General features: G+C 42.3%; 1 protein-coding gene across 1 annotated transcript; it reads left to right on the top strand.

Moving 5' to 3' along the window:
• The first annotated feature begins 28314 nt into the window (after positions 1–28314).
• Positions 28315–67622, top strand: LOC134352550 (interferon alpha/beta receptor 2-like). Its single transcript, XM_063059808.1, has 6 exons — positions 28315–28449; positions 34095–34195; positions 35232–35361; positions 43062–43237; positions 64025–64203; positions 67566–67622. Exons 2-6 carry the CDS (start codon positions 34144–34146, stop codon positions 67620–67622), a joined length of 594 nt encoding a protein of 197 aa, XP_062915878.1. The 5' UTR covers positions 28315–28449; positions 34095–34143.
• The last annotated feature ends 4467 nt before the right edge of the window (positions 67623–72089 follow it).

Raw genomic sequence — 72089 nt, 5'->3', positions numbered from 1 at the left:
AGTTGCATAGGATGTTCCTCTTCTGGATATGACACAAAACAAATTTAAACCATTTTCTGTTTTCATTTAGTAACATGAACATATTACTCGGGTTTCCAGGCGAGTACAGGTGTCGATTTTAACCGATGTTTCGATGACAAACTCCGCCATTTCCATCAGGGATGATGGCTAGGCATGCTGATGGTATATATACTCAACTCTCGTCATCCTTTCCTCCTGATAGGTTAGTCCCCAACCAATCAGGTTTCTACTGTTCCACCTTGTATTCCAGTTCTTACTTAAGCAAGACCTTACTCTTTGTTAAAATTCTTATTCTCTCGTCTTACTTCAATGGCTTCCTTCACCAGGCATTCCCAGAAGCCATTGCCACGGCACAGTAGTTTTGTGCCATCGAAGTCAATCCTATGTCCATTAACTATTGAAATGAACAAGAATGCTTAATCAACCAATACATATTAGATTAGATTATGAGGACACGCAGTCCTCTTTTATTGTCATTTAGAAATACATGCATTAAGAAATGATACAATGTTCCTCCGGTATGATATCACAGAAACACAAGACAAACCAAGACTGAAAAACCTGACAAAAACCACATAATTATACCATATAGTTACAACAGTGCAAATCAATACCGTAATTTGATAGAGAACAGACCATGGGCACGGTAAAAAAAGTCTCAAAGTCTCTCAAAAGTCCCATCATCTCACGCAGACGGTAGAAGGGAGAAACTTTCCCTGCCATGAACCTCAATGCCGCAAACTTTCCGATGCAAAACCCTGGAAGCACCCAACCACAGCCGACTCTTGAGTCCGTCTGAAAACTTTCAGCCTCCGACCAGCCCTCCGACACCGAGCACCATCTCTGCTGAGCGCTTCGACCCCAGCCCCGGCAACAGGCAATAGGCAAAGCCAAGGATTTGAGGCCTTCCCCTCCGGAGATTCTCGATCGCACAGTAGCAGCGGCAGCAAAGCAGGCATTTCGGAAGATTCTCCAGATGTTCCTCTGTGCTTCTCACAGCTGTCTCCATCAAATCAGGATTGTGCACGGTATCTACTTAACAAATACGATATCATTTCGGAGCGGCTGTGCGCGCTGCGTCACGTTGCCATCTTCTCCTCCCCTTATAAACGATTATTCAAATATTACTGAAATATTAACTACACAACAGTACTCCTTGTTTAGTTATAAACTTCAACTCAAAAGAGAATGCATCTCAACTATATATGATATAATACATATAATATATTATATTTTACAATTGCTATATAGACATCTACAGCATAGTAAATTTAAAATTGTCCCATTCAGGCTTAATGAATTAATTGCTGTGGAGGATTTTCTATTCTTGTGCGATAACGTCTTTCCTGACAAGTGGGATCACTCTGCTTGGCGGGTGAGACTTGTGGCTGTGGAAACAGTCTCAGGTTCTGGAGCCTCCTCCGTGGTGGTTGTAGGAGTTGACTCTGAGACTGCAGGAAGTGGTTCAGACAGTGGTAGCACCTTTCTCCTCCTCTTCTTTCTCTGGATCCACTTCAATCCCTTTCTGTTCCTTTCTCATGCTCCTTCTCTCCTTCACACTACTCTCTTTCTCATTCTGATTCTTTCTCTCCATTTCTTCCCTCCTTTTTCTTCTTCTTGATTGTGCATCTTGATCTTGGGAAGGTCCTTTAGTTTACTGGAGTGTTCTTTTATTAATCCTTCTATTGTTCCCTATAAAATCTGATTTCAGCCCTTGGTTTCCATATCCACAAAATCATCTGACAAATACTCTGCTTTCATATCTCCATTGACTCCTTTGTTTTTGGCCTTCCATTTATCCAGCTGAGCTTTGCTCTTTGCATTTACTTTTACAAGCAGCTTTTTGTCTCCCACTTGAAGCTCATGCAATTGCCTTAATCTGTGCAGAACAGATTCTAGTTCTTTATACTCGCAAAAGCCGAATGCTTGCAACTTTCCTGAAGCTCCTTGAACTCTTTTCCAGCTTAAAACCAATCCACATTTTGCAACTAACTACCAGATTAGCATGTCAGAAGCTTTCTTACATATGTTGGCTGCAAAAACTGTTGTCATTGCACCACTGATTTTGTCACTTTCATACTTCCCCTGAGCAGCATGGTCCTTCCTTGTTCCAATATGCTTTCCAACCAAATGGCGGATGAATCTCCAATCAAGTTTTCATTGTCTCAGCCAATCACACCTCTACAATGCTGGTCCTTCTGTTTTTACCACATACAAGCTCAATGAGCTTGTTGGTTGTTGTATTTCTCTGTTAGAGAAGTCATTCCCACAGGACTTATCTTTTACCCAGAGTAAGTTCTTAGTTGGATATTTGCATGTGTCACTCTAGAAATGCCATTCAAGTACATTTTGTGGAATGACTGAAACAGCTGAACCAGTATCCAATTCGATTTTAATTAATTTACCATTCATTTCTGGTGCAAGCGATACTGAAGGTCTGTTGTTAGCTTTCACACTGTAAATCTCAAGTGTACCTAGTCCTCTGTCTCTTCTCAATATCATCTGATTTTTTATCAACAGGTTTCAGATCAGTGCTCTTTTTGAAACTGCAAATTAAACTTTTGTCTTTTTCTCTTCTCTGGGCAGTCCATTTATATTTGTCTGCCTGATACGCTCTTTGTATGTGTCCTACTTTGTTGCATTTACGTAAGTTTTGTCTTTAAAATCTGCATTTGTTTGACGTATGTGAGCCCCTGCCACAACGGTGATAACATTTCTTCAGCCAGGCCAGATTTGTTCACACTCACTTTCATTCCTTAGATAAGGAGGAGGAGGGAGGAGAAGATCGCAGCGCGACACAGCGCACGCGGCCGTTCCAAATTGATATCCATATGTGTAACTAGGGGCCGTGCATCAATCCAGATTTGATGGGGGACAGCCATGAAGCACAGAGGAACATCTGGAGTAACTTCTGAAATGCCCGCTTCGCTGCCGCTGCTACTGTGCGATCGAGAATCTCCGGAGACGAAGGCCCCAAACTCTCCGCTTTGCTTATCGCCTGTTGCCGAGGCTGGGATCAAAACACTCAGCAGAGATAGTGCTCGGTGCATCGGTGTCGGAGAGCTGGTCGGAGGCTCGCAGTTTTTCGGACGGACTCGGAGTCGGATTGTGGTTGGATGCTTACAGGATGCTGCATCAGCAAGTTTGCGGCGCTGGAGGTTTACCTTCTGTGTGAGATGATGGGACTTCCGAAAGACTCTGATATTTTTACCAAGTCCATGGTCTGTTCTTATCAAATTATGGTATTGCTTTGCACTGTTGTAACTATATGTTATAATTATGTGGTTTTTGTCAGTTTTTAAGTCGATTTGTTATGTGTTTTCGTGATATCATTCTGGAAAAACATTTTTTATCATTTCTTAATGCATGCATTACTAAATGATAATAAAAGGGGACTGCATGTCCTCATAATCATAGTCATAAACCAATTCCATCTCTTTCTGTAGATTCCATTGATACATCAATTTGAACTACTCTTTTAAATGTAAATTGTTCTTTGTTTAGAAGTCATTTTTGAATGCTTTCTTTAAAGATTCCAGAATCTAAATTCAAAGTTTTCAAAGGTACATTTAATGTCAGCGAAATAGAAACAATATACATCCTGAAATGCTTTTTTCTCTGCAACCTTCCATGAAAACAAAGGAGTGCCCCCAAACAATGGATGACAGTTAAATGTTCGAACCCCAAAGTCCTCCCCAGCTCCCCTCCCTCCCGCGTGTAAGCAACAGCAAGCAACAATCCCCACTCGACCCCCCCCCCCCGCACCGGCACCCCCCACTGAGCATTCAAGCCTGAACAAAGCCACAGCAAAGACACAGACTTGCAGTTACCCCAAAGACTACTTGTTCACCCGGTATTCAACATACCACAGGCTCTCTCTAATAAGGGAGAAAGAGATGTCTCCATTTCACAGCGAGAGGGTAGACATTACAGACAACTCGCTGATTTATGATGTTAAAAGTCCGTTGCTTTGCTTTTTTCGAGCTCTGTGCCCAAAGATCTGGGTACACAGCCAAAGATCTTCCAACTCCCTCAACAACTTACCGATCTCCTGCCGTGATACTGATCTTCAATCCGCCTGCCTCCAGAGCTATGAGATCTCGGTTCTCTAAAGGCGAGCGGAGCTCTTAGGCCGAGTCCTTGGCATGCCGAATAACGGCCAGTTGCGAAACCCCAAGAGTGGGTCTCATTCTCTCTAAGAACCGTAGTCAACATGTAACTCCAGGTCAAGGTCTTCAAAAGAACCCTGAAAGGGAAAAATAGAGATATTAAATCAAAATAGAGCTGTTTGTGAAGATGCAAGTAAAGGAGTCACTGTTAGGCGCCATTACTCCTCCTAAGCTCTCAGTGTATAATTACACCCATTACCAAACTGACAATGCTCAGGTAAACTCTTCAATTCAGCCACATACACTGACATGGACTCATAAGTGGAATCTTTTTGATTCTGCTTATGAAGCCTAAAACGTTCTGCAATCAACAATGGCTTTTGTTCTAAGTGTCCCTGTATTACTTTGACAGTATCACCAAAGTACATTTCTGCTGGTTTGGTTGGAGCTGTAAATCTCTGAAACAAACTGCATACCTTTAAACCTAATGAACTTAGCAAAACTGGCACTCACTACTCATTGGCTATTTCATTTGCTTCAAAGTACTGTTCCAATAGCTCAGTATACATCAATCAAGCTCGTCAATGGTTCTGATGTAGCCAGCCATTTCTGATTATTTTTAAATGACTTTATCATCCGGTACTGATACTTTATGAACCCTAAATTCTACCGTTATCTGAGTTCTCTTTCAAAAAAAAACCCTGTCATGTCTTCCCTTCCAAAGAACGCTGGTTTTTTAAAAAAAACTTGACCCATCTGTGCATGTGCTGGCTCTTTCTTTGAACTCACCATTGTTCTTGCTGATTTTTGTTAGTTTGAACTTCTGGCTGCACTTCAGCGGTTGAAAAGTAGCCTCAGGTAAATTTTATAAATTCCTCATCACCAATGTTATGTTTTGTAACCTCAAATCATTAAACTAATTCGAAGGAAACTTTGTCTTTAGTTTAAGTGAGGTTGCACATATCATGTGGTAGCGTGATGGTTTATGCAATTAACGTATCTTTACATAGAACCTGTAATTATCCATTATCAAGGACCCTCACCACCCATGACATGCTCTCTTCTCACTGTTACCATCAGCAAGGAGGTCAGAAGCCTGAAGGCACACACTGAGTGATTCAGGAACAGCTTCTGCCCCTCTGCCATCCGATTTCTAGATGGATATTGAACCCATGAACACTACCTCACTACTTTTTGAAAGTTTCTGCTTTTTTGCACTACTAATCTTAAGTTAACTAATAATACATATATATACTTACTGTGATTCCATTTTTTGTTTTATTTATCATGTATTGCATTGTACTGCTGCCACAAAGTTATCAAATTTCATGATATATGCCAGTGATATTCAGAATCAGATTTAATATCACCGGCAGATGTTGGTGAAATTTGTTAATTTTACGGCAGCAGTACAATGAAATACATGACAAATAAATACTGAGAGAATGAAACTGGGTTACATGAAGTATATACATATGTCAGCATCTATATATAGGTATAGATATAGATGCCTATATATCTGTTAGTCTCATGAGACTATGGATTTGCGCCTTGGAAGGTTTCCAGGGCGCAGGCCTGGGCAAGGTTGTATGGAAGACCAGCAGTTGCCCATGTTGCAAGTCTCCCCTCTCCACGCCACTGATGTTGTCCAAGGGAAGGGCATTAGGACCCATACAGCTTGGCACCGGGGTTGTCACAGAGCAATGTGTGGTTAAGTGCCTTGCTCAAGGACACAAATGCTGCCTCAGCCAAGGCTTGAACTAGCGACCTTCAAATCACTAGACGAACGCCTTAACCACTTGGCCACACGCCAACACATGTCTATTAAATAGTTAAGTTGAATTAAGTGGTGCAAAGTAACAGAAATAAAAAAAATAGTGAGGTAGTGTCCATGAGTTTAATGTCCATTTAGAGATCAGATGGCAGAGGGGAATAAGATGTTCCTGAATTGATAAGTGTGTGTCTTCAGGCTTCTGTACCTCCTTCCTGATGGTAACAATGAGAAGCGGGCATGTCATGGGTGGTGGGGATCCTTAATGATCCCAAGGCATCGCTCCTTGAAGATGTCTTAGATACAGTGGCAGCTGGTACCCATGATAGAGCTGAGTAATTTTACAAGTTTCTGCAAATTATTTTGATCTTGTGCAGTATTTCCCCCATACCAGACAGTGATGCAGCCAGTCAGAATGCTCTCCACAGTATATTTGTAGAAGTTTTAGAGTGTTTTCATTGACTAACCAAATCTCCTCAAACTCCAAATGAAATATAGCCACTGTCTTGCCTTCTTTATAACCACATCAATATGTTGTGTCCAGGTTAGATCCTCAGAGATCTTGACACCCAGGAACTGAAACTTCCCACTCTCTCCACTTCTGATCCCTCCATGAGGATTAAATCTGATTCTGATTAATTATTTAAGCAAACAAGTATGCTTAATCAACCAATATATATACAAGATTACTCAAATATTACCAAAATATTGAATGTACAATGAATATTTTCAGTATTGGTATTATACTATTGATGTCACATGTACTAAGATACAGTAAAAAGATTGCCTTGTATGACATTCATACTGTACAAATCAAATAATTAGAGAATGCATTCAAGTAGGTCAAGGTAAAAAAAAAAGCGTACAGAATTAAGTGTAACAACTACAGAAAAAGTGTAGCACAGGTAAATAAAAAAGTGCAAGATCATAAAAAGGTAGGTTATGAGGTCAAGTTTCATCTTATATAAGTAGTTCATTAATAGCTGGAAAATTAGTGAAGAAACACACACCAAATGCTGGTGAACGCAGCAGGCCAGGCAGCATCTATAGGAAGAAGTACAGTCGACGTTTCGGGCCGAGACTCTTTGTCAGGACTAACTAAAATAAGAGATAGTGAGAGATTTGAAAGTGGGAGGGGGAGGGGGAGATCCAAAATGATAGGAGAAGACAGGAGGGGGAGGGAAGAAGCCAAGATCTGGAAAGTTGTTTGGCAAAAGGGATACTGAGTTGGAGAAGGGGGAGGATCATGGGACGGGAAGTCTAGGGAGAAAGAAAGGGGGAGGGGAGCCCAGAGGAAGATGGAGAGCAGGCAAGGAGTGATTGTGAGAGGGACAGAGAGAGAAAAAAGGGGGGAATTAAAAATAAACAAGGGATGGAGTAAGAAGGGGAGGAAGGGCATTAATGGAAGTTAGAGAAATCAATGTTCATGCCATCAGGTTGGAGGCTTAACCAGATGGAATATAAGGTGTTGTTCCTCCAACCTGAGTGTGGCTTCATCTTGACAGTAGAGGAGGCTGTGGATTGACATATCAGAATGGGAATGGGATGTGGAATTAAAATATTCCCCCCCCCCTTTCTTTTTTTTTTCCTGCCTGGCCTGCTGCGTTCCACCAGCATTTTGTGTCTGTTGCTTGAATTTCCAGCATCTGCAGATTTTCTCATGTTTGCGTTTTTAAATCAGTGAAGGATATAGTTTCTTCTGCTTAACAAAATTAAGGAAAGATATGTTAATGTAAATTGTCACATTTTGAATTTAAGCTTGTTCAGTCTAAGAATATATTGTTATAGATTAGTGGTAGTATTGCACCAGAATTTTCTTCCTTGCTGTATTTTTTTTTAAATGTAAATTTATGTATTTGGTAGTAATCTGCAGTCATGAAACAGCACACCCTGATGCCTTCCCTGTCACTGTGGGGGATTTCAACCAGGCCAGCTTGAAGAAGTCTCTGAAAAACTATCACCAACATATCACCTGTGGAACCAGAGGGGCAACATATTTGTCCAATATTATACCACCATCAAAGATGCTCACCATGCCATCCTATGCCGACACTTTAGAAAGCCTGGTCATCTGACTTTACTTCTACTCTGGCTTATAGGCAGAGACTAAAGACCACAGCACCAATGGAGAGTTTACCAAGAAGGTATAATTTTGGGAAGTGGAGGAGCATTTTCAGTACTGCTTGAGTCTCTGGACCGGACAATATTCAAGGGCTTATCTTTGAATCTGAATGAATACACCACAATTGTCACCGATTTCATCAAGACCTGTATGTCTTCACAAACATACTAGATGTACCCAAACCAAAAGTCATTGCTAAAGGAGAGGGTCAGTAGTCTGCTGAGGGCCAGATCTGAGGCATTCAATACCGGTGACCCAGAACTACATCTATCTATCTATCTCTATATACGCCACCTGTGCCTGCTTTGTCCTTTTCTTGTCACAAACAATGCACAACACTGAGTGTAGACCTATTTTTATGTTGCTTCCCTGACACCCTTAGACTAGAGCCAACAAGGGGCATAACATAACTTGGGGGCTTGCCCGAGGTACTTCCTGTTGGAGCCGGTTTCTTTTGTAAAGTGTGAATTGAAGGTTTCTTTTCCCTCTTTTATGCCCGGTCAGCATAAAGAGCTGGTGGTAGACCTGAGGAGGACTAAGGAGCGGTGACCCCTGTTTCCATCCAGGGGGTCAGTGTGGACATGGCGGAGGATTACAAATACCTGGGGATACGAATTGACAATAAACTGGACTGGTCAAAGAACACTGAGGCTGTCTACAAGAAGGGTCAGAGCCGTCTCTATTTCCTGAGGAGACTGAGGTTCTTTAACATCTGTTGGACGATGCTGAGGATGTTCTACGAGTCTGTGGTGGCTAGTGCTATCATGTTTGCTGTTGTGTGCTGGGGCAGCAGGCTGAGGATAGCAGACACCAACAGAATCAAAAAACTCATTTGTAAGGCCAGTGATGTTGTGGGGATGGAACTGGACTCCCTCACAGTGGTGTTTGAAAAGCAGATGCTGGCCAAGTTGCATGCCATTTTGGACAATGTCTCCCATCCACTACATAATGTACTGGTTGGGCACAGGAGTACATTCAGCCAGAGACTCATTCCGCCGAGATGCAACACTGAATATCATAGGAAGTCATTCCTTCCTGTGGCCATCAAACTTTACAACTCCTCCCTTGGAGGGTCAGACACCCTGAGCCAATAGACTGGTCCTGGACTTATTTCCTGGCATAATTTACATTTACTATTTAATTATTTATGGTTTTATTACTATTTAGTTATTTATGGTGCAACTGTAACAAAAACCAACTTCCCTCGGGATCAATAAATAATGACTATGACTATGACTATGACTATTGAGTGTTCTCTGGTTAAGTTAGTGTGCTCCAGCTGGGGTGTGTTCACTCCTTCCATTGGAACACTAGTTTGTTATTTTCTATTTTTTGTTTTGGAAGTTAATCCTGGGTGAGGATTTAATCCCCAGTGGGGGTATAATATTGGACATATTGTCTCTGAGTTGAGCAATTAAAGCTACCCTAACCCCAGTAAGCCTTGAAGAGCAGACCGGATTTAGCTAGTGTTTGTTGGTTAGGTAGACAGGGACTGGTGAGTGCTCTTAAACTACACTGGCTGATTTGGTTGGTGTCACTCATTGTGTTTAGACTCACTACCATTTGGGCGAAGTTTCTCAGTGTGGATATGGACCAGTTTAGTGTGCAGGCATTTTTGAGTGATCCTACAATAGAGACGAATGCTATAAGGAAGGCTTGCTGGCCCTGGCAGGGCACTTTAGTATTCCCGTGGTAAAACAAGCCCTGAAAAAGGTCATTAAGCATGCTGTGTTTGAAGGTCTGATGGAGCATGGGGTTTTTGTCCTTGGTGTGCGAAAGCTATGGGAGAGGTACCCACAGCTGAGAAGTCTGAGGGGCAAGAGGTAGACCAAGTGGAGGCTGAGACTGGGGCCAAAGTCACGTTGCCACCTTATGTGTCCACTGTGTCTGAGGGTGAAAGTTTGCCAGCCAGTGCATTCAATCCCCATTTGAGTATACACCTGGTGTGGCTGCAGCTCACCTCAGAGGAGAAAAAGCATGTGCTGCAAGCTGAGCTAAACTGGCGGCGGGAGGTTAGCAGGTTGGAGATAGAGGCTGAGAAGGAGATCAAACTGTGGCAGCTGGAGCTTGAAGCAATGAAAATTACTGCAGCTTCGGTGGTACAGTCGACTCATACCTCCTTGCCCGCTGTGAGCTCTGATGCAGTGACCTCACAGACCGGATTTGATGTGGGTAAGCACATCAAATTAGTGCCATCTTTTCACGAGAGTGAGGTGGATTCGTACTTCAGCACTTTCGAACGCATAGCAGCGCCATTGCAATGGCCCTCGGATATCTGGCCTCTCTTATAGCAGTGTAAGTTTGTGGGAAAAGCACTGGAAGTATGATCTGCTCTGTCATTGTCTGATAGCCTCGGTTATGATTCTGTTAAAGCTGCTGTTATAATCAGCTGGTGCCCGAGATGTACAGACAGTGCTTTAGGACTTATAGAAAGATTACAACTCAGACCTATGTGGAGTTTGCAAGGGAGAAGGGCCATCTCTTTGATAAATGGTGCATGTCAAATAAGGTGACGGAGTTTGCTTCTCTTCTGAAGCTGATACTTGTGGAGAACTTTAAAAACTGTTTAGCTGAGCGTATTGATCTGTACTGAATGAACAAGAAGTACATTCCTTGTCTCAAGCCATTGGGTTAGCAGATGAATTTAGCCTTACGCACAGGAATGTATTTGCGTCTCACCTGGCAGTATTCAGAGCAGTGAGAAAGGATTCAACATTGCAAAGGCTCAAGATGAGAAACCGCCTCCTCCTACTTCACTTCGTTTGAAGGTGAAGTATTGTCACAAGCCAGGTCATTTATTTGTAGACTACATGAGGTTGAGGTGTAAACAGCAGTCGGATCAGTCTCAAAGTGTGGGTCGGATTAGAACTGCCCGCGGTGTTCCTACAGCTTTAGCTGATGTAGAATCCAAGCCTGACCCTAGCTATACACGTTTTTTATTTCATGGGCTAGCTTCTAAGTCTGGTAAACCAGACAAACTGTTTCAAGGACGAGGCTGAGGATGAACCCAAGTGCAGGACACAGGTGCAGAAGCAGAGTCGTGAGGCGTTAGCACTGCCACGAACGGGGGACCGGTATCCAGGAGAGTCTTTACACGGAGACAAGGTTTACGTAGAGTACCCAGGAACTGATGCGGAGCTTAGAACTGACAGTCCCAAGGAATCAGGAAACGACGTTTACTCACACTAGAGTCAACCAATGAACTGGCAAATGCATGGCTGTGCGGCCCGAGTTTTATCCTGTGTTCGCTAATGGGAAAACGTGTGCTGCGATTAGTGGAACTGGGAAGGATTGGAAATCAGATGAGGGGACTAAGGCCCAATTAAGGAGGTAATAGCAAGATGGGGAATTGCCAGACAGGACCATGATAGTACCCCGTCCCCCTCAACAGGAGCCTCCAGGCGAACCTCCAGGCTTGTCCAGATGGTCCCGATGGAAGTCTTGGATGAGGGAGGGGTCCAGGATGAAGGAGTGGGCAACCCAGGAATGCTCCTCTGGGCCGTACCCTTCCCAGTCGACCAGGTATTGGAGGCCCCTGCCCCGACGGCGCACATCTAGTAGCTGCCGGATGGTTGTCGATGATGCGGGCGGGTGGAGGAGTTTTGGTCAGAGGACACAAGGGGTTGACGGTAAGTGGTTTTAATTGGGAAACATGAAAAGTAGGGTGGATGTGCATAAATCCTGGTAGTTTAAGTCGGACTACTGTGGGGTTGATGATACTTTCGACCTTGAAAGGGAAGCGAGGGGATAATAGTGTTGAACACTGAGATGTATTCAATAAACAACAGCCTGAAGTATGCTGTCTTGGTACTCCAAAGTCGAGTGGAGAGATGTCTGCTGTAGACATGGTGTGGCAGTAGGTAATTTGAACTAATGATTAGCATTTTATTGTTTGAAGAATATGTTGATAACTTAAGCTACTGATTGTAACATTGAATTACATCCAATAACAACGACAGTTATTTGTTGCCTTTATGGTTTTCAGCTATTCAATTTTATTTGATACTCCATGATTCCGATTTGAATGCCTAAAACTGTTTTCCAATGTTATGTTTATCAGCTTTTTCAAATGATATTATTTTATTTAAGAAACTTCTATCTGGAAGGGAAATGGAATAGTTAATTGCCATGTGAAGTAGACAGTGTAATTATCAAATGATAAGGCTGTACTGGATATTATACCATATGGCAGTGGCATCTGCAGTATAAAATAAGGAAAGAACCAAAGGGGTTTTATGATACACTCTTTATAACAGTTACTGGAGGAGCATGGTTTTCTCTTTAATTTTCAGCAATAACCATTGAACTCTATATCATCAGAATATTCAGTAATTTTCAAATATTACAGAAAGCTTATTAAGTACTCTATACTGAGCAAGGACTTTATTGAATAAATAGATGATTTAAAACTGTGTTCTAGGGAAAAATAACTGGCATTGAATGGCACAGTTTTAAATTACAGCTCCCTGACATATAAACTTAAACATCAGATTTGCATTTAAGGGCCTTATTAAACTTACATAAAATCTGGAGCTTAATTATATGGAGGATCATTTGCTTGATGGCTTCTTTAGGGTCATTTAGAAAACTTTTGAATAGGATTAAAATCCATGGCATTAAATTTTATAAAAAGGCATCACATTATTTACACATCATCCCTTATACACTAACCCACACGGATTACACTCAATTTTAAACAGTACTTTTAAAAAAAATTTTGGTCAATGAGGAGTCAAGGGTAGACATATATTATGAGTGTATAAATTAATTAATGACTGAACACACCCCCTAGTTTGAGTTTTGGGTCTGATTTTAACAAGAATGGTGAACTTCCTGTGCATATTGTGCTTCCAATATAGCTAGCTGATATGACTACTAATTATAGCATAGTCATCATCCCTAATATAAACTTCCAAAGATAAAAACCCTAGGGGTCATCATGGGCAGGCAGCAATTTTAAAAGAAAATTCTAGTATTTTGAACAACATTCTTTCTATCAGCACTCATTATTTAAAAATTGTGTTATCCCCTTTGGATGTCTGAAGAGTACTTGTGGCTAATAAAACATTAGCCATCCTTTTTTTAAAATTTTCACCTAGAAAATATTTCATGAAGAACTAACTTTCGTCCATGATGGTGATACTTGTAAAACACAAGATTTGATGGGAAAAAAACCTTTCTGTCCTACATTATTAATAAACAGGTTACAAGAAAGGCTGCTATTGTTGCAAGGACAAAGCGGAGGATGAACCCAAGTGCAGGACACAGGCGCGGAGGCAGAGTCGTGAGGTGTTAGCACCGCCGCGAACAGGGAACCAGTATCCCGGAGAGTCTTCACATGGAGACAAGGTTTATGTAGAGTATCCAGGAAATGATGCGGAGCTTAGAACCGACTGTCCCAAGGAACCAGGAAACAAGGTTTACTCACACTAGAGTCAACCAACGAACTACTAAAGCATGGCTGTGCTGCCCGAGTTTTATCGTATGTTCGCTAATGGGAACCAGGTGTGTTGCAATTAGTGGAAATGGGAATGATTGGAAATCAGACGAGAGGATTAAGGCCCAATTAAGGAGGTAATAGCAAAATGGGGAGTTGCCATTTGGGACCATGACACAAACAGGGCTCAGTGACCATGCTGCTTGATACTGTCACAACGCAGTCTTTTATCTTCTCTGAAGTGCTGGATTTTTCTCAGGGCATGTTTTGTTGGTCTCATCCCTTAGTGCAGGGAATTGAGAAGGTGTGTTTAAAAGTTCCGCTACACACCATCCATCTAAAGTCAATTTTAGTGAGTGGGATAGTCACAGTTGGGGTAAGGCCTTCACTACCAGCCAGAGGGGTTACCCTAATCCCGGGCAATGGCCTAGCTGGTGTGAAGGTGCCACCATGGCCAGAGATGCCAGCTACACCCTTGGATCAACCCCAGATTAAGGAGCTTGCTGAGGTACTTGGGGTAAATGCAGCCAGAGATAGGGAGCCCAGGAAGCTGCTCTGAGTCATCAGATTAAAACCAAGGAAGCACAGTCAGTGGCTCTGGAGCGAGCCAAGGAAGAGACAAGGCAGCAACAGGAGGTGCTAACAGTTTCAGATCTCAGGTTGGGTGTTCAATGGGCTGAAGGAGCAAGTCAGCAAACCAGGAAGGAGGACTACTTGCATCAAGAGTCTAGTCAACTTCAACAGACACTTCAGAAAGCAGATAATCGAAACCAGGAGTAAACCAAAGTGTTACTCTATGCCTCTCTCTCTCTCTCTCTCTCTCTCTCTATCTATCTCTTTCTCTCCCTCTTTCTCTATCTCTCTCTTTCCCTTCTTCTCCAGCATTCCTCATTTCAGGTGTGCCAAAATGCTGTAAGTATCTATTTACAGCGCTGCTGGACCTGCCTTCTTGTCAAAACTGCTCCAACCAGGATTCGGAGCGCACAATTCAAAGAAGCCGGTGTCCAGAAAGCAGGGGCAGAGAGAGTGCCACTGGGGAGAATCGATAATAGTTACAGAATCGCGCTAGGTTGTGCTTTAACAAGCTTGTAATCTTTCTGCTCTGACCTGTTCTCGTATTGTGGATTTTGGTTTTTGGATTACTCCCTTGGATTTGGTTGTCCTTGATCACTTCTGTAAGTAATGCTGTAAATATACTGCAGATACTATAAGTATACGGCAAATAGGACAGCCTGGGTCTGCCCTGTCCTTTTCCTATCGCAAACAATGTTCCACACTGAGGGTGGACTTGTTTTTATGTTGCTTCCCTGACACCCCTAGACTAGAGCCAAAACGGGATTTAACACCCTCACTTCTAACCAGCAAACTCCAAAACCTGGCCCCCTGCAAAATGGATCTCTTACTTCTTCACTGGGAGAGCACAGTCAGGTTCGACTGGAAATAACATCTCCTCTTCACTAACAATCAACACTGGTGCACCTCAGAGATGTCTCCTTAGCCCACTGCTCTGCTCACTCTACACCCACAACTGTGTGGCTAGGCACAGCTCAAATGTCATCTATAAATTTGCTGATGACACAACTTTTGTTGGCAGAATTTCAGGAGGGATACAGGAGCAAGATAGATCGGCTGGTTGAGTGATATCACAACATTAGTAAGACCAAGGAATTGATTGTGGACTTCAGGAAAGGGGAAGTTGGGGAAACACACAACAGTCCTCAGAGCGATCAGCAATGGAAAAGGTGAACAGCTTCTATTTCCTGGATGTCAACATCTCAGAAGTTCTATTTTGGGTCCAACATATAGATACAATTACAAAGAAAGCACAACAGTGGCTATATTTCATTAGCAGTTGAGGAGACTTGGCATGTCATCAAATGCATGCACAAATTTCTACAGGTGCATGGTGAAAAGCTCTCTAATGGGTTGCATCACTATCTGGTATGGAGGGGTCACTACACAGGATCAGAAAATGCTGCAGAAATTTATAAACTCATCCGGCTCCATCACACAGTAGGCACTAGCCTCCCCTGCACTGAGGACAGCTTTTAAAGCCAATGCCTTGTCACGGTCCCGATCGTTAATTCCCTATCTTGCTCCTCATTTCCTTTGATTGTGCCATGGTTCCGACTGTTAATTTCCCAATTGCTTCTAATTCTCTGCAATGACGGCACACCTGGTTTCCATCAAGACCTGCAGCATAAGAACCCCGGTGTTACAACCACTAGTCGCCAGACTGTTGGTTTTGCCTGTGTGGTGATTAACGTTTCCCAGCCGCTTAGAACCGTGTGTTCTAAGTTTTGCACCAGTTTCAGGGTTTACCTGTGAAACCTGTCTCTCTGTGTCAAGGCTCCGTGTCAAGGTCCCTCCTGTTAGTTGTCCAATGTTCACATCTGCGTAAGCATCCTAACTCAATCTCCGTGCCTGTGTCCTACTCTTGGGTTCGCTTTTTTCGCTCATTGCAACAGAACGATCTGGCCACTATGGACCCAGTAGACACCAATACACTGCAACAAGCCCTTGCCAGCCAGGGCTCCCTACTGGGTCTGCACGATCACCTTCTCCGGGATGTCATGGAGAACCTCCGTTCCCTGTCTGTTAATGTAACCAAGATGGGTGACCAGATGGTCCATGTATCCACTCATTTTACCCCATGTACTCTTGGAACTCTGTCTAACTATCCCAGACAGCCTGGAGTGGCAACCCCCTAAGTGTCAGCAACAAGCCCGCTAAGAGAGCCGCACGTACCTGAACCAGAACACTACGCTGGGGATTTGGGGAAGTGCCGGGCCTTCCTTCTGCAATGCTCCTTGGTGTTTGAACAACAGTCATCCACATACTCCACAGATAAGTCAAAGATAGCTTATATCATGGGGTTGTTGTGGGGAAGTGCCTTAGCGTGGGCTACAGCTGTTTGGGATAACCAACTGGATATGTGCTTTTCTTTCCCCACCTTTATCGTGGAAATGAGAAATATCTTTGAAGACCTTGTCTGTGGTGAAGATGCCGCTAAGCGTTTACTCACTCTCTGTCAGGGCTTGCGTAGTGTTGCCGAATATTCCGTGGAGTTCCGGATGTTAGTGGCCGACTCGGGGTGGAACGATGAGGCACTCCAAGGGGTATTTTGGAATGGTCTCAGCGACAGGATAAAGGACGAGTTCGCGGCAAGTGATGACACCAACAGCCTGGATTCCTTGATCTCCCTAGCCACCAGGTTGGACAATCATCTTCGAGAGCGCCATAGAGAGAGAGCTGGTCATTCACCACCTTTGGCCACTCCACGGCACTCATTACCATCTCCCACCAGCACAAGCCTCCCTTCTCCTCCTGCTCCTAGAATAGTTCCCAGCCCGGCCGTCTCCACCTTCCCAGGAGAGGAAACCATGCAGCTGGGACAGAACCACAGAACGACTCTGGAGATTGAGAGCAGGGGAATGTCTCTATTGTGGCCAATCTGGCCACTTCCGTGCTACCTGTCCCCTTCAGCCAAAAGGGAAGACTCACCAGTAGAAAGGAGGACCCTGATGAGCCAGACAACATTCCCTTCCGTTCCCTGAATCTGGATGCGGATCCCAGCTACTTTACATTACAACCAACAGTCCCTGCCTCTGTCAGCACTAGTGGACTCCGGCACTGAGGGAAACCTTCTGGATGAAAACATAGCTCTCCGGGCCGGAATTCCTTGGAAGTTGTTGAGTACCTCTCTGGAAGCTCAGGCACTGGACAGTAGACTTCTGGCCCGAGTCACACACTGCACACCACCCCTGTCTCTTATCCTCTCCAGGAACCATCAGGAGCAGGTACGATTTAACTTAGTTTCCTCTCCTCAAGCTCCTGCAGTCCTTGGGTACCCCTGGTTAAGCCGCCATAATCCCCACATTGACTGGTCCAGCGGGAAGGTAGTCAGCTGGAGTCTGTTCTGTCACTCCACTTGTCTACAATCAGCCCTGTCCCCTGTGAAAGTCACCACAACCTCATCTGCCTCTAAAACCCCCGTCTTATCCAAAGTTCCAGCAGAGTATCATGACCTAGGAGAAGTGTTTAGTAAACAACGGGCTCTTTCCCTGCCTCCACACTGCCCTTACGATTGCGTAATTAACCTTCTCCCCAGAGCCCCTCTACCCACCAGTCGGCTGTACAACCTGTCCTGGCCAGAAAGGGAAGTAATGGAGGTTTACCTAAATGACTCTCTGGCGGCGGGCATTATCCAACCCTTATCCTCCCCTGTAGGTGCAGGTTTCTTCTTAGTGGGGAAGAAAGACGGTTCACTGCACCCCTGCATTGACTACCGGGGCCTAAATAGCATTACCATAAAGAACAAGTATCCACTGCCCCTTATCAACTCTGCTTTCGAACCCCTTCACAGAGCCACCATCTTCTTCAAATTGGACCTATGAAGTGCTTACCACCTGGTCAGGATAAGGGAGAGAGATGAGTGGAGAACAGCTTTTAACACCCCTCTTGGTCAGTTCAAGTACCTGGTCATGACATTTCATCTCACCATTGCCCCTGCCATCTTCCAAGCCCTGATCAACAAGGTCCTTAGGGACTTATTAACCATTTCGTTTTTGTTTATTTGGACGACATCTTAATGTTCAGGAACACACCCACCATGTCAGTCAGGTTCTGCAGAGACTTTAGGAGAACAAACTATTCGTTAAGGCAGAGAAGTGCGAGTTTCATGTCCCTTCTGTCAGTTTCCTGGGGTACATCATTGAGAGCGGGCAAGTGAGGGCGGATCCCGAAAAGATCCGGGTGGTGGCGGAGTGGCCAAAATCCACGACACTCAAGCAACTCCAGCGATTTCTGGGGTTCGCAAACTTTTATCGTTGTTTCATCAGGGATTACAGCCAGGTGGCAGCACCCCTTACTCGACTCACCTTGTCTACGACCCCTTTTCACTGGGACCCTGAAGCAGACTCAGCCTTCTCGGAGCCGAAGAGGTGTGTCACCTCCGCTCCCATGCTGTTCCAACCTGATACCTCTCGCCAATTCATTGTGAAAGTCAATGCCTCTGACTCTGTGGTGGGAGCAGTCAATTCCTAATGCTCCGGCCCAGACCAAAAACTCCATCCCTGCACCTTCTTTTCTCCCAGGCTGTCCCCCACCGAATGGAACTACAATGTAGGGAACCCGGTGTTACTGGCCGTCAAATTCGCTTTGGAGGGGTGGAGGCACTGGCTGGAGAGAGCAGAACATCTTTTTATTGTCTGGACAGATCACAAGAACCTTGCATACATCCAAACCACCAAACGCCTGATTTCCCGGCAAGCCTGTTGGGCATTATTTTTTGGCTGTTTCAGATTCACACTCACCTATCTTCCGGGGTCCAAGAATGTGAAGCCCATTGCTCTCTTCCATCAATACATCTTCGACGAGGGCCTTCCCAACCCCGAGACCATCCTTCCACCATCCTGTGCAGTGGTTGCCTTCACCTGGGAGATCGAATCCATAGTCAAAGAGGCCCAACGGACTCAACCTGACCCAGGCAACGGATCCCCCAATCACCTCTTCGCGCTTGACTCAGTTCGGTCTCAGGTTCTCCAGTGGGGGCACACGTCTCGTTTCGCCTGCCATCCTGGGTTCGATCGGACTCTGTCCCTTCTGAAGAGACACTTCTGGTGGCCCTCCATGGATGCTGACACCCGTTCCTTCGTCTCTGCCTGTTCTATTTGTGCCCACGGAAAAGCCTCCCACCGACCACCTGCTGGGTTGCTTCGTCCCCTACCTGTCCCTGGCCGCCCTTGGTCTCACATTGCTCTGGATTTCGTTATGGAACTACCCCCTTCACATGGGAACATGGCCAAACTCACCGTGGTGGACCGCGTCTCCAAAGCTGTGTAATTCGTAGCCCTTCCCAAACTCCCTACAGCCCGTGAGACAGCTGACCTCCTTGTCTTCCACCTTCATGGAATTCCCTCTGACATTATTTCCGACTGGGGCCCCCAATTCATCTCTCAAGTCCGGAGACCCTTTTGTCAAGCCCTTGGCGCCTCAGTGAGTCTGTCTTCCGGCTTCCATCTGCAGACTAACGGTTAAATAGAATGAGCAAACCAGCATTTGGAAGCAGCACTGTGCTGCGTAACCGCCAACAACCCACATTTCTGGAGCACCTATCTCATTTGGGTCGAGTACGCCCACAACTCCCTGGTCAGCACCACCACTGGAATGTCTCCCTTCAAATGCTCCCTTGGTAACCAAACCCCTCTGTTTCCCGCACTTGAAGATGACATTGCTGTGCCTTCTGTTCAGGCCCATCTCTGCCGGTGCCACATCACCATCAAATTTCCGCACCAAATTATCGGCCTGGGCAGAAAGTTTGGCTCTCGTCAAAAGACATCCCCTCACAAATGAACCCAAGAAAGTCGCCCCTCACTATCTGGGACCATTCAAGATTGAGGGTGTCATCAACCCCTCGGTGGTCAGATTCAAACTGCCTGGATCCATGCACATTCATCCCACATTCCACATCTCCCAATTGACACCTGTATCTGTCAGCCCTTTGTGCCCTCCAGCCAAACCCCCTCCACCCACCCGGATCATTAACGACCACCCAGCATACACTGTCAGCGAATACTGGATGTGCGCCGCCAAGGCAGAGGCCTCCAGTACCTGGTCGATTGGGAGGGATATGGCCTGGAGGAACACTCCTGGATTCCCCGCTCCTTCATCCTGGACCCTTCCCTCATCCGTGATTTCCATCGAGACAATCCAGACAAGCCTCATGGTTCGCCTGGAGCCTCCCATTGAGGGGGGCTACTATCACAGTCCCGATTGTTAATTCCCTATCTAGCTCCTAATTTTCTTTGATTGTGCCATGGTTCCGACCGTTAATTTCCTATTTACTTCTAATTCTCTCTGATGACGGCACTCCTGGTTTCCATCAAGACCTGCAGCATAAGAACCCCGGTGTTAAAAACAACTAGTCACCAGATCGTTGGTTTAGTCTGTGTGGTGATTAACGTTTCCTGGCCACTTAGAACCGTGTGTTCTAAGTTTTGCTCCAGTTTCAGGGTTTACCTATGAACCCCATCTCCCTGTGTCAAGGCTCCGTGTCAAGGCTCCATGTTAAGGTTCCTCCAGTTAGCTGTCCAACATTCACATCGTCCAACGTAAGCATCCTAACTCAATTTTCGTAACTGTGTCCTACTCTTGGGTTCGCTTCATTCGCTCTTTGCAATATGCCTAAAGAAAGTGGCATCCATCATTAAGACTCCCAACACCCAGGACATGCCCTCTTTTCATTGCTACCATCAAGGAGGAGGTACAGGAGCCTGAAGACAAACACTCAATGTTTCAGCAATAACTTCTTTCTTTCTGCCATCAGATTTCCGAATAGATAATGATACCACGAACACTATCTCTGCTCTCTTTTTGTGCTACTTAATTACAGTAATTTAGTTTTTATATGTTTCTTATTGCTGTTTATAATTTAAAACATAATGTATTACAATGTACTGCTGCCGTAAAACAACAAATTTCATGACATTTACCAGTGAGATTAGATCTGATCTTGATTCAGTTCTGGGCGATGAATTTAAGTGTAGCGTGACATAGATGTTTCTGACATCTTAATTTGGATAAAAGTCATTTCGAAAAAACAGCTGATTTCAGCAAGGGAGTTGAAAAACTGCAGATGACAGACATCTAAAACAAAATCAGAAAATGTTGTGCCAATATCTCAAAAATTTTTTTGTTTTCTCTTGAAGTGAAGTACATGCCCACCTAAACCTGCCAGGCAAGGCTTCCTGCTCTGCATTTTTCATCTCCTGAATTCTTTTGTCCACATTCTTTTGCCTATATCCTCATTCACTATCTGCTCCCTTTCAGTTATTATCCAGATAAACAGTAAGCAAATTTCTGATGAAGGGTTCCGGCCCGAAAAGTCGACTCGTGGTTTCCACTGATGCTGGCCGACCTGCTGAGTTCAACCAGTGTGCTGTAAGCAAAGTTATTTCCATGGCCATACTGAGTTTAGGCTAAGAGAGATTAATCTATCCCATACTTCTGCTTGCATTTCCATCAAGACTCCTGTATCGTCCCTCCCTGCTTTTCCCGATTTTCCTGCTACCCACTTTGATAAGGTAGCCAATTAATCTATTAACTAGCACATCCTGGGAAGGGGGAGGAAACCCATGCAGTTAAGTTCCACATGGAGTTCACCCTAGGACAAGATTGAATCTAGGAGTCTGGAGATCTGAGACAGCAATGCTAACCATTGCACCACATTGACCTTGCATCTATTCAGTCGAGGACTGTAGGAATAATGGATACTCAACTGACATCGCTTTCTTCTAAACACTGGCGTATCGGCCAATCTATGAATTTTCTTCTCATTATGAGCCCACCACGCCCAGAGGTGTTTTCAATTAAACTGTTTTTCATTCCATCTATCGCATGTATGAAGACCACACCTGAACACACTATTCCAAAAGGGGTTTACCCAGGCCATTGCACAAGGAAACAGCCAATGATTCAAAGATGTGCTCAAAGACACCTTGGGTAAAAGTGATTACTCAGTCTGGAGAGCTAGCATTCAAAAAGTGATGTGAGGACCTAATGTCCATACATCAGGTGCATTCAGAATCTGGGTGTTGTCACGAACCCCGTGACAGGAATAAAGAACCAGCAGCGATGGAAAACACTTTGGAGTCCAGTATTGCTATTAACTAATAATATTTATTAGTAACTACTCAATACAGTAATATAAATGTAAATAAATCAAACAGGTTAGCAATGATTATATATGTAAGTAAGTATATCTGTAAGTGTGGAAATATATGTATGAAAAACCAAGCTTCTTCCAGTCTAGGGGTCAAAAGATACAGTCTTCCAATGATGAGTAAAGTTCAGTTCAATTCGGTTCGTGTTATTGAGTTGAGTAGTGATGGACAGAGAGAGAGATAGAGAGGTCTGAGTCTTTAGGTAAGCTGACGCCATCGATCTTCTCGTTATCCTTCAAAATCCTTTCAAAGTCACCGACTGTGACTTTAACAAAGGGGACTGGTTTTCTGTGGTGGAGCTATCCCCCAGGCGAGGGTGGACACATGGACAACTCCCCACCAGTCAACCCTTTTCCTCCTTTCCACTGCAAGAGCGATGGATCGATCTGCCTGATTGATCCTCCAAAACCCACTTTTCCTGTGGGCACAACAATGCTCATTCAGTGTCCAGATCATCTGTCTGAGGTCTGTATCATCTGACCTCCTATCTTATCTCACCATACTGGGTAGCACCTGTCATTCAAATAATCCCTCCTTCCTTTGTCTGTGTAAGAAATGCAAGCAGGCAAAAAGTCCTTGAAGAAAGTACCGACAACCTGCCTTCAGTCACCATAGCAACTTTCGAGCTGCTCGGTGCTGTCTCCAACTCCAGCAGAAACCCAACAGTTAACCAGTGCCTTAAAGTGACAGTCGAATCAGTTAGTCTTCAACTCTCTCTCTCTCTTTTCAAAAGCACAGTTAATAGGGGTACTTCAGGACCCCTCACAGTGTATATAACAGAAGGAAAGCACCACCTCAAATTAGCCACCCATTCACCTTACCAGGCATGGGGTAACAATGGGGCAGCATGGTTGCATAGCGGTCAGTGTGACCAGTGGCTGGGGTTCAAGCCCTGCTGTTATATGTAAGGAGTTTGTTTGTTCTCCCCATGACCATGTGGGGTTCCTCCGGGTGCTCTGGTTTCCTCCCACATTCCAAAGACATACAGGTTAGGATTAGTAAGTTGCGGGCATGCTATGTTGGCTGCAGAGCATGGCAACACTTGTGGTCTGCCCCCGGCACGTCCTTGGATTGTGTTGGCTGCTGATGAGCACTTCACTATGTTTTAATGTGTACGTGACAAATAAAGCCTATTTTAATCTTTATCGCCTGCATCTGCTACAGAAAGAGCTTTTCATTCCCTCTTTGGTCCTGTTTGTCACCTCAGAACTCTCAAAGCCAACTGGAAGAAAGCCATCCTCAAATAAAATGCTGGAGGAATTCAATGCATCAGACACAAGGTGTGGATTGAAACGCGCAGTGATTTTTCATTCAACTAAAGGGGGTGTTTGGGCATGTTTTGGAATGTTATGACTGGCATCATTATACTTGCAACTATTCCACTACTTCACAGTGTACCAAACAGACACCACCATTATATAAACTATCATACATAAATTTTGATTACGAAGCTCCCAAGCATGAATTATGTAAAAAAAACCTTGAGTGTAAAGTAATAGAACTGGAATGGTTGGAATGTTTTAAAGGTAGAACTTACTTCAATAATATGATGACTTTCATAGCATATCGCCACACCTTCTGTATGATTTATGTTCCTTGAAGATGGTTAATTATGATAAAACTTAAATACATATCTTCAATTTCAACACTATCCTGGACAAGTGTTTAATACTGGTTTTCCCTAATAAAGATAATTTTAGGCAAATACCTGTGATTAGATGTGGATAAATAAGCAAGATTGCACAAATCTTTTGTTGTGCTTACAGTTTGCACTTCTAGACTTTTAATTAACATGTAAATCTTGAGGTCATTCAAACATTTACTGCATCAAAGTCAGTTGGGCTCAAGCAACTTTTCCAGTTGAAACCACTGTCCTGATTCATAATCCTTTATGCTCAGAAGACTATTAACTACCTTTAGATGTTGGTTAAACTCAAACATGCTATCCTTGCATGTGATGGTGTGATGGTGTGATGGTTGATTTAACCTCATTACATTTTATTCCGAAACTGGTTCTCTCTCTACCCCACTCACTTTCAAACTGAAGTGAGTCTAAACAGGTTTTGTACTAGATCATGAAGAGTATAACCATATAACAATTACAGCACGGAAACAGGCCATCTCGGCCCTTCTAGTCCATGATGAACTCTTACTCTCACCTAGTCCCACCGACCTGCACTCAGCCCATAACCCTCCATTCCTTTCCTGTCCATATAGTTGACCAATTTAACTTTAAACGACAACATCGAACCTGCCTCAACCACTCTTGAATTAGTAGAATGGATTGAATCTGCATTCTACTAATTCAAGAGTACCACAGACTGAAAAAGAAATCAATTAGTTTGCCAGAACATGGGAGCTTTTATTAACAGGTAATTTTGGCAGATATAAAGATATTTGGTGGTAGGGATCAATTGAAGATGGCGGAAGTTGCAAACAATGATGTGCCGGATGTGAAGGCTCATGGAGTGATAGATGAGGACAAGAAGAACTCTATCCCTGTCCAGGCAGTGGGAAGATGTGCCGGATGTGAAGGCTCATGGAGTGATAGATGAGGACAAGAAGAACTCTATCCCTGTCCAGGCAGTGGGAAGATGTGGTGTGGGTGGATATTGGGGAAAGGGAGGAGACGTGGGTGAGGGCACTATCAATAGTGGATATGGGAAACCTCGTTCTTTGAAAAAGGAGGATATCTCTGATGTTTTAGAAAGGAAAGCCTCATCCTGGAACAGATGCAGGAGAGATGAAGAAACTGAGGTATGAGGATAGCATTTTCAGAGAAGACAAGTTGGGAAGAGGTATTGTCAAGATAGCCAAGGGAATCTGTAGGTTTATTAAAGATATCAGTTGACATGGAGACAGAGATCAAGAAAGGGGACAGAATTGACAAAGTTCAAAGTAAGTTTTTCATCAAAGTACATAAATGTCACCATAAACAGCCCTGAGATTTTTTTTCTTGTGGGCATCCTCAATAAATCCAATAAAGATAGTAGAATCAATGAAGGACTGAAACAATTGCATGAACAATCAGTGTCCAAAAGACAACAAACTGCAAATACAAAATGAAAGAGGAAAAAATAATAATAATAAAATAAGCAATAAATATCGAGAACATGAGATGAAGAACCTTTGAAAGTAAATCCATAGGTTGTGGGAAAAGTTCAGTGATGGGACAGGTAAGTTGAGTGAAGTTATTCTCACTGGTTCAAGTGCCTGATGGTTGAGGGGTAATGACTGTCCCTGAACCTGGTGGTGTGAGTCCTGAGGCTCCTGTACCCTATGCCTGATGACAGCATCAAGAAGAGAGCATGACCTGGGTTGCAGGGGGTCCCTGATGATGGATGCTGCTTTCCTGCATCAAGGCTCTGTGTAGGTGTGTTAAATAGTGGGGAGGGTTTTACCCATGATGTACTGAGCTGTATCCACTATTTTTTGTAGATTTTCCATTCAAGGACATTAGTGTTTCCAGATGAGGCTGTGATGCAGCTAGTAAATATACTTTTCACCACACATCTATAGAAGTTTATCAAAGTTTTTGATGTCATGCCAAATCTTCGCAAATGATAACACTGAGGAATTTAAAGTTGCTGACCCTCTCTGTCTCTGATTCCCCAGTGAGGAACGGCTCATGGACCTCTGGTTTCCTCCTCCTGAAGTCAATAATCAGCTCCTTGGTCTTCCTGGTGTTATGACACCACTCAGCCAGATTTTCAATCTCCTTCCTATACACTGATTCATCACCACCTCTGATTCAGCCTGCAACAGTGGTGTCATAAGCAAACTTAAATATGGCATTGGAGCTATGCTTAGCCACACAATCATCAGTGTAAAGTGAGTACAGCAGGGGGCTAAGCACACAGCCTTGTGGTGCAGCAGTGCTGATGAAGATTATGGAGGAGATGTTGTTGCTAATCCAAACTGACTGGGTGCTGCAAGTGAGGAAATCAAGGATCCAATTGTATAAGTAGGTGTTGAGGCCAAGGTCTTGAAGCTTTTTGATTAATATTGAAGGGATTGTAATATTGAATGCTGAGCTGCAGTCAATAAAGAGCATCCTGATATGTGCACCTTTGCTGACAAGATGTTCCAGGGTTGAGTGAAAAGCAAATGAAATGGCATCTGCTGTGGGCCTATTGTGCCAGCAGGCAAATTGGAGCAGATCCAAGTCACTTCTTCGGTGTCTGAATTGGACCAAGTGAATTTAAGAGCAGGTTGGAAATTGGAGGCAAGGTTGATGAAACTGATGAGCTCAGTGTGGGTGCATGATACAGCAGCAGTTCAGTCATTAATTGTATCACAGAAACAGTTGGGGAGCATTACCAGGGAAGGCTTGGAACATGGACTGTTCCAAGTAGCAGATAAAAAGGCAGGCATTACTGGGGCCCATGTGGATGCCTATGGCAACATGTTGAGTCTGGAGAAGGTGGGAGGAGCCAAAGGAGAAATTGTTGCGGATAAGGACTAGTTCCACCAGATGGAGAGGGTGGTGGCGGAGGGAAATTGGTCGGTTCTATTGTCAAAAAAGAAGAAGGGGGCTTTAAGGGCTTCTTGATGGGGTATAGAAGTGTATAGAGACTGGACATCTATAATAAACATGAAGCAATCAGGGCCAGGGAATTGAGAGTTATTGAGGAGATCGAGAGTTATGAAGTGGGAAGGGACTGAGCAACGTGGGATAAAATGTAGTTGAGCCTATGTGATAGGTGAGTCAGGAGCAGGCAGAAACAATGGCCCTACCCAGACAGTCAGGTTTGTGGATCCTGGGCAGAGGATAGAAAAATCAGTGCAGGGTAAGGGAACTATGAGGCTGGTGGCAGTGAACGGGAGATCACCAGAATTAACGAGGTTGGTGATGGTTCTCAGTGGAGTCCTTTTCTAGGGATAAGTGAGAGGGTGTGTCTGAGACTTGTTGCCTAGCCTCATTAAGTTAGCCTTCAACCTAATGCCATGAACATTGATTTCTCCAACCTCAGATAATTTTTCTGCTTCCCCTTTCTTGCTTCTTTAATTCCCCAGTCTGCCCCCCTACCTCTTCTCGCCTGCCCATCACCTCCCCCAGGTGCTCCCTCTTTCCCTTTCTTCCATGGTCCACTCTGCAGACCTATCAAATTCCTTCATATCCAGCCCCTAACCTTTTTCATCTATCACCTCCTAGCTTCTTACTTCATTCCTCCCCGCCCCCCACTTCTCTACCCACCTGGCTTCACCTATCATCCTCTAGTTATGCTCCTTCCCCTTCCCCCTATTATCTGCTTCTGGCTTTTTCCCGCTCTCTTTCTAGTCCTGATGAAGGATCTCTGCCCGGTAAGTCTACTGTTTGTTTATTTCCAAGGACGTCCTTGGACCTGCAGAGTACCCGCAGCATTTTGTGTTTCCGATGCTCGAGATTTCCAGCCTCTGCTTTATTGTTTTTAAGCAAACGGGCAAAGTAGTTGAACTTGTTTTCGTTGTAGTGAAACCGTGCTTGTGATCACCTGCTGCAAGAGTGAAATAAATTTAGCTTCAGAAAATTTGATATCAAAGAAACGAAAATCACCACAGGAGTGTTTTTGAGTATTAAGATTTACATATCTAGGATGGGGTAATATTGTGGCGAGCATTTGGTCCATAATGACAGACGAGGAAGCTCGTTAACGCAGCAACCATTTTACTGTGATAAACACGAAACAGAGAGTGCACTTTGACCCAGAGAGTGAACCCAAACAGTCTTTGAGTGAGTTTTTACGGCACCCGAATAGTCTCACACAGACGGGGAGGTGACCATCACCCACAGCGGTTACAGTTAGGGGGACCCACAAATGCACAAGCAACTAACTGTGTAGCGGCTATACTATAGCCCAAGCTAAAATGTAACAATAAATGAACTGGAACTTCCCACCACAATCCCTCAAAAGCATTTTAACACAAGAACAATGAACAGTACTGGTCATTAGAAATGCAGGGGCGGGCTGTCGACCACGCCCTCCGAGCGTCACACTGTACCTCTTCCTAGAGATGCCGCCTGGCCTGCTGCGTTTACCAGCAACTTTTGTGTGTTGTTGTTCAATATCATTGTTATTTCTGTTCCGCCAAGGTGCCGCCTCCAGGTGCTTTAGGGCAAAGATGAGACTTCTGATTGGTATCCAGGAAATGGGACAGCGAGTATTAACAACATGCACGAAGGCGTATCTATTCACGGAAATGTGTAGCGGGAGGATATTAATATCTACTCGAGACTGAAAACAGCGGCGGTCCCCATTTGCCAGAAAGTAACGCTGAATTTAAAGGTAAGGTACAACTCTGGAGGTTAAGGAAGGAGTACGTGTGATGGATTTATTCCAGCGTTGTATAGGGGAATTTTACATCTTCAGGAGAAATTCAGCGTTACGTTTTGTTAAGGGAATAGAAAGATAATAAAAGACACCGCAGTCGTTGTAACAAAATAATTCGGACAATTGTCTCATGTTCGCTGCTGCTTTATTGCTGTGGCAGAATGAAAGAACATCAGTAAAAGTAAGTTATATACTCTTTCTTAGATTTAAAATACACCCATTGATTTTCAAATTCTACTTTCTTGTGCCCTTCTAAATGTCATTCGATTAGTTCCACATGGAAATACTGCTCAGTTCTGAATTTGTTCAGAAATCAAATTATGGAGAATTGCTAAGTATAATACATCGGGACAACACGCATCCTCGTACACTCCCACTTCTAACTTTGTCGGCCAACTAAAAGAAAAGAGCTTGTTAAATGTTGTTTAAAGCTTTCATTCAATATTGCAAACATTTCATAGACTAATTGAGTCACGCAGCAACTTGGTCCATGTCCTACTCTATCTTCCATGACTTAAGTACTAAAAACAAATTGGCTTGTATTATTATAAAGTGAATTAACAGAAGAAGCACATTGCCCTCCAATCTAACATCATTCGTTGTTGTGCAGTACTTATGCAACAAAATAAGTTACATTTTGGTCTTGTGCCAATATGTATATAGAAACAAATACAATCTTTGCTGCATCAAACCAGTAGGAGTAATCATTTCCTAAGTGATCTGGTTGCTCTGTTTCCTAACCCATTATTTTCTGGGACAGTATGTTCATTGTTTTCAACTTTCACCTGTTGCCAGTTCTCTGAAATGTTCACCAGTATTTCCTCTAACAAGTGGCGTTTTTTTTAAAAAACCTTCACATTAAAAGTGTGTGATGCTGTGAGGAGAGAAGATTGTACTAGGAAGCATAGGCTCAAAGAACTTGGGAGGCATGGTAGTGTAGTGGTTAGCACAATGCTTTACAGTACCAGACTTGGGTTCAATTCCCACTGCTTGGGTTTCCTCTGGGAACGCCAGTTTCCTCCCACAGTCCAAAGACCTACCATTTGGTAGGTTAATTGGTTATTGTAAATTTCCTATGATTAGGTTAGCATTAAATCAGGGGATTGCTGGGTGGCGCGGCTCAAAATGCTAGAAGGGCCTATTCTGCACTGTATCTCAATAAATAAATTTCTTGTTGTGTTGCAAAAAGGCTACTATTTAAACAGCACCTGCAACAAACTCTTTCCCAAGGTAGTGGAGTCACTGGAGTCTGCTCTTACGATTTAGATATTTCACACACTATCACTTCCACACATTATAATACTTTTGAGATGTTATAGAATGTAGATAGGAAAATGGTTTGGACTTTATTGATCTTGCAAACTATGTATGATGCTATAGATATATAATACTAATCACAGTACTTCTTCAACCTCTAAAGTGTATTCCATAAGAACAAAAAGTATTTTGATCATAGCAGTCTCAATTTTACTTGTCTCGATAATGGTTGATAATTAGAATACAGATGTCGCTTGTTTTAAAACAGTAAAATTATGTATAAGCACTTCTTGAGCTTCTAGCTGGGTACAGGTATTGATTATAACCGATATTTGAATGACGAAGTCTGCCATCTTCAGGGATCCCCATACCTGGCTGGAAACCGGAGAAGAGTTTATTTGTTATATACACTGGGAAAGCACTAGAACCTTTTTCAACTGTATAAATAGTTTTAAAAAATGCTGAGGGGATTCCTGTTAATGATGGAAAAGGGGGGAAAACAACAGATACAGGATATCTAAAATAAAAGCATAAAATGCAGGCAATACTCAATCGATGGCAATATCTCTGAGATAGAGTTCACATTGATGGCCTTTCATCAAAATGAAGCAAACTTGGAGAGCAAACGTATTTTATTTTGCAGAGAAGAGGATGAGTGGAGATAGCTAGGGGAATGTCTATGATGGACAGTAGCTTGCTATTGCTAAATTATTTTAGTTTTTTGATGGACAGCCAACTCAGAAGCAACTTTCTTTGGGTGAATACCAAGAAGTATCATTGACGGGAACAATTATCAGTGACAGGACCAAGGAAAGAGTGTCAAGGAGAGAGACAAAAAAACACAAGTGAGAAAGGGAAAAATATTGGTAATGGAAGAGTAACAAAAGGCCATAATAACCTGGTTAACCGTACATGAGATAAAATTCAGTCGACAGAGAGAAAAAAATATACAGACACACTGATCGGGTGCATGAAGATCCTACTTCACTTCACAAATTCAAATGATTATCAACTGTTTACCAATGGCATAAAATATTGTCACAGCCCTATAATGCAGACATCAAAATACGTAAGTATAACTAAAATTTATAAAGTAGAAGAATGGAAGTGTAACGGAATGTAAATTAATCAGCAGGATCAAAACAAAAGATTTTCCTCTGGTAACCTAGCATCAATAACATCTATTGAAATGGAGAAAAATATAAAGTCAGATGACAGAGAAGGCAACTGTGGTTTTATTTGGAACTGGTGATGAATCAGATTTTGATGAAGAACTTGATAGCGTAAATCCATTCATTTTTAGAAATTCCGTGTCACTCTGTGGCATTTTAGAGCATTTTATGTCTGCTTTTCAAGTAAAATAGGTTTTTTTTAGTTTAAGTTCAGAATCTACATTTGTAGATATAGAAAATATGGAATCAAGTACAAGTACAGATTTCAGTAGATGAATATAAATTTGAAGCAATCAGGTGAACACCTCTTTTAAAATAGCAGACACAATCCTTGTGGAAAACAGTATTGACATGGACCTATCCATTTACCAGCTCTTGACCCATAGCCTTCTATCTCTTGACAATTACTTCTGAAATGTTATGAGAGTTCCTATCTCTATCCCTATCAGCCTGTGTGTGTTTCTGTTCCCAGTTATTCTACCTTTAAGTCCCATATCTTAATCCAAAACACTGTGGTTTCAGACGTGTTTGATCTGAAGAAAGGTTTCTTTCTACTAGAGCCTTTCATAATTCCTCATTCAGATCCCTTTTCAGCCTCCTTGGCTCCAATCTCTCTTCATAAGTACATCCTGATTAATTTCTTCTTAATGTTCCAGTGAATCTCCTCTATACCCACTCCCGTGCATTCACTACCTTCTATAGTGTGGTGACCAAAACATAGTTCTCCACCCCTGCCCTAACCATGAAGTACTAAAGTGTACATTACATTGCCTATATTATGCTGCTGCCGTTTAGAGCAGTAATGAAGTTCCTCCATCTGTCTGTAGGAGGAATCTTCATTGCTGTTTCCGTAACAAGTTTTCGATCAGTCAGAGTTGATAGCCCTGAGCTGTAACCCCAAAACTGTAGGACCAGTGGACTACCCATATTTAGGCTTCTACTCTTTGACCTGTTTGACAAGAGTGACTCTATCAAAAGCCAAACCACAAGGCCCTGATTCTAGCCAACAAAGCTCTCCAGGTAATTGAGGCATGCAAACTTCAAAACCATAACAAGGTTATGTCTTCTTGGAGGATTGCCAGTATAACATTTTACATCTTTGTTTTTACTTGAACACTAAAGTATCTGTTTCTTTAATATGGTCTGTGCTCATTTTAGACCCCACCAGAAAGTGCTGGAAATAAAATTGACTGGATGTGAGACTTGTCCAGATATGTTCAGGAAGTTGTTTTACTCAATGGAATGAGGAGCAAAATTCTCTGTCGCCAAAAATACTGATGGGCAAATGCAAATTTTGTTGGTTAGCTGAGCTTCTTTCTGATAACATGTTTACTCTGTTATAACTTTGGAAACAAACTAAACACGGCTTTCAAAATAAGAATAAATGCAAATGTTGCAACACAGCATAACTAAATCAGTGGCTCTTGCCATCCACCATTGTGTGACCATTTTAATTATGACAGTCTCACTGTGATGATATAAAATAAATTTCTTCATCATCATTCCCTATTCTACTTCCAGAACCTGCCAGTCTAATCATTTTAAATGAAGTTCGCAAAGCAAGAAGCACCATTGTTTACCTCAAATGTGGTCAAACTAATTTGCTTTTTTAAAAAAAAGAATTTGTAATAGAAGAAAAACATTTTTCAAAATGTTTTTGAAGTTTATAAAAATATTTGAACATTTGAATTTTATAGATTGTACTTAAAGTACATACTTTTGTGGGGTTAGGGAGCGGTGGGATGATAAGGCATGTGGTGTAAAGAAAGCTATCGGTAAAAATCTACAATTTTAATTCTCAGAAATGATCAGCTCATCTTCTTTTGGCTTCATTTATGTGCAGCTAACATTGGGAAAATATACCAAGTGTTTCTGGACAAAGCAACTTGCCAACTACCAGTTGGTAGATTAATGATACATATTTTGGATATGCCTCCTTGTGCAACTGGATCCTCAATTTCCTCACTTGCAGACCCTAGGCAGTTCAGATTGGCAACAGCATCTCCTCCATAAACTTCATCAGTACAGGTGCTTTACACTTATGACTGTGTGGCTAAGCACAATTCCAATGCCATACTTAAGTTTGCTGATGACACCACTGTCGTAGGCCAAATCAAAGGTGGTAACAAATCAGCACACGAGAGAGATTGAAAATCTGGCTGAGTGATGCCCCAGTAACAGCCTCTTACTTAATGTCAGCAAGACCAAGAAGCTGATTATTGACTTCTGGAGGAAGAAACGGGAAGTCCGTGAGCCAGTACTTATTAGGGGAGAGGGTCAGCAACTTTAAATTCCTCAGCATTAACATTTCAGAGAACCTGTCCTGGAGCACTGTCACAAGAAAAAAGTATCCATCATCAGGGACCTCCACCACCCAGGCCATACTTCTTGCTGCTGTCATCAGGAAGAAGGAACAGAAGCCTCAGGACTCTCACCATTAGGTTCAGGAACAGTTATTGCCCCTCAACAATGCCTCTTGAATCAGAGAGGATAACTTCACTCAACTTCACTTGCCCTATCACTGAATTGTTCCCACAATCTACGGACTTGCTTTCAAGTGCTCTTCATCTTATGTTTTCAATGTTTATTGCTTTGTTTCCCCCTCTTTTTGTACTTGTACAGTTTATTGTCTTTTGCGCACTGGTTGTCTGCCCTGTTGGTGCGGTCTCTCATTGTTTCTATTATGGTTATTGGATTTACTGAGTGTACATGCAAGAAAATGAATCTCAGGGTTGTATATGTGACGTATATGTACTTGGATAAAAAATTTACTTTGAACTTGAAAGTTTGAATTTACATTGCAGCATGTTTAACTGAACACTGGTGCTTGCTTGAATTAATACCTGCCATAGCCACATGATTCTGTAACTGCTGAATCCATAATAATTACCATTCTTAAAAGAAAATTGTAAGTAAAATCAAATTCTGCAAATTTATGCAACATGAACCAGTCTACATTATATTCATATATAATTTAATTTGCATGTTTCAAACATCATTGGGGCTTGGATACTCTGACCTAAATAGTCTACCGAAAAACTGGGGAGGATCTAGTGAAGTAAGTCCAAATTGCTTCCTAGTCTTCCATCTCCTGTAGTTTTGTAAAACAGTTTCATACTGCAAAACTTCAAATGCAAGCCCCAACAATTATTTCTCTCATTCATTCCAAAGGCTTTAAGATGTCAATGAAGAACAGTCAGCTTTATGGGACTCTAGCAGGATGATTAAATCAGTGGTTTGGGTACTGATATTCATGAATCTCTGTTTAAATGGTAAGTTTGAGTTGTTCATATTATTTTAATAATTCAACTTCTGTTCAACTAAAGGGCAATCATACTGTTCAACCTTTCATATTTGTTTTAATATCTGCCTTTTCTTCTTTGCCTCTGGTGTTTCATGTTCCATTCCAGACTAGTATGTTCAGTCTGAGATATTCATCCCTGATCAGAAAGCTGCTTAAAGTGTGTTTTTAAAAAGATGGAGACACAAAAGACTCGGGCACCTGCATTCTTTCCACAATTGCTATCTTGAGTTTCTGGTTGCAAGCTACATTGACTCATCTCCTCGTTCATTTACTGACCTGTTTGTCCTTGGCCTCGTCCACTGCCAGGGTGAGGCCAATCAAAAAGTATAGGGGCAGCACCTTATATTCCACCTGGGTAGTCTACAAACCAAAGGTATGTTCACTGAACTTGCCAATTCAGATAACCTGCACCCCTCTGTCCCTTCTCTCCTGTTCCACTCGGGTCCACTCACGTAACCTCACTCTACTAAAGCCTTTCACCCTACAAGCCCTTGTTACCATTTCTTTCCTCTTCTCTACCTGGTTTCATCTATCCATCATCCACACACTCAACCCTCTGTGTCTCCCATCCCCTTCCCCTGTTGTTCTCATCTGCCCACCATCAATTCCTTGTCTGGTTCCACTTACCCCCTACCTATCTTACCAAATCCCACAGTCTGCAGTCCCCTGTTGGCTCCACTTATCATTTCCCATCTCTGTCACTATCTCCACCTCGTCCTGGCTTCATCAGCCCATTAACTATTCCTCACCTAGATCCACCTATCACTTGCCAGCTGCTGCTTCTTCCCTCTCACTCACTTCTTTGTACTGGCTCCCTCCCCTTTATACTCCTTGATTCAGGATCTTGACTTGAAACATCACCCATATCTTTGCCTCCACAGCTGCTGCCTGGCTCGATGAGTTCCTTCAGCAGTTTGTTTTATGCTTTGTGGTAAAAATTTGTATACTGTGAAATATGCATTGACTTTTTGTATTGATAATCTTATCATGCATTTACTCTTTAGTTTTCAGTCAGCTGGAAGCGCCACAGAATGTGAGTTTAATTTCAGAAAACTTTCGGTATATTGTGACATGGAAACCAGGAGCTGAGTCACCCCCAGACACACGATACACAGTTGAGGCCTGCAACTTGAAGTAAGCACCAGTTTCTATATTAATTATTTTTTTTAGATTATGAGAACACTCAGTCCACTTTTATTGTCATTTAGAAATGCATACATGCATTAAGAAATGATACAATGTTCCTCCGGTGTGATATCACAGAAAACAAGACAGACCGAAGACGAACACTGACAAAACCACATAATTATAACATATAGTTACAGCAGTGCAAAGCAATACCATAATTTGATGAAGAACAATCCATAGGCACAGTAAAAAAAATTGTCTCAAAGTCCCTGAGTCAATCGACTCCCGAGTCTCCGATAGCGGCAGCAAAATGGAGAAACTCCCTGCCATAAACCACCAGGCACTGTCAACTTGCCGATACCTTGGAAGCAGCCGACCACAGCCGACCCTGAGTCCATCCGTTGGAAAACTCCGAGCTGCCGAGCAGCCTCTCCGATATAGCCTCCCGAGCGCCATCCTCTGCCGAGCGCCTTCGACCTCTCCCCGACGGCTGAAACACACAAAGCCGAGGAATTCAAGGCCTTCAGCTCCAGAGATTCCGGTTACCACACAGTAGCAGCGGTAGCAAAGCAGACATTTCAGAAGTTTTCCAGATGTTCCACTACGCAGTCACGTCTGTCTCCATCAAATCAGAATTGTGCATGGGTCCCCTACTTGACAGATAACAGATATTCATCACCGGAGAGGCCGTGCAGAACTACTCTGGTGAATGCTTTACATTTTCTTAGGTGGTCGTCAGCGCTGTAGGTATCAGTGCTAAACTACTTCTTGCCCATCTATGGTTGCTATTGAAGTTGCTGCTGGGATTTAAATTATGTCACTCATTTAGTTATAAGAAGTTTATAAGATTACAAGAGGTTTAGATAGAGTAGACAGCAGGTATCTTTCACCCGGTGTTGAAGTAGTAGAGTGAAAGCATTTGGATGAGAGTAAGTATATTCCAAAGAGATGTGTGGGGCAAGTTGTTTTTTTTTAGATAGAGCGGTAGGTGCCTGGAATACACTACCAGGGGTTGTAGTGGGGGCAAATACAGTAAAGGCATTTAAGAGGATCTTAGGCAGAGAATATGCAGAGAATAAAGAAATATAGACTTGTGTAGGCAGAAGGAATCATTTAGTTAGGCTTTTAATTACTAATTTAATTAATTTGACACAGCATCGTGGGCTGAAGGGCCGTTTCCTATTCTGTACTGTTCTGTGTTCTATCTTGTGGAGAACAGAACCAAAATCAGGTTTAATATCACTGGCATAATTTGTGAAATTTGTTAAATTTGCTGCAGCAGTACAATGTAATATATGATAAATATCACACCATCGATCACCAACCTTATCAGCTCTGGGGATCTCCCATCCACTGCTACCAACCTCATAGTTCCCACACCCTGCACTTTCAATTTCGACCTCCTACCCAAGATCCACAAACCTGCCTGTCCAGGCAGACCCATTGTCTCAGTTTGCTCCTGCCCCACTGAACTCATTTCTGCATACCTCGACACTGTTTTATCCCCCCTTGTTCAATCCCTTCCCATCTATGTTCATGACACTTCTCACGCTCTGAAATTTTTCGATGATTTTGAGGTCCCTGGCCTCCACTGCCTTATTTTCACCATGAATGTCCAGTCCCTATACTGTATACCTCCATCCCCCACCAGGAAGGTCTCAAAGCTCTCTGCTTCTTTTTAGATTCCAGACCTAACCAGTTCCTCTCTACCACCACTCTGCTCCATCTAGCGGAATTAGTCCTTACTCTTAATAATTTCTCCTTTGGCTCCTCCCACTTCCTCCAAACTAAAGGTGTAGCCATGGGCAGCCATATGGGCCCCAGCTATGCCTGCCTTTTTGTTGGCTTTGTGGAACAGTCCATGTTCCAAGCCTATACTGGTATCTGTCCCTCACTTTTCCTTTGCTACATCGACGACTGCATTGGCGCTGCTTCCTGCACACATGCTGAGCTCGTTGACTTCATTAACTTTGCCTCCAACTTTCACTCTGCCCTCAAGTTTACCTGGTCCATTTCCGACACCTCCCTCCCCTTTCTAGATCTTTCTTTCTCTATCTCTGGAGACAACTTATTTACTGATGTCTACTATAAGCCTACGGACTCTCACAGCTACCTGGACTATTCCTCTTTCCACTCTATTTCTTGCAAAAATGCCATCCCCTTCTCACAATTCCTCTGTCTCCGCCGCATCTGCTTTCAGGATGAGGCTTTTCATTCCAGGACGAAGGAGATGTCTTTCTTTTTTAAAGAATGGGCTTCCCTTCCTCCACCATCAATTCTGCTCTCAAACGCATCTCTCCTATTTCATGCACATCTGCTCTCACCCCATCCTCCTGCCACCCCACTAGGGATGGGGTTCCCCTTGTCCTCACCTACCACCCCACCAGTCTCCGGGTCGAACATATAATTCTCTGTAACTTCCACCACCTCCAACGGGATCCCACCACTAAGCGCATCTTTCCCTCCCCCCCCCACCCACTTTCTGCCTTTTGCAGGGATCGCTCCCTATGCGACTCCCTTGTCCATTCGTCCCCCCCATCCCTTCCCACTGATCTCCCTCCCGGCACTTATCCTTGTAAGTGGAACAAGTGCTACACATGCCCTTACACTTCCTCCCTTACCACCATTCAGGGCCCCAGACAGTCCTTCCAGGTGAGTCGACACTTCACCTGTGAGTCTGCTGGTGTGATGATATACTGCGTCCAGTGCTCCCGATGTGGCCTTCTGTATATTGGCGAGACCAGACACAGACTGGGAGACCGTTTCGCTGAACACCTACGCTGTGTCTGCCAGAGAAAGCTGGATCTCCCAGTGGCCACCCATTTTAATTCCACATCCCAATCCCATTCTGATATGTCTATCCATGGCCTCCTCTACTGTCAAGATGAAGCCACACTTAGGTTGGAGGAACAACACCTTATATTCTGTCTGGGTAGCCTCCAACCTGATGGCATGAACATCGATTTCTCTAACTTCCGTTAATGCCCCTCCTCCCCTTCTTACCCCATCTCTTATTTATTTATTATTCTCCCCTTTTTTTTCTCTCTGTGTCCCTCTCACTATCACTCCTAGTCTGCTCTCCATCTTCCTCTGGGCTCCCCTCCCCCTTTCTTTCTCCTTGGCCTCCTGTCCCATGGTCCTCCCCCTTCTCCAGCTCTGTGTCTCTTTTGCCAATCAACTTTCCAGCTGTTAGCTTAATTCCCCCCCCCCCATCTTTTCCTATCATTTCGGATCTCCCCATTCCCCTCCCACTTTCAAATCTCTTACTATCTGTTCTTTCAGTTAGTCCTGACGAAGGGTCTCAGCCCTAAACGTCGACTTTACTTCTTGATGCTTACTTGATGCTGCCTGGCCTGCTGCGTTCCATCAGCATTTTGTGTGTGTTGCTATGATAAATATATTTTTAGAAGTGAATTACAGTAAGTGTGTGTCTGTCTATATATATGTGTGTGTATTAAATTGTTAAAATAAGTAGTGCAAAAACAGAAATTTAAAAAAAAAACTGATAAGTTTGTGTTCATGGGTTCAATGTCCATTTATAAATTGGATAGCCGAGGAGAAGAAGCTGTTTCTGAATCGCTGAGTGTGTGCCTTCAGAATTCTGTACTTAAAACATCAGTTGAGGCTGTATTGCTAAATAAACTAAAGGAACAGTTGCAATTCGTCACATAAAACCCAATATGTGCCATTGGTGGATGGGTTAGGGTTAGTCTTTATAGTTGGGTTGCTGATCAATACCACAACACATTTTCTGCTTCTCTTCTGTGTTGTGAATATTCAACACACCAGTTTTTATGTGCCTCTTGTGTTCCATTGGCCTTTCTGGAACTTTGATGCTCATCTTGATAATATTCAACCAAGAAAGCAAAAAGAAAAGGCTGAAAAGACATACACAGGGCAAAAAAATGTAAATGAGGGGAGCTATACCCGGCAATCCTCAGCAATTACATCGTTATTTGATGACAGTAATGCCAGCAAGCTCAATAAAGTCTCCATCAGACAAATATAAACGGCAACATTTCCTCCTCATTAATACCTACCACCTTCCTTGGCCAGTAACTCGCTCCTTCTCCATAACAACATTTGGAATGAGAAAGGACATTGAATGCACTGTGGGTGAGGGATTTGAATGTACAATGTCATGTGGCTTGTAACTCCACCACTTATCTAATTGAAAGATCCCTGAAGGGGAAGGTGGCCATACTGCGCTCTGTGTCTCGTCCTGAGAGAAGCAGGACAAAGAATGAAACTACCTGGTCTTTCTATCATTTGACTATGTGTGACAGATGCATGTCTTTCGCATTAGGTTCAGCTGGTACATTTAATGTCAGAGAAATGTATACAATATACATCCTGATTTTTTTCTTCTTTGCAAAGATCCATGAAAACAGAGGAGTGCCCCAAAGAATGAATGACAGTTAAATGTTAGAACCCCAAAGACCACCCCTAGCTCCCCCCTCCCACACACAAGCAACAGCAAGGCAACAACCCACCCCACCAGCAAAAAGCATTGGCGTCTCCCATCGAGCACTCAAGCTGCAGCAAAGCATCAATAAAGACACAGACTTGCAGTACCCCAAAGAATATTCGTTCACCCGGTAATTCGACATACCACAGGCTTTCCCTCTTTCCCTAAAAGGGGAAAAAGTGACAGGTGCTGCACAATTCTTGTGGATAAAGCACCATTTGTACCACCAAGCAGGCCCTCCATTATGTTGTGTAGCTAATACAATAGACTCAGGACAGAGCTTACAGCTCAAAACTGAGAATCCCTGAAGCAAGGCAGACCAGCAATGATAAAATAGAAGTACATTATCAGAATTTGAAATCTCATGGCTTGGTGTCTCCCTCACTATCGAAGCAGAGGTTTAGCTCTGGTTCAGTCAGAAATGCATAAGAGAGTGCTGAGAGTAGCTCCAGGCATAACAAAAAATAAAGTTCAGACCTGGTGATACTGCAACCCAAATCTATGTGAATATTGAAAAACTTCCGTCAGACAGAAGTACTGTTCTCAACCAGCAGCAAAGTGCTGGGTGATGGCATGGACAGAGCTGTCCACACCAATAACTAACATGTTCAGCTTGGACCTCTCATGGAATAGAAACAGAGAACCATGTGCCATGGTAGGTAGTGGTTAGCATGGTGCAGTTACAGCTCAGGGCAGCAGAGTTTGGAGTTCATTTCTGGCGTCCTCTGAAGGGATGTTTACACATTCCGATCTGCATGAGTGTGTCTTTCCTCCAGAAGCTCCGTTTTATTCCTGTAGTCCAAAGACCGACCGGTTAATTGGTCATTGTATATTGTCCTGTAAACTCAGGTAAAATTGGTAGGTTGTTGGGTGGCGGGGCTCGAAGGGTCGGAGATGCCTATTCCATGCTCAATGAATAAATTCTGTAAACATTCAGTGGACTATGCAACAGCCATAGTTATAGAAACAGAGTTGATGTTTCAAGACAATGACCATCAACAGTACTGAAAATGAAAATTTTCAGGTAAATGAAAATTTTAAAAAGCAGATGCTGGAAATCTAAGATTAAAAAAAAATGAAACGGCTATTAATACTGAGCAGGTCAGGCTTCTACCTGTGAGAAGAGAAGCAAGATAACATGTCGGATCAAAACCCCCCATCAGAACAACCCGAACACGAGTTTTGTTTCTCTTCCCACAACCCATACCTGCACAGCAAGATCCAGACAGCATTCAGACATGGTGTGGTAGGTGGCAAGCAACATTTTGCCAAACAATGTCCACCTCCACAAAAAGAGAGTCTAACCACTCAACATTCAATTGCATGTTCTTACCAAGTCTTCTGCCATCCATATTGAACTTAACTCAATTAGACCAGCCAAATACGGTATGTACTAAAGCTTCAAGAACATGATTTAGGCACAGTATCCTGTGCTAAGTTACCCATCTCCTCATTTCCCAAACCTTTGCACCATTAAACAAGGTGTGTGTGATGGAAAATTTGCAACTTTCCTAGATAAGTACAACTCAATAACATTCAGGAAGCTTGATACAAAAGGCTAATTTTCATGGAATTTATACCCCTAACAATCTGTCAGTTTTTGTGTGAGGGAGGAATTGGTGGGGGAGGTTGGGTTTGTGAGTTCTGTTTCTGTTTCTATTTCATGTGGGGGAGGGGTGTTGATGAGTTTTCTTTCAACATCTTCCATGGTTTTTCTGTATTTCATGGCTATCTGGAGAAGACAGATCTCAATTGCATTCTGCATACATACTTCTATAATAAAATAAACCTTTTGACAAAAAACTTGACCTTGATTATGAACTTGAACTCGCAATACAATATCAAGCAACCATTGGAATGGTATCCCATCCTACACCCTAAATATTCAGTTCCCCACCATGGGTAGCTGAATTATGTATCCTGTGTAAAATACCCTTGCCCAGACTACCCCAGTAGCAACTTTCAAATTAATGACCTCCATCACCAAGAAGGACAAGTGCTTCCTGTGCAAGAGAACATGCTACCTATAAGTCCTGTCCAGTTTCCACAGCATCCTAACTTGGAAAGAGATAGTCTTTCCTCCATTTTATCAATACTGTAAATGCATACTTTTGTGTGTCATTGCGCCTGTCATTTACCAGTTGGAGCCTCTTGCCCAATGCTGCAGAGATATTTGTATCCAATGGCAGAACCCTCGGTGTGTTGTTGAACAGAAACATCTGTGGGTGTAGGTATGTGGTTCCTAGAAAGTGGCAACACAGTTAGACTAGGCAGAAAAAAAGTGTACGGTATACTCACATTCATTAACTGTGGGCGGGAGTACAAGAGTTGAGATGTCTTATTACTCTTGTTGAAACCATTGGTTAGATGGCAGTTGGAGTATTGTATGTAATTCTGGTCACCATATTATAGGAAGGATGTGATTAAGCTAGAAAGGATGCAGTAAAGATTCACGTGGATGTTGCCTAGAGTGGAGGACTTGAGTGGGAAGGAAAGATTAGATAGAATGGGGCTAAGCAGAAGAGGCTGAAGAATTTAAAAGAAGTTTATAAACTTATCAGGGTATATATAGGGTAGGTTGTAGCCTTTTTCCCAGGGTAGGGGGTCTAAAACTAGAGGTTTAAGGTTAGAGGGGAAAGATTCAAAGGAGATATGAGGCAAGTTTTTTACTCAGAGGATGGTGGGTATATTGAATGAGCTTGTAGCAGGAGCAGTAGAAGCAGGTGTATTTACAATGTTTGAAGGATGTTTAGACAGGTACATGGAAAAGAAAGGTTTAAAGACATCGGCAAATGGGACTAACTTGGAGACACATCTTGGTCTGTGTGGAGGAGGGCTAAAGGCTTGCTTCCATGTTGGATGGTTCTATTACTCGATATGCCTTTATATTAGGGCCTAAGTAGGGGTCTATAAGTGCTTATTCGGTAGGATCTGCTATCTTATCGCCCTTTACTGAATGAGGCCACAGGAGCATGATAAGATTCTGTAGTTGGCTGAAACAAAAATACTCATGTCTGTATTGTTTTGTAAACATTCAATGATGCATTTAAATGAGTCTGTTATAAATAATCAGTCTGATAACATTGCACCTGTCTCTTTCATTTAAATGAAAATTGGTCAGTTTACTGTGTGTAGGTTTTATGTGAAATTTTTGGCAGTCTGTCCACAGAAGTCTCAAGTGGTTCTGATGCATTGCAGTATGATTCACCCATTTATTCTTTTATTTTGTTCAAAACAGTGCTAAAGGGATATTCACTCCAGTGAAAAAATGCGCCAACATTACAAAACTGTCATGTGACCTATCGCAGAGGTTCAAGTCTTTTTCCAGCCTTTACTGGGTTCGTGTTAAGAGTGTCACAAACCAGACTGAATCTACGTGGATGGAATCGAATGAGCTTCTGCCCAACCGTGACAGTGAGTGCACAACCATTTTACTTTTGGCTCTGTGATAATTTAGCAAAAGCTCCATACCATCAATTTTGATTCCAAGAAATGGTTCCTTAGTTGGGAGCGCTCTTGCTCCTCAGCCGAATGTGGACAGTTTGCATCTCACTGCAGAGACCTGAGCATGCTATTTAGGTTGATATTCCTTGCAGCACTTCCAGTTGTACTTTGGAAGAGGGATAAGCATGTTCTTTTGTGGTGGATGTAATAGAGTCAAGGGCATCCTTTTAAAGAAAAACGAAATAGGGTAGTAATTGCTGCCAACCATCAGTTTCATAATAGAGCAGGGGTTCCCAGCCTGGGGTCCACAAACCCCTCAGTTATTGGTAAGGGTCAATGGCATAAAAAAGGTTGGGAACTGTTGTGTTCTTTATACGTACTGTGGGTTACTCATAAAGACACATATTCTGGAAGAACATAACTGGAACTTTTATTTAACAGCAAACAGCAACCATGTCTAACATACAAGCTTCTTGATCATTCTGTCAGTTCTGTGCGTGCTTCAAACTCTGCCACGTGACACATAACAACACACATCAAAGTTGCTGGTGAACGCAGCAGGCCAGGCAGCATCTCTAGGAAGAGGTACAGTCGACGTTTCAGGCCGAGGTCCTGACGAAGGGTCTCGGCCTGAAATGTCGACTGTACCTCTTCCTAGAGATGCTGCCTGGCCTGCTGCGTTCACCAGCAACTTTGATGTGTGTTGCTTGAATTTCCAGCATCTGCAGAACTCCTGTTGTTTAGTTGACACATAATATCGCCACATCTTCCTTTCCTTAAAAAGAAAAACAATTAGCAACATTAATCAAAACAAATGCATAATTTAACATGTCTGTATTAGTCTCTCTGGTGGTTTATGAACACAAGTAGACATTTTAAGTGGTTCACACAGTTCTTGTGTTTCATTGTTATTTTCATGTTTTGTCTGGTCTGCATCAGTTAACTGAAGCTCCGAAGTTGGTTCTTTCTTGAGGTCTTTGTGATTTCTTCTTAACACTGCTCCTTCTTCTGTTTGGACCGTGTATGATCTGGGTTGTACTTCTTCAAGCACTGTAGCTTTCTGTGTCCATGTGTTCATTTTGTCTTGTATCATCACTTCACCTCCTTGGTGCAGTTCAGGTAATGGACGAGAACATCTGTCAAAGTATGTTTTCTGCTTTGCTTTGTGTTCATCTTTCCATCTTTTCACTTGTTCACTTTCCTCTGTTCTCAGAAGGCTCTCATCTATTGGCAGATTGGATCTCAAACAGCGTCCCAGCAAGAGCTGAGCAGGTGAAAGTCCACATTCAAATGGAGTGTTACGATAGGCTAACAAAGCTTTATAAAAATCACCTCCACTATCTTTTTGCAAACATGAGGAAATCTGCAGATGCTGGAATTTCAAGCAACACACATAAAAATTGCTGGTGAACGCAGCAGGCCAGGAGGGTCTCGGCCCGAAACGTCGACTGTACCTCTTCCTATAGATGCTGCCTAGCCTGCTGCATTCACCAGCAATTTTTATGTGTGTTGCTCCACTATCTTTTGCTTTGTGCATCAGTTTCTTGGTAGTTCCTACCGACTTCTCAACTAATCCATTGGACTGAGGGGAAAAATGGACTAGATGTTGTATGAACAAAGCCCCATTCCTGTACAAAATGTCTCAATCATTCACCATTGAATTGTGGACCATTGTCTCTGAAAACTTCGTCAGAAACACCACATCTGGAAAAAACTGATTTCATGTAATTACATTCTCTGCTATTGTTCTGCCCAAACCACACACCTCAGAATACACCGAGTAGTAATTTTTTATTAATAGATAATCTTTGTTGTCAGTTACAAGCAGATCAATGCCTACCTTCTGGTAAGGTCTCTGAGGACTAGGATGTGGATGCAGTGGCTTCTTAGGGTTGCTAGGTTGGTACTTAGATTAGATTAGATTTTTTAAAGCATATTCGACAAGAAGACACCAATTCTACAATTTCTTGATTCATCCTGGGCAAAAACATCACTTCCCACACCCTTCTCTTACATTTTTCAATGCCTAGGTGGCCTTCATGAATTTTCCCAAGCATTTCTTTTCGGAGTCTTTTAGGAATTACAATTCTGCTACCCTTGTACAATATACTATCCACAACAGAAAGTTCAGATCTGTAGTTCCAATATTCTTGTACTTCTGAGGTACAGTCATGCCTATTATCTGGCCATCCATCCATCACTACTTGTATTACTTGACTGAGAATTTTATCTTTCTTTGTCTTAAGACGCAGCAGTTCCAACTGTTTAGGAGCAACAGGTACAGTTTCTATGACCGTATCAATAAATACCTGAACATCAATAACGTTCCTGTGACTGTCTTTTGTTGTTGGATCCACAGCTCTGGAAAGTATGTCAGCCGTGTACATGAATTTTCCAGGTGTGTATGACACATTCAGTGCATATCTTTGCAATTTGATCATCATTCACTGAATTCACAAAGGACAGTCGCTTACAGGTTTGTTAAACAATGCAATCAGAGGCTTATGATCGATTTCAACATCAATAGATTGCCCTGACACAAACTGATGAAATCTCTCACAAGCAAACATAATACTTTTTCAATTTGGGCGTACCTTGTTTCTGGATGAGATAATGAACGAGATGCATACGCCACTGGTAGTCATTCCCGATCATGTTTCTGGAGTAATACTGCCCCTAAGCCTGCTTGAGATACATCACATGAGATTTTGATGGGTCTGTCAGTATCATAGAATTTCAACGCAGGTTCTTTGGTGAGCACTTTCTTGAGATTTTGCCGTGCCCTCTCCTGTTCATGATTCCAGCTCCATTCGTTTTTCTTTTCTGTTAGCTGTCTCAATGGAGCAAGTTGTTCCGAAAGATTGGGTATGAATTTTCCCATGTAGTTGACCATTCCCATAAACCTTTGAACATCCTTTTTACATTGCGCTCTTGGCATGTTCTCAATAGCAGAGACCTTCAATGGATCAGAACGCACACCCTCTTTGCTGATGATATCACCCACAAATGAAGTTCATTCAACTCCAGGTTTGCCTTGCGTGTTGCCTCTAAGACTTGTCTAAGTCTGGCATCGTGCTCTTGTTTAGATGATCCCCAAACAATAATATGGTCCGTGGAAGTATCTGAGCCCTCAATACGCTCATATAGTATGCGAATAGTTTAATGGTACACTTCAGGAGCTGATACAATTCCAAATGGAAGCCTAAGAAAATGGTATCTGGCAATAGGAGTGTTAAAGGTACACAACTTTGAACTCGGTTCATCTAGTTTAAGTTGCCAGAATCCAGAGGATGCATCTAATTTACTAAAGTACTTTATATTAGCAAACTGTGACATAATTTCTTCACGAGTAGGCAATTTGAAATGCTCTCTTTTAGTGGTCCGATTCAAGGCTCTTGGATCTATGCAAATCCTGAGTTTTCCATTTTTCTTATCAACAATGACAAGCAAATTGACCCATTCATCCCGTTCATCAACTTTTTGTATGACTTGTAACAGTTCCATTCTGTCAAGCTCTGTTTTCAGTTGATCACATAATGCAAAAGGTACTTTTCTACATGGATGTACTACAGGTGGCACTGTGTTGTCAATTTTAGTCGTGTGCTCTCCTGGAAGACAACCAAGCCCTTTGAACAAGTCCTCATACTCTTTCATCAAGTCACTGTATTCTGACTCTGTGTCACTATCCAGGACTAATGCTCTTTTCACCAAATTCAGTCTCTCACAGGCAGATAAACCACGTATTGACTGTACATTCTTAGGCACGACCACAAATGCAGGAGTGTGCACCATATTTTTGTGTGATACTTTTGCCACACATGTTCCTTTAACTGGAATGTCTGCACCTGAATATCCAGTCACTTTTATATTTGTCTGATGTAACTTTGGTCTTGGCTTTAATGCATTAAACTCAGATTCTGCTAGAACATTTACTTGTGCTCCAATATCCAACTTAAACAGAATAATGTTTTGGTTCACCTGCAATGGCATAGTCCAGCCATTCTTACTTTATTTGTTTTCACAAAGCACATCTATGTAAAACTCCTCATGTTCATTTTCAAGCACTGCATTTATTTGTTTTATTTCCTTTCTACTTCTGCAACAGCGTGAAAATTGATCAATCTTACCACAGTTGTTGCACAGTTTCCGATACGCTGGACACATTTTAGGTTGGTGCTGCCGCCCGCAACGATCACAAAGTTTTTTTCTTTCAAACGACGTGTTGTTCTCTGTTGGTTTCATAGTCGCTTCATTATTTTTTCTAACATGTTTGCGATTATTCACAGCATGTACGCTGCAGTTCTCAATAAAAAGCTCTTTAGCCTGCGGCTTTACGGTTTCCGAAGCTTTGCAGAGAATCAAATCTTTTTCCAAATTACCACTGGTCCTCTTAAGAGTCTTTCTCTCAGAGCATTATCCAGAATGCCGCAAACAATTCTGTCTTTAACGAGAGGGTCCGTCAGCTCTGCAAACTCGTATGTGTTACTGTGGTTTCTCAATTGCGTAACAAATTGATCAATCGTTTGACCAGCTTTCTGTTTGCATGTAAAGAATTTATACCGTTCATACATCACATTGCGCTTTGGTATGCAAAATGACTCAAACTTGTCGATTATCACTTTTAGATTCAAATTATTTCCATCTTCAAAAGTAAAATGGTTATAAACCTCAATTCCGTCATCCCTAATCACGTGGAGTAGAATTGCAGCTTTCGTTTTCTCCATTTTATTATCTGCTCCGATCACTGATAAATAAATTTCAAAATGCTGTTTAAATCTTTTCCAGTTTTCAGCCACATCTCTAGTCAGCTGAAGCGTCGATAGGGGTTGCAAAACTTATATTCTTAAAGCTGTTGGCAAACAACGAAAAAGTTAGCACTTTTTTTTCCGATTATCTTCGCTTCTCCCATGTTAGCAAAACAAATTATTCTTCCAGACTGACTTCTGACACCATGTTGTGTTCTTTATACGTACCGTGGGTTACTCATATAGACACACATTCTGGAAGAACATAACTAGAACTTTTATTTAACAGCAAACAGCAACCAAGTCTAACATACAAGCTTCTCGATCATTCTAAAAACGCAAACAACAGGAATTCTGCAGATGCTGGAAATTCAAGCAACACCCATCAAAGTTGCTGGTGAACGCAGCAGGCCAGGCAGCAGCTCTAGGAAGAGGTACAGTCGACGTTTCGGGCCGAGACCCTTCGTCATGACTAACTGAAGGAAGAGTTAGTAAGAGATTTGAAAGTGGGAGGGGGAGGGGCAGATCCAAAATGATAGGAGGAGACAGGAGTGGGAGGGATGGAGCCAAGAGCTGGACAGGTGATTGGCAAAGGGGATATGAGAGGATCATGGGACAGGAGGCCCAGGGAGAAAGACAAGGGGTGGGGGGGGGGAGAACCCAGAGGATAGGCAAGGGGTATAGTCAGAGGGACAGAGGGAGAAAAAGGAGAGTGAGAGAAAGAATGTGTGTATAAAACTAAATAATGGATGGGGTACGAGGGGGAGGTGGGACATTAGCGGAAGTTAGAGAAGCATGGTGGAGTTAGCATCATGCTAAGGGGATGATCTTCAGCAACTGGGACTGGAAATCTCGTCAGAATTGATGGAAAGATGAATGCTGCTATATATAGTGAGATCCTGGATGAAAACCTGCTAGCCTTTACCAGAAAGCTTAAACTGGGGAGGAAGCTCATCTTTCAGCAGGACAATGACCCAAAGTCCACTGCCAGAGAAACCATGGAGTGGCTTCAAATGAAGAGAATTGATCTCCCCAACAAATGTAGCACAGCTTGAGCAATTTTGCACAATAGTGACTTATCCAGAAAAAAAAACGACTGACTATAATAGCCATGAGAGGTGGTTCAACTAAGTACTGAGCAAGGGGAGGATGAATACTTTTGAACTGCTGACATTTCAGCTTTTGAATTTTTAGTTATTCATGCTTTACAATTTTCCCTGCTTTTTGGGCTGTACTGTTGAAAAAAGTAGCATATGATTCACAAATATATATTCTCAGTTAAATTGATCAAAATCCATGGTTATAATATTTATTCATGTGAACAAGTGATTGGGGGATGCAGTTAGTTTCCCTGGAAACTTTTAATACTTGTTTCATGAATGAATGTCTCTACGGATTTTAAGTTACCTGAAAAGCATACGTTGGACTTTAAAGGCAAATCTGATATGTAATTGTAAAGTCCGGTGCTAGATAACCAACTTGCTTTTACTTGCTTTTACACAGTGCTTTTGATGTAATCTAAAGTCCCGGGGTAGTCCACAGTTACAGCATCTGATAGACACTGACATGCAGATAATGAACAAGGCAAAATCCAAATCAAATTCTGCTTTAATTATCATTCAACTATGCATGGATACAGCTGAGCAAAACAGTGTTCCTCTGGGGCCAAGGTACAAATCATAAACAGCACATTCAAAATAGTAAGGACACACATAGTCATGCAAAAACACGCATATTTAACCCAAGTCCCTGAGTGATATGTCCTGCAAGTTGATGGTGTAGTTTCTGCCAGTGTGCAGACAAGCATATGCACATAATCCAGCCTGTCTTTCCACTGATCGTATTTATATGCTGAATCCTCGATCTAATCGGTGTGAGCATGTACTGCATGAACACATACAGAAGGAAGAGACGTATGAGATGGAATTTTCATTTGATTTCTGCAGTACATTATTCACAAGGCAGCAAGAGCAGCAGGGTAACAATGGCAGTGCAAAAAGCAAAATACAGAGCAGGAAATTGGCTATTGCAGCCATAGAAATTCTGTAAGAACCAATACAGTTCTGTAGAACCAATACTATTCTCAGTCCTGATGAAGGGGCTCAGCCCAAAATGTCGACTGTTCACTCTTTTCCATAGATGCTGCCTGGCCTACTGAGTTCCTCCAGCATTTTGTGTGTTTTGCCTTGATTTCCAGCATCCGCGGATTTTCTCTTGTTTGCAATACTGTTCTTCAGTTGTTAGAGCCATTAAAAAGAAAGGATACCAGAGTGGGTATAGGATTACTTCAATCATCATTTTCTTTCTTTTTCAATCTTTTTATTAATTTCAAAACATAGCAATAACACAAATAGTAGGAGATATATTGTTACACTTAAAAAAGTAATTACAAAACCAAATAGTGTAAATTAACAAAGCTCCCAATCATATAGAACTAACAACGGATAATACAAAGCAAAAAAAAAACTGGAAAAAAAACATGAAAAAGAAAAAAAACAAAACAAAAAAAAACATCATTTTCAGTGATTGGTTTTTGGATATAATGGTAAGCATACGTAAATATGCTTGTGGGTCTGAGCTCACTAATAGAAACCCACAGGCATATTTATGTTGAAAGATAAATTTCATTGGAGAAACCTGTTTATATTCTCAATGATTGGAAGTGAGCCGCTTGAAATTCCAGTTTGGCCACATTCTGATATTTTATTTTCAATCGTTTTACTTCCCCTCATTTTTTTTAATGACAACTGGTTAACACTTCTTTGAAATGCAACCAAATTATATTTTTCTGAATTATGATTAACATTAACTAATAACTTCGTTTAGTCCAGGAGTCAGTGAGCAAAGATAACTGTAATAGATACTGGACTAGAGGAAACAAAAAAGCATCACCAGAGTAAATCAAATAAGAATATACCTTTTAGAAAATCTTTAATAGGCTAAGCAAAACATTCACAAAAATATATCCTATTAAAAGTCAAAAATGATTAACATCAAGGTACTGGATGAACAAGATAATTTGAACGTTTTGGCATCAGAAATGGATTCTAAATAACATGGGAACAGTTGAAACATGACCTTAAAAACACAGCTATATAACAAAGTGAAATTGTAAAGTTAAATGATCAATTAAATATAAATGTCTTATTTTCAGTAACATAAAAATAGGAATTGTACAAGTAGAATAAATATTAACATTACTAGGAAAGAAACATAAACCATATATGTGGATAGAAAAAGAACTGTTTATTTAGTTTATGGTCAGAAGGCGTTTCAAGCAGTTTGGCTTGTGGGAGGAGCTTAGGGCACCCAAGGGAAACTCACATCACTGAAGGGAGAACGAGCAAGCTCCATATTGATATATGGATGACAGTAGAGGTAGAGATTGAAACTAGGCCATTTGAACTGTGAGACAACGGTGTTTCTTGCTGTGAAACTGTCACTCCTTAGTGTAGAGAGATTATGATGAACATTTCTACGACAAACCTTTTGGAAATGACATGTTAAAGAAGAAAAACCCATTCATTTAAAGTGGAAGTTTATTCTTGCACATTTGAACAAAAAAAACAAATAATATCATCATTGATTTGCCAACTTGGTTCAAGTGTTAGGTTTTTTTTGCATCTTAACTGAATGATCCATTTTTTTCATTTTCCTGCAATGTCATTTAATTTGCCATTCCCTGAAGAATGAATACTAATTCTATTCCTATTCCTGTCATTTGGACATCATTGCATGGTTTCATTCCTTGCAGAGAGAGTTAGTCTCCTTGAATGTATGCCACAGATACTGCAGAAAGTAAACGTCCTTTGGGTGCAGCTGTCTTTCTTGATGTTGACAGTAACATCGTAAAACAAAAATCTATGGTTTTCTCAGGGGAGGAGCACTGTGTAAAACAGATTGTGCCTGTGTTATTTACTTAGGATTGCATAAGTGGTTATTGTTAAGTCTGATGCAGCAATCTGCATATTCAGAAATATCATTGGCTGATTTGTAGTTCATTACAATCTACAAAATCATCACAAGTTCAATGACCTTGAACAAGGGAGACTACAACGGGATGAGGGAGGAGTTGGCTAACATGGATTGGAAGCACAGGCTACTTGGTACTACAGTCGAGGGACAGTGGTTTTCACAGTGCTCAACAAAAGTATATTCCAGTCAAAAGTAAGGACAGTAAGTGTGGGGAGAGCCAGTCTTAGATACCTAAGGAAATAAAAAATAGTATCAAATTAAAAGCTTGTGTACAAAGTCGCAAAGAGTAGTGGGAGACTGGAGGACTGCGAAAACTTTGAAAAGCACCAAAGAACAACTAAACAAGAAATAAGGGAAGATAGAGTATGAAAGTAAATTAGCACAAAATATAAAAACAGATAGCAAAGGTTTTTATAAATATATATGCGGAAGAGGGTGGCTAAAGTCAACGTAGCTCCCTTGGAAGACGAGAAGGGGAAGCTGATATTGGGTGATAAGGAAATGGCTGAGGCATTGAACGACTATTTTGTGTCAGTCTTCACGGTGGATGACACGCCGAATATGCCAGAAAAGGATGTTATGGACAAAATGGGAGGTGAGAACCTCGATAGAATCACTGTCACTAAAGAGCTAGTGATGAGCAAAATAGAGAGACTGAAGGTAGATAAGTCCCCAGGTCCTGATGGGATGCATCCCAGGGTGCTGAGGGAATTGGCGGAGGTTATAGTAGACGCATTGGTAATCATTTACCAAAACTCTCTAGACTCTGGGCAGGTCCTGGTGGGATGGAAAACAGCAAATGTCACGCCACTTTTTAAAAAAGGATGTAGGCAAGACGGGCAACTATAGGCCAGTTAGCTTAACATCTGTAGTCGAGAAAATGCTTGAAGCTGTCACTAAGGAAGGAATAGTGAAACATTTAGAAAGGAGTGCTTCCAGTAGACAGATGCAGCATGGACTCAGAAAGGGCAGGTCCTGTTTGACAAACTTACTGGAGTTCTTTGAGGACATATTGAGTGCAGCAGATTAGAGGGAAACAGGTGGATGTCGTATTCTTGGATTTCCAGAAGCCGTTCAATAAGGTACCATACAAAAGACTTAATAAATAAGATAAGGATGCATAGAGTCGGAGAAAATGTATTGGCATGGATAGTGGATTGGTTAACCAATAGAAGGCAGAGAGTTGGTATAAATGGGTGTTTCTCCGGTTGGCTGTCGGTGGTGAGTGGGGTGCTGCAGGGGCTGGTGCTGGGCCCGCAGCTGTTTACCATTTACATTGATGATTTGGAAGAGGGGACTGAGTGTAGCATAGCAAAATTCGCTGATGACACTAAACTGAGTGGAAAAACAAATTGTACAGAGGATATGAAGAGTCTGCAGAGGGATATAGATAGGTTAAATGAGTGGGCCAAGGTCGGCAGATGGAAAACAACGTTGGTAAATGTGAGATCATCCACCTTGGAAGGAATAATAGAAGAGCAGATTATTATTTAAATGGTGAAAGATTGCAGCATGCTGTTGTGCAGAGGGGCTTGGGAGCACTTGTTCATGAATCGCAAAAAGTTGGCTTGCAGGTACAACAGGTTATTAAGAAGGCAAATGGAATGTTGGCCTTCATTGCTAGAGGGATTGAATTCAAGAGCAGGGAGGTCATGCTGCAACTATACAGGGCACTGGTGAGACTGCACCTGTGGTACTGTATGCAGTTCTGGTCTCCATACTTGAGGAGGGATATACTGGCTTTGGAGGCAGTGCAGAGGAGGTTCACCAGGTTGATTCCAGAGATGAAGGGGTTAACCTATGAGGAGAGATTTAGTAGCCTGGGATTATACTTTCTGAAATTCAGAAGAATGAGAGGGGATCTTATAGAAACATACAAAATTTTGAAAGGGATAGATAAGATAGAAGTAGGAAAGTTGTTTCCATTGGTAGGTGAGACTAGAACTAGGGGACATTGCCTCAAGATTCAGGGGAGAAGATTTAGGACGGACATGAGGAGAAACTGTTTTTCCCAGAGAGTGGTGAATCTGTGGAATTCTCTGCCCAGGGAAGCAGTTGAGGCTTCTTCACTAAATATATTTAAGATACAGTTAGATAGGTTTTTACATATTAAGGGAATTAAGGGTTATGGGGAAAAGGCAGGTAGATGGAGCTGAGTTTACGGACAGATCAGCCACTATCTTATTGAATGGCGGGAAAGGCTCAATGGGCCGGATGGCCTACTCCTGCTCCTATTTCTTATGTAATCTACAGAGCATTGCAATTCACTCTAAGGATTCTGATTTGAAATATAACCTACAAAATAAGAAAATGGCTTGGATCCATAGTGGAGTTCATCTTGATGTGCATGCAGTCAGCACAGTTCTTTTGAAGTACTGGCACTGTTGTGGTGGCTTCATTCCTTATTGTCCACTGATTGCTATGGTGGATGTGCATATTCGTGAGGTTTACAGTTGTCATCTCAGTTTTTTTCTGATAAAAACAGTACATGTACACATCGTTATACGGTAATCAGTTTCCATACTATTTGTAATGCAATGGAAACAATTATTATTAATTAATGGACTTAGCAAAGAATTTACACAGTTACCAAGTGGATTCTTGGCTCAAACCTCAAAGGAGTATGAAGAGCTGTGCTGTGATTCTGGCCCTGTGATGTAGTACTTTAATTTCATCACCACAGAATTTACCGAGAGGATGCATGCTAAGCCTGCTGCTCTGGCCTGTACGCTCATGACTGTGTGGCTAGGTACAGATTAAAGGCCAAAGACAACTGTTTTCAGCAGAATCCCAGATGGTGATGAGGAAGCATAGAGGAGTTAGAAAGATCGGCTGGTTGAATGCTATCCCAATTACAATATTGGACTGAGCTTCAGTTATTACAAGGAATTGACTGGACCATGAAGGTGAAGTTGGGAGAATACACTAGTCCTCATGGAGGGATCAATGGTAGAAAGAGTTAGCAGTTTCGAGATCCTGGGTATCAACATCTCAGAGGTTCTGTCTGGGGCCCAACATATTGATGCAATCATGAAGAAGGCATGCCAGTGGCTCATTATGAGTTTGAGGAGATTTGGTATGTCACCAAGACTCTAGCAAATTTCTACAGATGTACCGTGAAGATCATTCTAACCGGTTGCATCTCTGGCTGGAGTGTAATCTCAGGAGTTTGTAGGCTCAGCCTGCTCCATCATGGGCACTAGCATCCCCACCTTTGAGAACATCTTCAGGTGGAACTGCATCAATCATGATGGACACTCATCATTCAGGACGTGCCCTCTTCTCATCAGTACTATCAGGGAGGAGGTACAGGAGCCTGAAGGTGCACACTCAGCATTTTAGAAACAGCTTCTTCCCCTAAGCTGTCAAATTTCTGAACAGTCCATGACCACTACGTCTCTATTTTGCTGTCTTTTTTGCAAATATATATATATATATTTATATTTCTCATTGTAACATACAGTGATGTTTATGCACTGCATTTTACTGCTGTCAAACAGCAACCAATTTCAATACAATTACTAGTGACAATGAGCCTGATTCTGATCCTGACTTCCCAGGCTGTGTGTACTTTCAAACTTTGAACTCAGATCATTCTTGAAGGATGAGGTTTGAAGATACAAGTCAAATACAATTTTATTTCTTAAACAGCATTACTATACAGTTTGTTAGAGTAATACTGTCAACTTAAAAATCATGTTTTCCTGAAACACCGCAGAGATCAATTTGACTGGATTTCTGTTGTCTCAAGGTGTTTTACAAATTCCACCCTAATGAACTCTGTCTCAATCAATCCCTCTGGGGAAAAATCCTGTTAAAGAAGCAGGGAGCATGGTGTCACCTGAATCTGCTGAGTGTTTTCCATAAGTTATGTTCTTTGTGATTTTTAGCCACAAAAGATTTTTAGTGAATCATTGCTTTGATGTGTTACGAACTGTAACGTTTTAGAAACAAACCAGCAGCAATGGAGTTCACACTGGAGTCTGGTTTCAATGTTAAAACCACTATCTTTATTAATATCTACTTATAATATAGCAACTTAACCAAGATAAACAGAAGTTAAGTGTTATGTGTCTGTGTGTGTAAATATAACTCCCAAACTATTGCGCTCGGGGGAACAAGGCTTGGAGTCTTGAGATGGTACAGTATGAAAGTTCAGTTCATCCACGGAATAAATGGTAAAAGAGAGACATTTGTGATGTAGGGTAAATGTAGAGAGAAGGAAATTATGTTGAATTCCACAGGTTCCACGATGGTAATCGATAAATATCATTTGTCGAAGATCCTCTGTCGAGCCATTCCTAACCCACATACGAATTACCGCCAGAGTGATCTGTCACAGGGATGTCGTCTTCAAGGGGTTACCACATAAGATACCCAAGCAAGGGTTAACTTTGAGTGGTCCCACAGGACATTCCTTAATCCACTCCTATAGATTATACAAAGTGACAGCCACACATTCAATGTGCACTGGATCAATGATCAACCCACCCTTGTGGGTATAGCAGAGTTCCAAATCCCCAGCTTCATTAAACTGGTGCTGCTACCCTTTTCCACATCTCTCCCTCTCCCCCTCCCCCTCCCCTGTCTGCCCTTCTTTTAAAGGTAAACAAGCTGTGAGTCAATCAGTGAACAACCTCATACTCCTGCCTCACTGAAGCGCTCTTTTAAAGTGACAGTCCACAGTAAACAAAGCCTATGTGTTCGTAACAGGTGCTTGTGTGGGTGCTTTCAAAGAACAAGCTTGACACAATTTGCTGATGTCCAGGCAAGAAGTTTGGCACATTTATGGGAGAATTCAGCTTCGGCTGTACTCCTGAGCCCTCTCAATCATGGCACAGAATCATTCCTTTTGTACATGGTATTTCAGGACAAGACAATACAATTTCACCAAAAAGGAAATGATGGAAATGTGGAGGGAACAAAATGACACTTGCTGTCCATGGATGCACGTACCCATAAGACTGGCCTCAAAATAGATGCCTGTTAGGCAATGCAGATGTACAGGTCCAAAAAGCTTGTTTCAATGCTGTATGACTCTATAACATGTAACAGTTTATTTTTTATCTATGAGCCAATCTGGATAGGGAAAGGAGTGATTGCTTACTTTTGCCTCTTTCATCATGTACAATCAGACCCCCACTCCCTGACCCCCTCCTCAAGACCCATTGGTCTCATAGTCAGGTCTCATCATTCAGTTACTTCTGATCTCCATTTCTTCCTGTTACTTTAGCAATGGCAGCTCTGCCATCTGTTGGTGAGGTTTTGGGTGCTTTCGAGACCCCCGTCTCTTATCTCACTACAGCCTGTCGAGCTTCAGCCTGCTGGTTGTTACCTTCTAGTTCATTGCTACTGAGACACTTCAGCTTTCATGAAGAGACAAACAAGAGGATACTTACACTGGGGACATTATCTCATCTCGTGCTGCTCTCCTGCCTTTAGCAGGCAACAGAACTTTCCAAGTATTATTCCTTGACTGCCCATGTTGGTGGTGCCCTTCCATCATGCCCAACTAGATAGGCTCTTAGATGGGTACACAGAGCTTAGAGAAATAGAGGGTTATGTGCTAGGGAAATTCTAGGCAGTTTCTGGAGTAGGTTGCATGGTCAGCACAACACTGTGGGCTGAAGGGCCTGTAATGTGCTGTAGATCTCTGTTTCCATGTTTACTGATAGTGTTAAAGAAATGCTTTGAGAATAGCAGCATTCTCCTGACCTAGTCTGAGCAGACAAATCCAAATATTTTTCCTGTTGACAAAATGTCAAGTCATGTGCACCAATACGATGAGGTATAGGTACAATGGAAAAAGGTGTTTGCATCGCAGTCACATTGTTTCGGACAACACACAGAACATACTGTAAGTTATACATAAATTATACAAGGCAGCCAAGAGGAAAAAAGAGAACAAGATATTAGTGATGGGTGCATGGTAGTGCAAGACTGTCCATTACTAAGTTAGGGTTTGGATTTGTGCAGGTCAGTTTAAGAACCTGGTGATTGTAGGAAAAGTGACTGTCTTGAACCAGGAGAGGTCTTCTGAGATGTTGTCACTCAGGAACTTGAAACTTCTCACCCTTTTCACCACTGATGCCTTGATGAGGATTGGTGTTTATTCCCTTGTCTTCCCCTTTCTGAATTCCAAAACCTAATTGGTCTTACTGAAGCTGATCTACCTTGCTCTTGTATGCCTCCTGATGACCCCCACCCCCAGCTTCTGTCCCCTCTGCTCCACCCTTCCTCCAACTCCTCTCCTCCACCCAATCTTCTCCATCCCCCTCTCTGCAACCCCTCTCCAGCCCACTCTCTTCCAATCCCCTCTCCTCCAATCTTTTCTCCTCGACTGCCTCTTCTCCATCCCACACCCCTCTCTCCTATGCATCCCCTGCTTGATGTGTTGAGTTCCTCAGCATTGTGTGTGTGTTAAATTGTTTATTGTGGTTTTGTCAAGTATTTTGTTGTGACATTGTGAATCATGATGACGTCTTAAAATCTTATTTGTATTCTGTATTACAGGGGTGGAAGATGTAGGTTCTGTTATTATTCCATATTTCTGAAATCAGTGGTGTATTGTTTTCCGTGTAACAGAGATTGTGTTTGATTAGCTAGAGCTTTCTCAATGGTTGACAGGTCATTCAGCTCATTGCCTTTATGTGACCTTTATTAGATGCAGTACAGTCACAGGCTGTTAGAATGAGTTGTTTTAATATTGTCGCATTGATAAATTTAGTCTTCATATACAAGGATATAGCAAGTAAACATTGTGTCATGGTATATTTAGGAAGAAGATTAACTGTTTTACAAATAAGCTGAAGCATGGAAATTTATCTATGAAAAATAGAAGTCTTCTTTTACCTTTTGGAAATAATTTATAATACTTCAGAGGAAGGAGAGTTCAGCCACAGAAGAGCCACTGCTGCCTACTATCAGTGTAATGCAGGGGTCCCCAACCTTTTTTGCACTGCGGACCGGTTTAATATTGACAATATTCTTGTGGACTGGCTGACCAGGGTGGGGGGGGGAGGGTGTTCAAGTAAGGTTAAACTCACCTCAACATGTCTTTTACAGTTAGGGTTGCCAACTTTCTCACTCCCAAGTAAAGGACAAAAGTAGCAGTCAAATCCCGGGACACTTGAGTTTACCCCGAGAAAGACTACCATGACCATGAAGCCTTGCGTGGGCACCTGTCTGCGCATGTGTGATGTGCGCATGTGTGTACATGCTGATTTTTTTTTTCCACAGATCAGTTTTGGCTTAATCTTCCCGACTATACTGTACATACATTATTCCTACTTTATATAGGCTGTGTATTTATCATATCATTCCTGCTTTTACTATATGTTAGTGATATTTTAAGTTTTATGTGTTATTTGGTATGATTTGGTAGGTTATTTTTTGGGTTTGAGAACGCTCAAAAATTTTTCCCATATAAATGAATGGTAATTGCTTCTTCTTTTACGCCATTTCAGCACAAGTGGTTTCATAGGAACGCTCTAACTTAGCGGGGGAAATACGGGAGGAGGGCGGTCCCATATGGGACAAACCGATTTAGCCCGATATACGGGATGTCCCGGCAAATACAGGACAGTTGGCAACCCTGTCATCAAGTTCAACAGTGCGTGACAGGGAATGAGAAAAAGGGGCAGCTGACTCATATTGTTTCCTCACGGCCTGGTAGCACATGCTTTTCTCGGCCCAGTACCAGTCCGCGGCCCGTTGGTTGAGGACCGCTGGTGTAATGGACTCAATGCTGACCTTGGGTGCAGTCTGCATGGAGAATGTGCATTCTCCCTCTGACCATAATGGTTTCCTTTGGGTGATCTTTCTTTGCATATTCCAAAGATAGATGCATGCTCTTAGTTTAACTGGCCAGTGATAAGACCATAAGACGTAGGAGCAGAATTAGGCCATATGGCCCATTGAGTCTGCTCTGCCATTTTGTCATGGCTGATCCTTTTATTCTTTCCTCAGCCCCACTCCTTGGCCTTCTCCCTGTAACCTTTGATGCAGTGTCCAATCAAAAACCTATCAAGCTCTGCCTTAAATACACCAAATGACCTGGCCTCCACAGCTTCCTGTGGTAAAAAATTTCACGAATTCGCCACCATCTGACTGAAGACATTTGTCAGCATCTCTGTTTTAAATGGACAGCCCTCTATCCTGAGGCCGTGCCCTCTTGTCCTAGACTCGCCCAGCATGGGAAATATCCTCTCCACATCTACTCTGTCTAGACCTTTCACAAGTTGAAAGGTTTCAAAGAGTTCCCCCTCTCATCCGTATAAATTCCAGCAAGTACAGACCCAGAGCCGTCAAATGTTTTTCGTATGATAACCTTTTCATTCCTGGAATCATCCTTGGGAACCTCCTGTGAACACTCTCCAATGCCAACACATCTTTTCTTGGATGAGGAGCCCAAAACTGTTCACAATATTCAAGGTGAGGCCTCACCAGTGCCTTATAAAGCCTCAGTATCACATCCCTGCTCTTGTATTCTAGACCTCTTGAAATGAATGCTAACATGAGATTTGCCTTCCTCACCACTGACTCTACCTGCAAGTTAACCTTTCGGGTGTTCTGCACAAGGACTCCCAAGTTCCTTTGCCTCTCAGATTTTTGGATTTCCTCCCCGTTTAGAAAATAGTCTGCACATTTATTTCTACTACCAAAGCGCTTGACCATGTATTTTCCAACAGTGTATTTCATTTGCCACTTTCTTGCTTATTCTCCTAATCTGTCTAAGTCCTTCTGCAGCCCACCTGTTTCCTCAACATATCCTGCCCCTCCACCAATCTCCATATCATCTGCAAACTTGGCAACAAAGACATATATTCCATCAACAAAATCATTGATATACCACATAAAAAAGCAGTACCATACCAACCCCTGTGGAACACTAGTCACTGGCAGCCAACCAGAAAAGGATTCTTTAATTCCCACTCACTGCCTCCTACTAATCAGCTAACGCTCTAACTAAGCCAGTTACTTTCCTGTAATACCACGAGCCCTTCATGTGTGGCACCTGTCAAAGGCCTTCTGAAAGCCCAAATATACAACATCCACTGCATCCCCCTTTATCTATCCTACTTGTAATCTCCTCACAGAATTCCAACAGATGTGTCAGGGAAGACTCCCTCAAGGAAACCATGCTGACTTTGTAATATCTTGTCCTGTGTCACCAAGTACTCCATAACCTCATACTTAACAATTTACTCCAACATCTTACCAACCACTGAGGTCAGGCTAACTGGTCTATAATTTATTTTCTGCTGCCTTCCTCCTTTCTTCAAGAATGGAGTGACATTTGCAATTTTCAGTCCTCTGGCACCATACCAGAGTCCAATGATTTTTGAAAAATCGTTTCTAATGCCTACACAATCTCTACCGCTACCGCTTTCAGAACCCTAGGGTGCAGTTCATCTGGTCCGGGTCAGTTATGTACCCTTAGGTCTTTCAGCTTTTTGAGTACCTTCTCCCTTGTAATAGTAACTGCACCCACTTCTCTTCCTTTACACCCTTCAGCATCTGGCACACTGTTAGTGTCTTCCACAGTGAAGACTGATGCAAAATACTCATTTAGTCATCTGCCATCTTCTTGTCCCCCATTATTATTTCTCCAGCCTCATTTTCTAGTGGTCCTATACCACTCTCATCTCTCTTTTATTTTTTTACATACTTGAAAAAGCTTTTTCTAGCCACCTTGATATTTGCTAGCTTGCTTTCATACTTCATCTTTTCCCTCCCCTCCTAATGATTCTTTTAGTCAATCTCTAAAGGTTTTAACAGTTTCCCAATCCTCTATCTTCCTGCTAATTTCTGCTTTGTTGTAAACTCTCTCTTTTGCTTTTATTAGCTTTGACTTCCCTTGTCAGCCACGGTTATACTATTTTGCCATTTGAGTATTTCTTCATTTTTGGAATAAATCTATCCTGCACCTTCCTCATTTTCCCAGAAACTCACACCATTGCTGCTCTGCTGTCATCACTGCCAACTTCTCTTTCCAATTTACTTTGGCCAGCTCCTCTCTCTTGTACGGCTGTAATTTCTTTTACTCCAGTGAAATATTGCTACATCAGACTTTACTTTCCCCCTATCGGATTTCAAGTTGAACTCAATCATATTGCATTCACTGACCCCTTAGGGTTCTTTTACCTTCAGCTCCCTAATTGCCTCTGGTTCATTACATCACACCTAATCCAGTATAGCTGATCCCCTAGTAGGCCAATGACAAACTGCTCTAAAAAGCCATCTCGTAGGCATTCAACAAGCTCACGCTTGAGATCCTTTACCAACCTGATTTTCCCAATCAACTTGCACGTGGAAATCACCCATGACGATCATAACATGACCCTTTTGACACGTCCTTACTATTTCCCATTGTAATATGTGGTCCACATTCTAGCTGCTGCTGGGAGACCTGTATATAAGTGCCATCAGGGTCCTTTTACCCTTGCAGTTTCTTAACTTAACCCTCAAGGATTCAACATCTTCTGATCCCATGTTACATCTTTCTACCGATTTGATGCCATTCTTTACCAGCAGAGCCATACCAGCCCCTCTGCCTACCCTCCTATCCCTCTGATGCAACATGTGACCTTGAATATTTAGCTCCCTTTAGCCATGATTTATTGATGGCCACAACTTCATACCTGGCAATCTGTAAAAGTGCAACAAATCATCCACCTTGTTTCTTTTACTCCATGCATTGAGATATAACCTTTTGAGTGCTGTATTTGCTACCCTTTTTGATTCTGCATCCCTAATGTACTGATACTCATCCTGCTGGCTGCAATTTTGTCCTATCGTCTGCCTGCCCTTCCTGCATGCTATCTTTGGTTTTTTACCATCCATCCTATCCTAAAGTCCCTTCACTCTGGTTCCCACCTCCTGCCAAATTAGCTTAAACCCTCCCCAACAGCTCTAACAAATCTGCCTAGGAAACACTGGTCCCAATCTGGTTCAGGTGCAGCCTGTCCCTTTTGTACAGGTCATACTTCCCCCAGAAGAGATCCCAGTAATCCAAGAACATGAAGCCTTGTCCCCTACACCTGCTTCACAGCCACACATTTAGCTGCCAAATCATTCTGTTTCTACTTCCCTGGCACGTGGCACAGTTAGCAATTTGGAAATTACTACCTTGGTGGTCCTGCTTCTCAGGGTTCTGCCTCACTCTCTAAATTCTCTCCTGAGGACCTCTGCTTTTCTTCCTAAGTAATTGATGCCAATACGTGCCAAGACATCTGGCTGCTCTCCCTCCCCTTCCAAAATGCTGTGGATACAGTCCTAGGCCTCTCAGACCCTGACACCTGGGAGGCAACATACCTAACACATTAATTGCCCCAGGTGTGTAGGTAAGTGGTAGAAACCGGGATGAATTGCTGTGAATATGAAGAGAGTAAACATGGGGTCAACATGACATTAGAGTAAATGGGTGGTTGATGGTTGGAGTGGGCTCAGTGGGACAGGGGACCAGCCTCTGTGCAGTAAACCTCTATGACTCTAATCTGTACTGAAGCATCTGTATTACTGTCTACTCAAGGTCAGTTAGGTAGATATTGAAAGAAGAAAATCATATATCTAATTAAAAGAGATGTAAGATCCACTTACATGTCCAACTGATGTTTAAATTAAATAAAATTAAAGGCATCCGTTAGTCTTGCGAGACCATGGATCTGCGCCTAGAAAGTCATCACTCTCCAGGTCGCAGGTCTGGGCAAGGTTGTATGGAAGACCAGCAGTTGCCCATGCTGCAAGTCTCCCCTCTCCACGACACCAATGTTGTCCAAGGAAAGGGCATTAGGACCCATACAGCTTGGCACCCGTGTCATCGTAGAGCAATGTGTAATTAAGTGCCTTGCTTGGGACATAACATGTTCCCTCAGCTGGGGCTCGAACTCACGACCTTCAGGTCGCTAGTCCAAAGCCTTAACCACTTGGCCACGTGCCCACACAGCTGATGTTTAAACGGATGTTTAATATGCTGCAATTTTTAAAATGTCTATCTTCTTGTTACGTTTCTAAAGTTTGTTTCAATTTCATGCAGCCATCTTGGGTCCCCCAGTTATTCGTGTGAAGAGCAATATCCAAACCATTGAAGTTACGCTTGACATGCCTCTGACACCACACAAGCAAGGAGACAATAAACTAAAAACATTGAAGGATATTGATCCACATTTGATTTATATTGTTATTTTAACTGGCAAAGATGGAAAACAGTATATGGTAAGTATGAATATTTTACTTAAACCATTCTGGTAAGATTAATAGTATCAAAGATAATATTATATTGAGAATACAATGTATAAAGTTATGATATTTTTATCATCCATACACATATTTTACTTAACTATTTCTAAAAAGAATAGCCATTATTAAAACAATCTGTTCTCTTAAAATCAGAGCCAACTTAGCACCACCACATGTAAATGTTTGCTTTTTTTCCTACAGCTAGAATAAAGCTCATCCACACAGATGATGAACTGCACAACATGTGTTCATCTCTTAATTACTGCCCATTGGTAAATGATCAGCTGTAACCTAACTGAATGCCATTGCATTTTCAAGTGTTTGCATGGTCCATTCTTGTTCTCATGTCCCCGAGTAAATAAAGAAATAACCCCACTGTTCAAGATAGAGAGAAAATGGGCCACAATCTAATTAGCCTGATCTGAGTCGCTGAGAAAATATTGATATGTGTGATGTATCTATTTTAAGGGGGATTGTAACCAGCAAAATAGATAGAGGAGAACTAATGGACATGGGGCATTTGGACTTCCAGATAAAAAGAGGTTTTCTAATGAAATTAAAGCACATAGGACTGGGAATAATATACCTGTGTGGGCTAAGTATTACATTATGGACAGAAAATCAAGTTGAAAAAAACTTAATTTTCAGAAGTGATTAGTGAGGTACAGCAATAATAGTGATTGGGACTTGGCAGTTCAAAATTCCTATCAATGAATAGCTTCCAGCACTGTTACATAGAACATTACAGTACAGGCTCTGCTAACCTTATAACCTGCTCTACAACCAATCAAACCCTTTCCTCCTATATAGCCCTCCATTTATTTCTCATCCATATGCCTATCTAAGAGTTTTTTAAATGCTCCTAATGTATCTGCCTCTACCACAATCCCTGGTGGGCATTCCACATACCCACAACTCTGTGTGTAAAGATCTTAACCTCTCACTTCCCCCCCTCCCCATTCCTTCCTCTAATCGCCATAACATTATGCCCCCTTGTACTACCATTTCTGCCCTAAGAAAAACTCTCAGCTATGCTTCGTCATTTTGTACACTTCTATCAAATTACTTCTCATCCTTCTTTGCTCCAAAGAGAATAGCCCTAGTTCACTCTGTCCAACTTCTTAAGATATGCCCTCTAGTCCAGAGAGCATCCTGGTAAATCTCCTCTGCACCACTCTAAAGCTCCCACAACATTACATTAATAAGATTACCAGAACTAAATATGGGCGTGGAACCTTTTGTTCCACCACACTGTTAAGAATGCCGTTCATCTTCATTGAGCTTTCAAATTCAACCTTCCAAAGTGAATTACTTCACACTTTTTCAGGTTGAACTCCATCTGCCACTTCTCAGCCCTTCTCTGTATCCTGTCAATGTCCCATAGCAACCTACAACAACCCTCCATATATCCTCAACTCCACAACCCGTTGTGTCTTCTGCAAAACTCTGAACACACCTTTCCACTTCTTCATCCAACTCATTTATAAAGATCAAAAAGAGCAGGGGTCCCCGAACAGATCCCTGCAGAACATCACTGATCACCGATCTCCAGGCACAATATGCTCCATCTACAAACACTCCTCTGCCTTGTATGGGTAAGCCAGTTCTGTATCTATACAGTCACGTTTCCCTGGATCTCATGCTTCCTGACTTTCTGAATGAGCCCACCATGGAGAATCTCATCAAGTGCCTTATTAAAATCCACACACACCACATTCACTGCTCTGCTTTCATCGATGTTCTTTGTCACATCCTCAAAGTATTCAGTCAGGCTCGTGAGGCATGGCATGACATGACCTTCACAAAGCCATGCTGGCTATCGCTAATCAGACTATGCTTCTCCAAATACTCAAAAATCATATTTCTAAGAATCCTCTCCAATAATTTGTCCACCACTGAAGTAAGACTCATTGGTCTGTTATTCCCAGAGTTATCCCTTCTCTGTTTCCTGATCACAGGAATACATTTCTGGAATACAATAGCCTTCTGGTACTACTTCTGAGGCCGGTAAAGATACAAAGGTCATTGCTAAGAGTGCAACCATCTCTTCCCTTGCTTCCCATGGTAAGCTGGGGTATATTCTGTCTGGCCCAGGGGACTTATCTATCCCAATGTTTTTCAAAAGTTCAAGCACATTCTCTTTCTTAATATCAATATGTTCTAGCATACCAGCCTCACAGTCATCAAGGTCCCCCTCACTAATGAATGCTGAAGCAAAGTATTCATTATGGACAACCTCTACCTCCTCCAACTCCAGGCATATGTTTCTTCTACTATCCTTGATTGCTCCTACCATCACTTTGGCCATCCTCCTGTTCTTCACATGTGTGTAGGACAGTGAGAGTTACAACACCTGATCTGTTTCATTACCTGGCACCAAATCCAAAGTGGCCTCTCCTCTCGTCTGCCTATTTATGTATTGTATCAGGAATCCTTCCTGGACACACTTAAGATAGTCCGCCCCATCAAAACCTTTTGAAGTAAGAAAGTGCTAATCAATATTAGGGCATTTGAAGACCCCCGTGACAACAACCCTGTTATTATTGAAACTTTCCAAAATCTGCCTTCAAATCTGTTCCTTAGTGTCACTGTTGCTATTAGGCAGTCTATAGAATGCTTCCAATAGAGTGATTGCTCCCTTTCTGTTTCTGACTTCCACACTCCCTGGCACAGTAAATAATTCGTCCATGATGTCATCCTTTTCCACAGCGACAATACTGTCCCTGATTAGCAATGCCACTTTCCCACCTCCTTTGTCCTCCCTCCTTCTTCTTTTTGAACATCTAAACTCCAGAACATTCAGCAGCCACTCCTGTTATTTTGACAGCCAAATCACTGTAATGTCCACAAGATCGTAGTTTTTTGTATTGACCCATGCTGTCAGTTCATCACCCTTGTTACTGATAGTTCTCACATTAAAATAGATATACTTCAACCTATCCCACTGACTACAGTTTTAAACCTATCTTTCCTCACAGACTCTGTACATGCTGCATCTACCTGTACAATGACTGCCCTATCATTGGACCTATCACTCTGGTTCCCATTCCCTTGCCAAACTAGATTCAACCCTCCCCAACAGGTCTAGCAAATCCACCCACAAGGATATTAGTCCCCCTCAAGTTTAGATGTAACCTGTCCTTTTTTTGTACCTTCCTCAGAAGAGATCCCAATGATCCAGAAATCCGAAGTCCTACCCCTCTGCTCAGATTCCTCAACCATGCATTAATCTGCCATATCATCCTATTCTGACACTCACTGGTGTATGGCACAAGCAGAAATCCAGAAATTACTACTTTTGAAATCCTACTTTTCAGCTTTCTATATTCTCTCTTCAGGACCTCATCCCTTTGCCTAATTATGTTGCTGATATCAATATGTACCACACCTTCTGACTGCTCACCTTCCCTTTTTAGAATGCTACGGACCGGATCTACGATATCACTAGCCTTGGCACCTGGGAGGCAACATATCATCCAAGCATCTCTTTTACATCCACAGAATCTCCTGTCTGCTCCTCTAACTGTTGAATCCCCTGTCACCATACGATCATAAAAAAAAGGAGCAGAGTCAGACCGTTTGGCCCATCGGGTTTGCTTTGCCATTTCATCATGGCTGATCCAATTTTCATCTCAGCCCCATCACTATAGCGCTCCTCTTTTTCCGCTCCCCTTCTGAGCCACAGAGCCAGAAAAACAAGAAATTGAAAGGTGCTAGTGTTCAGATGAACCTGTGTATCCTAGTACACAAATCACTGTGCATTGACATACAGATACGACAACTTATTTGGATGACAGATGTTATGTTGACCTTTATTATGAAAAGGAATATATGGCTCACTTACAGAACAGGAAAATTTAGTAATGGGAATAAAGCAATGGGATTGGAATTAAATCAAATACTTTGTACTATAAACTATAAAAAGTATATCACTAATGCCTGTTGTTTCACAAATTTCATACGTCAGTCCTGATCTTGGGTATCTGGGTGTAGTACATATCCTTTCTATGACTCAGTGGTTTCTTCCCAAGTTTAAGACTTTTGTTGTCAATAGGCATGCATAGGCATATAACTGCCATGAAAAGTGGCTTCATGCGGCAGCAGTATGGTATATTACAAACATAAGACAACATAAATGTAAGTGATCATAGATTATCCATAATTCAAATTGACACAAAAGTAATCAACAAAATAAACTTACTGTATCAACATTAGTATAAGACTGACAGAGTGAAAAAGAAATACATTCTGAGGTAGTGTTGTGGTTTCTCAGGTTACTTCAAGAACCCAATGACATTGGGAAAGAAGCTGCTGTTGAACTTTGATCTTTAAGATAGCACCAGCAAGCACCGTGACCAATGGCAGACATCCCACCTCTCCCGGAAGTTCCGGGAGTCTCCCGCATATTAATAGTGGCTCCCTGATGCCTGCAAATTATATACAATATCACGGAAATCAATTTTTTTGAGAGCGAGCACGCGAGCGAGAGAGACAGAAAGCAAGCGAGAGCGCGAGCGAGAGAGAAAGCAAGCGAGAGCGCGAGCGAGAGAGAAAGCAAGCGAGAGAGCGCGAGAGCGACCATTAGAGAGAGAGAGCGCGAGCGAGAGAGAGTGCGCAAGATAAAGCGAGAGTGCACCATGGCAGAGTGTTCCAAAAAAAAAGAAAATATAAAATGTACGTTAGCCCAGACTACCCCAAAGTGTACCCCTGCCTAATAGAGGTCAAAATAATGACAGTGTAGCTCGCTGCACTGTTAGCAACAGCAACTTTTCTATTGCCCATGGTGGGTTAAGAATTTAAAGGCATGCTGAGGTGAGTTTAACAGGTGCCATTTGTTCATTAGTGTAGCTAACGTTATTTAAACTAGCTGGCTAGCTGCTAAAGTGCTACTCTATTGCAGACATCCCACCACTCCTGGAAGTTCCGGGAGTCTCCCGCAAATTGATGATGCTACCTCCCTGAAATGAGTTTTTGCAGGGTGGGATGTCTGCATTGGTGGTGTCCTGCAGGCAGTTCACAAAGTTACTTCTTTCAAATAAGATTTTGCCACTACACTGCATGCAGCTGGAACCTGTGATTTGCATTTTGATCTTGTGTTTTTGGGCCTACTGAGCAAGTGGACGCTTTACTCTCTCTGAGGGCATTTGGTAAAGTTGGGAGTGTAGTATGTGGCTTGATGGCCTGTTAGCCTGGAGGCCTACATGTGGGTCATGAGCTCATGATTGATTCCATTGCTTCCCCCTGATTGAGGAGTCACGCAAGGTTGAAGTTGATCAAGACTGGCGAGTGTTCAGCGTCATCTGTCGTGTTTGACCTGTTTTCCTCTCCCTCCAGCTGGCTGCTGTCGTAGGAAAGTGCAGGAGTGTTGGGATTGATTGACAAGGCTGTGGACCTATTCTGGGTTTTTTGAGGTTCATGTTGCATGTGTTTCTGGATTCTGGTTACTCTTTTTTTTGCTGTTTTTGAGTAGTTTGAACAGGGTGATCAATGCGGACCGAGGGACTTTATCACAGAATAGTTCTGCAGCCTACGCTCAGCTAAAGGTGTGGCGCTGAACTGACCTAAACTGAATACTACTGGATTCCTAGTTTGATGTTTGATATTCTATGTGTTGTTCACTCACTTTTTGCCGTTAGTGAAATTTGTTCTCTGTTTGTGTAATGGGTGTTTGCTGTTTTCTTTGAATGATTTCCATGGTGCTTCTCTGTTTTGTGGCCATCTGAGGGAGGATGAATTTCAGGGTTGTATTCAGTATACTTTAATAATAAATGCACTTTGAATCTTTGAGGTATGGATCTTTAGACTCCCATACCTTCTGTCTGATGGCAGCATTGAGAAATGGGCATGGCCCTGATATGGGATCTGGATAATGGATGTTGCCTTCTGAGGCATCACCTCGAGTAGATGTCACTGATGTTGGGGAGAGCTGTACCAGTGCTGAAATTGGCTTGGCCCATTACTCTCTATAACCTCTTGCATTCCTAGGTATTAGATTTTCCAATACCAAGCCATGATGCATCAGTCAGAATGCTTTCCATTATCCATCTGTCGAACTTTGTCGAAGTTCTTGATTTCATACCAAATCTTCTTAGACTTCTAAGAAAGTAAAGAAGCTGGCAAGCCTTCTCCATGGCTGCATCCATGCGCTGGGACAGGATAGGTTCTCTGAGATGTTGGCACCCAGGAACTTGAAATTGCTCACCTTTCTCACTGCAGATCCTTCAATGAGGATTGGTGTGTGTTGACTTGAGTTACCCTTCCATAAAGTCCACCATCAGTTCCTTGGTCTTGCTGACATTGATTGCAAGGTTGCTGCTGAAGAACAACACTCTTCTCTTAGCGCTTCCATATGCTGCCTCACACCACCTGTGATTCTGCAAACAACAGTGGTGTGTTTGGCAAATTTGTAGATGGCATTGGAGTTATGCTGGGCCACACATCTGGAGGTACTTTATAGAGAGTAGAGAGCAGTGGGCTTAGCATGCAGCCCTGAGATGCTCATGTGCTGCTGGTCAGTAAGGAGGAGGTGATGATTCTGATATCCCAAAGACATGATGGCACATCAGTTGCCTCCTGAACATTATCTCTTTGTGTATGTTACTGGCAAAAGGGAATTGATGGGTATATGGGAAACAATATAGGTCACAGGGAAATAAAGGGTTAATGGATCTACTGGGGGAGCTGACATGGACATGATGGGCTGAATTTCCTCCTGTGACATTAAAACTAAAATGGTTGAGCATAGATTTATGAAGGGGAAATTATGTTTTATAGCTTTTTGAGATATTTATTAGAGTAAATGAACAAACTCGAAGGGTTGAATTTCTTCTTTTTAAGTCTTAGGGTCAGTTGATCAGGTCAGGTCAGGTCAGATCAGCACAAAGAGACAGTAATTTCTGTTAATAAAGGAGTATCTGACTGATGCAGTTCATGTTTGTCCAGTTACCATGTTTTCAATGATTTCTGCTTTGACCCACCTCTACCCTGATAGTTTGAAGATATTTTACTGTTCATGGTCAGCAGGGCATGAATACCTGCACCACTCAACACACTTTCTCACATCTCTAGATATCTGAGAACAATTGGAGCTTATTATATATGTGTGAAAAGCCCCTTCATACATAGAAAAAAGGTCTGCAATGACATCTATTACTGTACTTGCTGCACCTGGCAATTAAATAAATTATTTTGCAGTTTTGCTGTGTATATTAATATTTACATTGCATTCTGAAATCAGTTTATGAAATGATGCATCTTAGTTATACGTCTTTCTGTTCAGTAGTTAATGGTTGTGTTTTTCCCAACAGAATGCTAAACTCGAACCTGATAAACTGGGGAAAGGATATTATCTGTTTGAAAATCTAAAACCCAACTTTACATATTGTGTTGTAGCAAGGTTTGAATCATTACTTAACATTCACTTAAAGGATTCTAAAAATATTTGCATAACTACCTCACCGCAAAATACAGGTAACTAACCTTAATGCTACATTTAAAAAATTTAATTGAATAATTATTTTCAATATTACTTTCTCCTTTTAGAATTATTCTGCTACCAAATAACTGCTAGTTTTGCATTTAATGATGTAATTTTTTTTGCATGTGAAGTGATTCTTTTACATAAAAATTAACATGTGAAGGTTAATTGGGGATCTACCACAGCAACTGGAAAAACTGAGATTTTCACCCTTGCTTCCTCTGTGTGATTTCTAAATAACATGCTGAGGACACTGAAAATGAGCAGCAGAGTCTATTGATGCACGTTACTTGTGGAGACACTACCTGCTTTTGGGTAATTCAAAGGGAGCTCTTTGGAAGTCCAAGTCTAGTATAGGGAAATCAACTTCAGAGACAAAAGAGAC

The sequence above is a fragment of the Mobula hypostoma genome, chromosome 10 (genome assembly GCF_963921235.1).
Source record: "Mobula hypostoma chromosome 10, sMobHyp1.1, whole genome shotgun sequence".
Taxonomy (NCBI): Eukaryota; Metazoa; Chordata; class Chondrichthyes; order Myliobatiformes; family Myliobatidae; genus Mobula; species Mobula hypostoma.
The sequence above is the reverse complement of the archived record's forward strand: the minus strand, read 5'-3'. Positions and strand labels throughout refer to the sequence as shown.

What these genes read in the sequence shown, in the direction of transcription:
- LOC134352550 (XM_063059808.1), top strand. Translation starts at nt 34,144, where the DNA reads ATGATTAAATCAGTGGTTTGGGTACTGATATTCATGAATCTCTGTTTA. An exon ending in GTTGAGGCCTGCAACTTGAA is followed by an intron (nt 35,362 to 43,061) that starts GTAAGCACCAGT and finishes TGTTCAAAACAG; the next exon opens with TGCTAAAGGGATATTCACTC. An exon ending in AAGATGGAAAACAGTATATG is followed by an intron (nt 64,204 to 67,565) that starts GTAAGTATGAAT and finishes TTCTCTCTTCAG; the next exon opens with GACCTCATCCCTTTGCCTAA.